We start from the raw sequence: 70,360 nt of genomic DNA on the forward strand, positions 1-70,360 counted from the left end.
GCCCTAATTGTCCTGGCTCAGGTCCCATGCTTACCCCTGAACCAATCACTGTGACCTAAAAGATGGTATCCTTTGATTGTCCAGGACTGGGTTATGAGCCTGCCATGAATTTGGGGGTAAGATCCCACCCATACCACACACATAGACTGGTGTGGGGCAGGGGAGGTTCCCTAAGGACAACCGGGTGCTATTCCCAGAAGAAGGAGCACATGGAACGGGTGCTGGGCTCACATCAACAACAGGATTCTCTTACACTAGGCTATGGGAGGAGCCAAGAGACATGGGAGCCCTGAGCTCAAGGCTCCCACAGGGCTGTGGGAAGGAGCAGTCCCTCAGACTTGCAGGGGTCTCTGCTCACCAAGCTGCCTGATGTCTGCTGCCCCCACCCCAGGTCCCTGTGAAGTGCCCCATCCACTGGACACATGAAACTGGCAGGAGTCTCTGGGCTTCCTTTCTCAGAATGCCGGGAGTGTACTTGACCCCTTCATCCAGACCCACTCAGCAGCCCTCCCTGAAACAGGCTTGGCCCAAGGCCTGGAGCTTGGCTGCCAATGGCACAAGGATTTTAGCTGATAGCAACTTAAAGCAGAGGTTCGTGACCTGACATCTATGGCAACAGAGGGCCCACGAACCCCTCAATCTGAATTCATCATTCTGAGTGTGTGTGCATGCTTCTCCTCACCGCCCAGGAAGAACATCCATAGCCTTCATCAAATTATCTGAGAAGATTTATCCTAAAAAAGACTGAGAATCACCAGTGTCCATTGTGGCTTTTCTGGACATCCACATCAAGTATTTAATGGTGAAATTTCATGTACCAAAATATATTCTCGAAGAATTCCTACCAAGCAGGAAGCCATGGGCCAACTTGAAATGATATTCTTAGGTCAATGTTTCCCAAAATGGGCTCTTTAGAAGATGAGTTGATGTGATCTTATGTCCAGTGAGAGAAACGAAAGCACTTTCGTGTTCAAATAAGTTGGGGAAATGCTAGGTTAAGGAAGGTTAAACAGGCTTCTTTTCTACAGGACTTCTCAGAGCCTTTAAGATTCTGATGTGTTTTGTGAGTGTACAGGTGAGATTATAAAAGGCAATGTTTCCCAATCTTACTTAACATGGCACTGTCTTGTATGGGGTTTTCCTTTGTTTGCAGCAGCCTATTAACCATTTCCCTGAACCTGGGCCCATGGATTATCTGCTTGGGAGCCCTTGTCCTCAGGGGATGTGTGTTTCTGGTGGTGACTTTGTGCTGCTGTGAAGGGGTCTGGCAGCGAGCATCTAAAAGCTTCCAAAAGGGGGGCAATTATTAGGAGAAATCATCCTCTGCTTTTTGCCTGAATTAGAGCAAATGAGGTGTCAGTATGTTTGAGAGGCCCACAGGTGTCTCTGGGCGTCTGTGAGCTGTGTAATGTCCGGTGGAAGGAGCAAGGGACAGGGGCCAGCATGCCTCCAGGGGACTCGTGGCTCTGTAATTGGGGCATGGACTCAACCCCTCTGAGCCCCAGCCTGTCATCTGTAGAAGCGTTAGATGTGGGGTTGAATGAGATCGTGTAGGGCGTGCAGTGCCTGGCACTCAGAAGTGCCCACCGTAAGCAGCCGAGGAGAACGCTGCCTGTCCTGGTGCGGGGCCCACAGAGCTTCGCCCTCTGCACTTGCAGCTCCAGAAAATGCTCCCACTGGCCATCCCGACCTTCTCCTCTTGCCTCAACCACCTCTGCCTGCTCTTGACGGCTCCCATTCTCTCCTCCCCAGGCTGCTTTGCCGAAGCTCCAGACCCGTCTAAACACTGCTGACCCTCCTCCTGCCCTCTTGCAGCAGCTGGGGTGGTGGCAACGGGACCATGACCTCCGAGGCTGGCTCCTTCCCACCTGCCTCAGCATCTAGCCTGGCACCACCTTGGGCCAACAAGCCACATGGAAATGATGCAAAGGCCCCACTGTTTGCTGACACTCACAGACTGTCCTTAAGGTCACCCTCTGTGATATGTCATCAAGAGCAAACAAATCTACACTGTGTCTATTCTATCAGAGCTTGTTTCTATCTGCATCTGTCATCGCTGATTGCATTTGAATGGGTTTAGTCTCTATTTTAAATAAAAGATTTATGCCTTAGCTGTCAGAGCCTGCCTTTATTTGAAAATTTAATCTTGTTTCTAGGAGTCTAGATTAACTTATTAGATTTAGGCGTCCCTCATGCGCCTCCGAGAGAAAAGGAGCAGATCTCTTCTGTGCATCTGGCCCTGCACGTGCCACACAGTGGGGCCAAGAGCTGGCTGGGCTTCACCGCCCAGCGAACCAAGGCAGGACAGAGGCCACACATCTCGGACAGCTTTGTTTGGTAGCCTTGTGTCCAGGGACTGTTTTTCTGGGTTCCCAGGTCTCTGGGCCAGCTTCCAGGCCATTGGCCCTGGGGGCCTGTGTTCCCTGCAAGGACCCTCCACCAAACTTGCCCTTTCTCAGGAGTTTTGTGGAGGCTCCAGAAGAGACCCTCAGAGGGAGACTGACGTGTCAACTTCCCCCGTGCCAAGGAGTTCTGAGTTTCCTTCATATCTGCGTTGTATCTTCTACCCCGCTTCGAGCGCTCCCCCTGCTGTTTAGACCACGGAGTCAGAAGACCTGGGTTTGAGTCCCAGCTGGGTAGCCTTGGCAGGTCACTTAACTTCCCTGACCCTCAGTCTCATCATCTGAAAGATGGAGATAATGTTAAGGCCCGTCTCAGAGGACTGCTGTGTCCCTGAGCGAGAAGATGAGGGGAGCTGCTCTCTATGAGTTTGTCCCTACTTCAATGGGGATGGGGGCACCACTACCCACTTTGGAGGTGAGGATGCAGCTGCTCAAAGGGTGAAATGACTCGCTCAGGGTCACAATAAAGTGCATAGTAAAGCTGGCCCAGAACCAGGAATCCCGATCCCCACCCAGTGCCGCAGGCTGCTCCCTCCTCCCCACCCCGTCTGTCTCCTCTGCCTCTGTCTCTCCCTCCACCTTCTCTCTCCCTGCTCCCTTTTCTCTGGCTCTGTTTCTCGCTGCCGCGTGCACCGAGGAAAAGCCATGTGAGTGCACAGTGAGATGTAGCCGCCCACAGGCCAAGAGAAGAGGCCTCAGAATGAACCTACCTTGTTGGCACGTTGACCTTGGACTTCCCAGCCTCCAGCACTGTAAGAAATAAATTTCTGTTGTTCAAGCTGCCCGGTCTACGGTATTTTGTTATGGCAGCCATGCAAACTAATATACTCTGTCTCTGTCTCTGTCTCTCTTTCTGTCTCTGTCTCTGTCTCTCCTTTTCTCTCTCCTGCTCCCTCTCCCTTCCTCCCCGGGTCACCGGCCTTCCTGTGGCACTCCCGCCATCTGCTGGTCAGTCTCAAGATAGCAGGCAAGATCCCGGCCTGAGCGGTTCCGCCTCCGTCAGGGCAGCCAGAGCCCGGGCAGCCACACGCGCATGCACACACGCACACATACACACACGTACACACTCCCCAGCCAAGGGTGAGAGCTGAGATGGCCTCTCACCACCCTTCCCTTTGCACTCCCTCCTACCAAATAACCCGGCACACCTCAATTCTTGACTCGAGAACACACTCTCATTTTTAGTTATAAGCTTGTAAAGTCTGGACCACAACTGACCTGTCGACCCTTGTTCCCCTACTCACTCATGGCTCGGCACACAGCACGCGCTCACTAAATGTTCCTTGAGCGACTAAGGGAAGACACTCCCTTTTGGGGCTTTAATAGGCTCTCATCTTTGGGGGACCCTGAGCCCAGGAACGGAACGCCTCTTCCTCCTGGTAGGGTCCCACCACACACACACTCACACGTGTGTGTGCCCGCGCTGGGGCCACACTCACGCCCCGGCCTGGCCGGGCTAAGAGGTAACGGATCAGGGCATGGGCTCCTGCCTCACCAGAATGGCCTCAAACCCAGCTCTGCGAGCCAGCCCTGAGCGGAGACATGCATCTCTTGGTTTGTCACTTGGCAAACAACTCAGAGGGAAGGAAGATGCAGCGACTGTCCCATAATTCAGCTGCCTCGGCCTCAGAAGGGACTGTTATCTGAGGGCTAATGAAGATGAATCTATCCGAGGGAGAGGAGGAAATCCGGCTTCAGCTTTCCAACCCAGAGGCTCCTCCTTCACTCCAGTTCCTAAATCAGCCCTGGGTGGCAGGGGGAGGAGGCTCCTAGGCCTGCCCACACCAGGCTCATTTCATCCTGCCAGGCCCAGGACCAGGGCGAGGAGAGGGAGGCACAAGATTTAAAGGGGCTCCGAAAATAGGTTCATGCAAGGTAAATGGTACCCATCCTTCCTTTTGCCTCAGGCTCTTCGCTATCTCAACACAGTGCTATTACTGGTCTTGTCTTTATTTGACATTTTCATAATTTACTCATCATGGACTTGTTTGAGTGCATTTTGAAAAATATAGCATAACGAAAGTGGGGACTTGAACAGATATCTGTATACCCTTATTCATAGCAGCACTATTCGCATAAGCCAAAGGTGGAAAGCACCCATGTGTTCATCTACGGATGAAGGGGTGAACAAAATGTGGCATGTGTATACACATGGAACATCGTTCAGCCTTAAAAAGGCAGGAAATTCTGACCCTCAAGGGCTTCCTGCCAGGTGGAATAAGCCAGACACAAAAGGACACATGCCAAGAATTTCCCCTGATATGAGGCACCTAGAGTAGTCAGATGTCTATCACAGAGACGGAAAGGAGAGTGGAAGTGGCCAGGGGCGGGCTCAGGGAATGGCAGTTCATGTTCAACGGGGACAGAGTTTCAGTTGGGAAGAAGAAAGAGTTCCGGAGATGGATGATGGTGATGGTTGCACAACATTGTGAATGTGCCACTGAACTGACCACTTAAAAAGGGTTAAAATGGTAAATTTTATGATGTCTATTTTACCACCATGAAAAAAAAATGCCGCATTAAAATATTATTTATCTTAATGGCTGAGTCTTTTGATGCCTCTTAAATTTTATCCCTGAGTTGAGTGTCTCTCGCCTCACCCTTGTCTGACCCTGAATTCCTCACATTGTTCCCATCTTACAGGTGATGAGACCAAGCCTGAGGGAGGTTAGAGGTTAAGGGGTCTGCCCAAGGTCACCAAGACAATTATAGGTGCGCCGGGAACTCTAAAGCCGAGTGCCAGCTGCCAGCTGAGGACTTGGTCTGTTACAGCCCCCGCCTGCATGCCCCAAAGGTGTGTCCAGGGAGCTCTGTCTACCCCCTGTCCTTCTAGAGTCAGCTGCTCCTTGGGTGGATCTCATCTCACAATAAAAGGGCCCCAGTTGTCCCACAGATCCGGGGCCCCAGCCCACCCCATTCCTTGTGAAGATGGGCCTCATATCTGACTCCTCTCCCAACAGCTATAGCCCTCTGCTCCCCACGAAGAGAAACTTCTAGGCAGAGGGCTTCAAGCAGATGCGGTAGGCAAATTGGGATCGAGTCCGTTTTCACTCTCTAGGTGCAACACTGGTTCCTACTTTCTCCCCAACATCTATCCCCTCTCTTTCCTCAGTAACAGAACCCAAGTTTAGCTGGGCACAGGCTATCTAGAATCAAGCCTTCGTTTCCTAGCTTCCCTCGCCAGCAACGGGTGCCCACAGACCTTAGATCTGGCCCCAAATCTGGAAGGCGAAGCATCATGTGCGGCTTTGGAGGCATGTCCTTATAGAGAGCAGCACCTCTTTTCTTCTCCTTTCCTGGCTGGAAAGGCAAGTGTGATAGCTGGAGCCTTATGGCCGTATTGGAGCATGGCAGGGCACAGGCTAGAAGGGGCCTGGTCCCTGACGTGGGCAGAGCCGGAGCAGCTGTGGACTACCCACCTGCACGCCTCTGTGAGAAGGTCAGTTCCCAGCAGGACACAGGCCACAAGCCCTGGAGCAGATGACCAGACTTGACCTCCCTCTCCAGCAGGCAAGGCCTTTCTCTCTATGTAGATCACTCCCCAGCCCCTATTGGTCATTTCTGGAACATTCCTAGTGAATTTGTTTCACTCAAGTCCTGGATGCAAGGTCTATTTCTGGGAAGTCTACGTAGGCCTTCTCTCCCCTCCCTGCTTGGTCGTGCAGAGGCTGTGTGATGTCCAGCTGGGCTGCAGCACAGGTGGACCTGAGGGCCAGCCCTGGACTGCCCACCTGCACACGTCTGTTAAGTGAGAGAGAAACTTCTATCAAGCTTAAGGCACAGGCCGCGGGGAGAGCTTGGCAAGGCTCTTTGCCTCTGTGGCTTGAAGTTTCTCCTCTATGACATGCAGATGAAGCCAAATGAGAAAATGGCCATGAAAGCGTTTCGTAAACTCTGAGAGGTATCTTATGGACTGAATGTTTGTGTCCCTCCAAGACTCCCATGTCGAGCTCCACCCCAATAGGATGGAGTTGGTGGTGGGGTCCCTGGGGAGGTGATGAGGTCATGACGAGATTCCTGCCCTTAGAAGAAGAGACGCAGGAGGACTTGCTTCCTCCCTCTGCTCTGCCACGTGAGGACACAGCAGGACAGCCGTCTGCAAGCCGGGAAGAGAGCCCTCGCCAGACCCTTCCCTGCTGGCTCCCCATCTCACACCTCCAGCATCCAGAACTGTGAGAGATACATGTCTGTTCTTTAGGCTCCCCTGTCGATGGCAGTTCTGTGACAGCAGCCCGAGCCGACTATGACAAAGGACTCATTTGTATTATCTGGTGAGTGACCAACCCTGTTAAAACCAAGAACTCCCCTAAATCAAGGATGATCTCCAGTGACGATGTTCACTTTATTTTTGGCAATTGTGGCTGAGGAATCGGATCCCTCAAGCTTTGCTCGAGGAAGTGTGGCCTGAATGTCCTCTACTCACAGCCAAGGCTGTGGGGACCAGCGTGTCTAGAAGGGGCTGAGGACTGTCCCTGCCCTTCACAGCTGTCATCACATCACCGCAGACCCTCAGACCTCCCACACTCCCACCAGGGCCACCTTGGCCCTCAGCCTCCAAAGTGCCCAGCACCCACCCGTTCTGCTGACAGCACAGCCACATCACCTCTCCAGGCTAAAGAGAAGTGACAAGGCACTGGGAAAGGCTCCCAAAGCAGCACCCCTGGCAGGAACACAGGCACAGGTCCCAGCCCCAGAGATGAAGGCGTGGAAAAGGCAGGCAGGGTGGGGGGGGGGTGTTGGAGGGAGGGATGAGGGTGGTGGGGGGGAAGCTGGAGGGAGGAGGAGGATGTGGGGGAAAGTGGAGGGAGGATGAGGATGTGGGGAGGAAGCTGGAGGGAGGATGAGGATGTGGGGGGAAAGCTGGAGGGAGGGATGAGGATGTGGGGGGAAAGCTGGAGGGAGGATGAGGATGTGGGGGGAAAGCTGGAGGGAGGGATGAGGATGTGGGGGAAAGCTGGAGGGAGGATGAGGATGTGGGGGGAAAGCTGGAGGGAGGATGAAGATGTGGGGGGAAAGCTGGAGGGAGGGATGAGAATGTGAGGGGAGCATCCCTACTGTCGAGGAGTGGAAACTGAGGCAACTCTCTCTTAGGTCATGACCAGAGATAACATCAGTCATGAGTGGTTTGTCCAAGCACTTTACAGCTTCCAAAGCACTTTCCTATCTACCATGTCTCCTTATCCCAGCTGTGAGACAAAGGTTCAGAGAAGGCAGAGAACATGCCCAAGGTTGCACAGCAGCGAGAGGCAGTGCTGTGATGTAAACCCTCATCTCTGATTCCAGGGCGCTGCATCGACCCACGTTCAACATTCCTCAGAAATTGGAGAACAGCCCCGACACTGGGGCCCTTGGCGGGGTAGACTTAGGAGTGACATCGAAGGACAGTCAACTGCTGGCCGTTTCCCGCTGTGGCCTGGCCTCTAGAGGAGGGCCTAGGCAGATGTTGGGGTGGAGGGAGGTGTCTCCCTGGGGCTCCAGCCCGGCCCCTCACAGACGTGACACCACAGGCCCCTTCCAGAAACCTGGACCCAGCTCAGGAGAGGGGACGCATCTGTCGGTCTTGTCCACTCAGTACCCACTCCCCTCTCTGACACTAGCACCCCAATATTTCTTTGGGGAGCCACCCTCCCCATGGGACACACTCTGAGTCCTTAGGAAAAGGTCCCCCACCCCCTGCAGGGGGTGATCCTGTGTTAGCAGCTCCAGCAGTCAGATCTGCTCCCCAGAATCTCAAGCAGAGGGTGACCCAGATGGGAGCCCCCGCGGGAAGACGACCTGCAGGTCTGCCCCGGCTCGGGCTCCCAAGAGCTACTTCCACCTTTTTCTCCTGCTCTGAGGGCCACTCCAGATCCTTCCAATAAACGTGTGTTTTGTTCAAGTTCGCCAGTTGCTGGGCTTACAACCCAAGTGCCTGCCTGATGGCCAACCAGCAAGGCCCAGCAAAGGGGACTCAGAGGAGGTCGGGACCGGGGCACACAGGCCACCAGCCCCGGAGCAGATGCGCTGGCCCGGCCTTCCTCCCTACAGAGCAAGGCCTCTCCCTCCATGCAGGTCACGCCGAGCCCTCGTCGTCTTTCCCGGGCACTTCCTAATGAGTCGCCTTCACAGGGGTCCTGGCTGCAGGGTCCGTTCCTGGAAAGCTGCCTTCCTCACTTGGCCCTTCGCAGGCTCTGTGATGTCCTGCCAGGCTGCAGCACCTCTGGCCTGAGGCGGGTGAGCGCTCCCACCCATGAGAGACGGCGGCCACCTCCTGAGCCATCACTGCCATCCTCCTGAGCCTTCCTCTGCCCCTCACTCCAGGCCCCTTGTGTAGGCTCCGCAGGCGCCTGCAGCCCTTCCGTCTCCGGACCCCTACCTCGCTATTTCCCCTTCCCAGAGTCACACAAGGCTCACTCCTCCCTCCATCCCTGAGGTCTCAGCTCCAGCAACACCCTCTCACTGGGGCCCTCCAGGACCACCGTGAGCTGAAACTCTACCGAGCCCCGCCCCAGGCCTGCTGAAGGCAACACAAGGAGAGGGAGGGGTGGCCAGGCGGGAGCAGGTCAGCCCTGCGCTCACTCCTGAACCTGCCTTGAAGGAGGGGAGGGCCCAGGCCTGCGGAAGTGAGGAGGGAGGAGAAAGCACTCGAAGGCAACTTCAGGGACCTCAGGGGGCACGTGGCGGGTGGGGGAAGAGTGGAATGAGAGACAGAACTGCAAAGACCTGCTGGAGCAGATCACGGGGTCATGAAAGCCAGGTGAGGATGTATGAGCGTTTCCTGTTGGGCAATAGGGAACCTGAGGGCCGACCTTAAAGGCGTCAAGGTCACAGATGCCCACAGTCATGGAGAGCCACCCTGATGGGCAGGATCAAAGTCCGGGGCCAGGGACCCGGGCCCAGGAACACAGCAGAGGCCTGCCCTGCCCAGCTGCAGGGGCACTGGCCCCAGGTACTGCACAGAGACGCCCTGGAGTTCCCTAACTCAGATTGCAACAGGGAGGATGCGGCTCCAGCTGTCTTTAGTGCCATCCCAGCGCTCCCTGCCTCTAGGCCCGAAGCTTTGAAAGTCCCCAGCCTTCTCCTGAGGGGACTGGGCTGAGGGGGAGTGCACAGGAAACGGAGCCAAGTCACTTTTGACCTTTAGGGCCCTTCCGCCCTCCCTTCATTTCTTTCCCATGAGAAGTAGCGCTCTGCTTTGCAAGCTAATGGTGTTCGTTAACATTTTTCGTGAGTTTATTGTGTTAGATGGATTAGTTCTGGCCACAGCCAGGGGGTGGCATGGTTATTAATCCCAGACTGTTATTAACCCAGGAAAGGAAACTGAGGCAGAGAGGTTAAAGATCGTGTCCGATCGTGTCCGCAGTCACACAGGCAGTAGGTGGCAGAGGCATGACTTACAGCAGTCTGGCGCTCCCACGCCCTTCACCACTGTGCCACACTGCCTGGAAATGGAGATGGGTGTCAACTCTCCCTCCACCAAGCCCTCCCAGGGCCCTGCCCAGTCCCTGTGGCCGACATCCCACCCAGCCTCCCGCCTCTCCTCCGCCTTCCCAAATCCTGAAGCCCCCCTCCTCTCCTCCCCAGTGCCACCCCACCTCGTCCCCTGCCTTGTGGTCCCTGTCTCTACCCTCCCAGCCAGGCCACACTCTTCCTCCTGGAAGCTTTAAAGCAGGAGAGACGGTGGGAATCTGCTCTGCAAACTGCTGGGCCGTCTATACTGGGCCACCCAAGCCCCCGCCGCCATGGCCGGCCACCCAAAGGCAGACGCATGGAGATTCTCCGCTGACACCCATGGAGAAGTCGCTGCGGCACCACCCACTGCCGTCACGCTGGGACTCGTTCATCACCAAGTGCACGGGGCTTCTAATTAACTGCCAGCCCTGCACAGACAACTGTTCCACAAACCACGGCTCATCACCGCGCCCCCGGTTCGGCTGAGGGGGCACTGCGGTCACAGGAGGCTTGGATATTTTGATGCTGCAAGGATGGCAGCTGCCACTGCTGCAGCCCCAAAGGAAGCCGCCAGCCACAGGAAGGAGAAAAGAAAGGAGCTTTCAGTTGGGGGGCCATCAGGTGTGCAAGGGTGAGAGGGGAAGGCTGTGCAAGATCTCTGAGTGTGCAGATGTGGCTGTGCTGTTTATCTGTATATTAGAAGTGACTCGACTCAAACAGGTATAAGGAAGAAAGATACCTAGAGGTGCCACATAACCAGAGACTCCAAGGCTTCAGGCAAGGCTGGATCCAGGAGTACAAATGAATTACCAGAGCAGATGGGGCCTGAGCCACCAAAGAGCTGCACCTGCAGCCTGCACACAGGGAGCACAGGGAGCTCCTGGGGCGCAGAGGAGATGGCGACGTCAGCTCCCCAGCAGGGACTTCCCTCGCCTCTCTGCCTCAGCTGTTCCCTCCCACCGCTCAGCCTCCAAATAAGTCTGGCCCTGCTTCTATTGCAGCCATACCACATTAGATTTTAAGCATTTGGCCACATGTCTGCGTTATCCAATAGACCAAGATTCCCCACTTCAGCACTATCACCATTTGGGCTGGATCTTTCTCGTCCTGGGGCTGTCCTGTGCACTGTAGGGTGTTTAGCAACATCCCTGGGCTCCACTCACTAGACGCCAGCAACACACTTTCCCCCAGCTGTCACAACCAAAATGTCTCCAGACATGGCCAGGTGTCTGCTGCAGGGGCAAAGGCGCCCTGAGGAGCCCCTGGGGCAGGGGAAGGGTCCTGTCCCCGGGGCACGACTGAGACCTGCGCGGATTCCAGCAAAGCTTCGACGGCAGAAGCAAGGGTGGGGAGGACATAAGTGTGGCTGTGAGAACACAGGGAGGAGCCGACAGCCGTGGGGTCCCCAAGACGGAGGGAGACTCGTGTGTTGATGTGTGTGCTGCTGCACACAAGGATGAATGTGTGGGGCGGCCGAGGAGTTCCTCGGACACCCCAAAACCCCAGACGTGGAACCGGAGGTGATGGGTGCTAAGAAACTGAGCAGAGGGAAGGAAACTCAGACTCAGCGGGAAGGCCAGGGGTGCCGGCCTGTGTTCAGCCTGCCACCCCACGGGCTGTTCACATGCACCAAGCAAGAGCCGCACTTTTTTTTTCTAGCCGGGCGGGTGCTGTTGCAGCCCTGCGCTGGCACAGCCTGCCTTAGCAACTTCCCAACGATCTACAGATGGGATGAGGACAGGGAGGCCTAGAAGGTGTTGTTGGTTGCTGTTGGTTTACTAGCCGAAGACGCCAAGTGGCAGAGCTGGGATTCGAATCGGTGATCTGTTCGGAGTCCACACTCGTGCCCAGTTTACTCCTCCAGCCCCTGCCAGAGGCAGGGAAGCCCTGCTGTCCTCAGCCTTTGTGGCGGCTGGCAGGAGACACCTCTGGGAGAGAGAAATGGAGACAGCACCTGGGGGAAGCTTTGCAAAGAGGGCCCAGTGGCTCCACCAGGAGACCCTTCCGCAGCTCCAGGGCAGCGGACTCCAGGCTGAGGGCTTGTTTCCATCCCCAGCCCACCAGCACCTTGCTGTGGGACTGCTGCTTCTCTCCTTTAGTTCAGCCTCTTCATCGATGCAGGAGGCTAACACCCATGTTCCTGAGAAGCGGGAGGGACGTGGGCTCCACTGTCTGCAAGTGGTGGGACCCTCGCAAGCACCTTACGCTCCTTGAACCTTGATTTCTGCAGCTACGACACGGGAGTGATAATGCCGTCATTGCCAGTTAGTTGAGGGAATTAAATGAGAAAACACATGTGAACATCGAGACAGTGGCTGCCACAGAAGATGACAGAGCTTGAGAACCTGTATCAGCTCCAGGATCTCATCTGAGACGTTCCCTCTGGGGCTGGCCGGCCTGAATCCCCCCAAAACACGTAGCATGGGGTCAAACAGCCAGGAAGCTGTGGTCCCTCAGAGCAGGTGTCAGCACAGCCTCCCCTCCCCACCCCCGTGCACGCACCTCCACATCCAGGGCTCCTCGATCCCAGGTGCTGCGGGATCGCTTCCTGTGCAACAGAGAGGAAAGCCACTCTCATCACATGGCTCAGTGCGCCTGTGCCTCATCCCTGCAGCCACACAGCCTTCCAGGCTCCCCTGGGAGAAGGAATTTATTCCAGTTTAAATGACGATGATAACAATTGGGCTGGGACAGCAGAGGGAGGCTGGGCCTTGCCAACGGACAGTCCCGGGTAGGGAGCAGGACCAGTTATTGCAGGCAGGCCTAAACTGCCCCCACTTGATGATGTTGCCCAGCATCTAGGGTCAGCCCCCGCCCCCCGCCTCCCCGGTCCACCCACTGGGCCAGGCCTCCAGGCTGGGCTTCCTCTGAGAGGCAGGGAGTAGAAAAGAACGAGCCCTAAGCCATCCTTCAGGGCAGGACAAGCCTCTAAGAGCCCAAGCCCCAGAGCTCCTCTTTCTGATTCCTGCCTCCCTCCTCCAGCTGAAGGAGGAAGGGAGAGGCCACTGCCTGGACGGGGCTGACACCGTTTCTATGCTATCGCCCTGCATTGGGCCCCTGGTCTGGCCCTCCCAGGGCCATAATTCTGTTCAATCAGCGTTCCTACACCACTCCCACGCTTGTTCATCCTAGGCCCAAGTGTTTGTCCATGAATGTGTACTCATGGCTGCCACTTATTGAGGACCTACTGTGTTCCGGGCACAGTGCTAAGCACTTTATCCGGATAGCTCATTGAATGCTCACATTGCTTGGTGTAGGAACCATAATTGGCTTTATTTTACAGAAGAGAAAACTTAAACCAGAGAGGTTAAGCAACCTGTCCAAAGGCACACTGCTGGGGCATGGTGGAGTCCCCTCCAGAGCCGGCACTCTTGGCCATGGTGCGATAATTGAGCCTCTGCAACTGTGGAGCCCTTGATTGTCTCGTGAGCACCTCCCGCCGCCCCCAGGAGCGCAGCAAGGCTGACACTGGTGCCATCTTACAGAGGAGGAAACGGAGGTCATGGGGTGTCAACCTCCTTGTGGTCGTGTAATCAGGAAGCCACAGAGAAGGGAACAGGCGCAGTCTATCCCCTGATGCCCAGCCCTGCACTCTGCCCACTGCCCTGCCCAGCCTTTCTGTAAACCCCTCATCACAGATGTCACCTGTGACCTTCTAGTCCCCAGGGGAACGTGGGACCTGCATGCTAGAGAACTTCCCACGTGCCCCCAATCCCTCAGCCCTTCCCCCCACAATCCCTCAGCCCTTCCCGCCTCTCTTCCCAGCGGCCACGGGGGGAATGTCAGGGCTCCTTTAGCAACAAGGCCTGGGGGGGTCCTGGGCACCAGCCCCCCACTTAGTGTGGGCCTGGAAGGAGAGTGTGCTTGGGGGTCAAAAGGTGTGAGGCCAGCTCCACCACAGGAACCAGACAGCCTGGGGCCTGGGCCACCACCTGTCTTTGAGCTTTGAGCTCCAAACCTGTAAAATGGGATACGAATCTTACTTCTCCAGAGCAGAGAGAGGGGGAGACAATAACTTTGTGACTTTGTAAAGTGGTTAGAATTACGGCCTGGTCCAGGGGTTGCAAACTCAAATGTCTTCAGGGGACAAGTAGGGAGGCAGATGGCGCATGCCCCATCTCAAGGGGGAAGGTGGGGCTAGCTCAATCATACCAGATAATTTATTTAAAAAATCAGAAATCTGAGTTGTTATTTTTTATGGACTGCCCCTATTTATAAAACACTTTGCAGGCTGAATAAAACACATCTGTGGACCAAGTATCACTTGCACCGGTTTGTAACCCCTAACGGAGTCCTATTCACTGCGAGAGTCAAGAGGCGAACAGCAAGTTCAAGGTCACACAGCCAAGAGAAGCAGAGCAAGCGGGCCTCGTCTCGGGCGTCCGGCTCCCCGAGCAGCCGTCTCCCAGCTCCACGTGCTCAGAGTTTTACAGCACCCTCAGAGCTGTCCAGTCCCAGGCCTGGGCCCCTGGGAAGCCGGCAGCCTCCTTGGGGCCCTGCAGAGCAAAGGACGGACATTCCCAGGACAAAGGACTGCAGGGCTCTGGCTGTGTCAGTCACAGCCCACTCCCCGGCACATTTATCATGCGGCCTAACGGAGACATTTGCGTGGTATGTCCTCAAAAACTAGGGCAGATGTGGCATTCTGGGAGCCAGAGCCCCCCGCCTCAGACGCCCTGCTGAGACTGGGGACCGACGGCTGTTCTCTGGAACTTGGACCAGCTGCAGGGAAGCGGTTCTTGCTAATAAGATTATATATATTTTAAGCGGCCCTTGTGTATTGCAATGATACTGAGTATTAAAATGCCGGAAAGGAGGACAAAGTAAAAAAGACAGCCAGCCCATCTCTACAGGAACGGTGCGGCTCCACGTGGGAAAACCCCAGTGGCTTCGCCCTCCTGTATCCCCAGCCTGAGCCGGGACAGCTGGAGATGTGTCCAGTCCTATCTCAACCCTCGAGGCCTCCCTGACCCTGGAGGGGTGCCTGCCGATGGGCCCGGTTCCTCAGACTCCTCTCTCCTGGAACTCGACAGCGCCCATGGGCTGGGGGCAGGAGGACTGGGTCCCACTCCTGGATGGAGTTTGTCCCTCTCTCCACCTCCATCTCAGCTCCTGTCGTTCGGCCAGCCCGCCTCCCGGCTGTGCTGAGGTCAGGGGGCAGAGGCCGCACACAGGCATCCCTACGCCCGAGGCCGGCCGGGGGTTTTGTCCAATCAGCATTTCTTTTTAACTTTGTTTCCAACTAATGTCACATAAACACCTGGACTTCTGGCTTCTCTTAAAAATTCAGAAGATCTGGCCACCCTGGGCTGCCCTTCCCACATGGCCACCAGTTCACTCCATGCCGCACACTCCCGCTGCCTCACGCTGAGCCAGCTTCCCTCCTCTCTGTCACCTGCCCAGCCCTTGAATTCCAGACCCCTGACTTAGTGCAACAGACATGGAAAGCCTTTGGGGGTAGCATGCAATTCCAGGCCTTGTCATCATTAATGGAATTTCTGGGTCCCCTGCTATTTTGCTGTGACCTTGGGCAGGTCTCTTGGGCTCCCTGGGCCTTGGCCTCCTCCCTATCTGAGAAATGAGAGCGAGTCCTGGGGGGCCTCCAGGAGTGTTTCTAGCTCGGACACTCGGAGCACCTCAGGACTCTTGCACTCTTGGCTCTTCCATTGCCGTCAGAGAACGTCCAGCTGCCCAGGCTCTGCCGTGATCTCGTTAGGGAAGGAAGGAAGCTGTTCAGCGCTCCTGTGCACATTGGTTCACTGAGCCTCAATCCCTCTCCACCCGCCCACCTCCTGTTCCCGAGACAGCCTGCCTCTGAGGCCAAGAGGAGCAAGCCTGGGGTGGGCCAGCAGGGCCAGACTGCACGTCGACTCCGATGGCAGAAAGCACGTAAAAAACTATCTTCCCCTGACCACACTTTCTACTTCTTTCTTTTGCACCACTGCTTCTAACATCTTTTTGTCAAGGCCTTAACAAACATCAGGTCAATAATTGTCTTGTAGTTTGTTTCAATAAGTACCATTTGGTGGTGGGGGTGGGGAAATATTGCCCTCCACTCCATCCCAATATCCAAGCTTCATTTCTTTCTCCTAAGCCTCAGCTCAATCCCAGTCCAACTCTGGACTCGGGATCCAGGCTTGCCAGCGACTGTGCTCTGTGATGCTGTCTGTCTATATGCACACTGTCTTCCTGGGCTTCAAGCATTCAAGAACTGCGTATTGAATGAATAAATGAACGAGCTTGCTATGGCAGCAAAGCGTTCCAGCACCTTCATTCTCTGGCTCCCAGCTCACCCTGCACTCCCTGTCCCCAGGGCTCTTCCACGCCTCAGCCAGTGCCTTTCCCTCCAGCTGGAATCAATTCTGCTATTGTCAAAGTCCTCTGCATCCTTCAGGACCTAGCTCGAGCACTTCCTCGGCAGAGACTTCTCTGATCCCCTCCAACAGACTTCACCATGCCCCCCTTGTGCTCCCACAGCACTCTTGTGTGATGTCACTATTACCATCTCTCTGATTTAGTTATTGGTATCACATGAAAGATTTCAACTACACGTCATGGAAAGCACGATCCAAGCTGAGTCACACATTAAAAACCTGAAAAGCTCAGGCCCTGGTTCCACGCCCAGTGAGTCTCTTGGCTCTGTCCTCCTCTTTGAATGGGGCTCCTCCTCGGGGCAGCCGCCATCCCGCATCAGAGCAAAATGACCACCACCATTCCAGGCTTCCCATCCCAACACGCAGCCGTTCCCAGGAGGTCAGTGTCCTTGCATTCCTGGCAAACGCTCCAGATCCATGCTGCTTGGCCCTCCCGCCAACAGTCCAGCCCGGGGAATGCATGCCGTGTGCCGACTGGCTTAGACCAATCTAGGTCATTCCTTCCAACTGGAGTGGTGTTTACTCACCCAAACCACTAGGGGAGCAGTGGCAGGAGCGTGGGGACAGCACAGGGCCCACCGGGCTCTGCCGGGGTCTCCACCAGGAAATGACTGACGCCACGTAACCTCCGCAGCCTCCTCCCTCAGTGCCCAGCATGGTGCCTGCACCAAGGACACATCTGTAAATGCTCCTTGATGTGAATTCCCTCCCATCCTACAAGACGATCCTCTGGGGCCTGGCTGGCTTGGCCTCTGTCTCTTTCAAAACGATATGATGGCTGTCAGGTGAAAGAAAGCGGTAATTCGTATGTTCACAAGGGTAGAGTTCTGGTAACCACACTCCACCCCAGCCCCTAACAGGGCTTCCAGAAACATGTGGCCACGGATCGCTACTGCAGACTTGAGGACGAGAAACCGGGGTGAAGAGGCCTGACATGAGCCCCATGTACTGTCCACTGACGCACTCACTCCCTCGCTCTCTGTATTGATGCCTATCCACCGTGGCCTCCCCTGAGGAATGGGACAGACCACGGAACGGCACCCTGCCAGCCCCCACCCACCCCAACCATCCCTGCTTGATTACAGTTGATTATTTTGTTGGCTCTCAGTTGTACCATTCCATAAGGGGCATTTGGGAAATCTGGGGAGTTGCCTTCTATTTTAGTTGTAACCGAGCATTAAAACACTGAAATTTACCCAGGGAGACTGCATTGTTTTAGTTTAGCGGGTTATAGTAACTTTTTAAAATATGTGTTTTAAAAATAGGTAAAGTTTTATATGTATTCTATTTCAAGACAGCAAAGGAAGTCTTAGAAAAGAGAAGGTTATATAAAGGGTATGTGTATGGCTCAGCAAGGAGACAGTAACTCTTCTCCCCAAAAAGCAATCATCAAGTAAAATTGACCAAAACAACCTCACAGCGCTCTGGAGGCCACCAGAGGCTGCAGCCAGTGGAGCAGGCTGTGTGCTTGAATACGGCACAAGTCTGGTACAACACCGAGGCTCTGGGCATCCAGCCTGAGGCTGCTCCCATCCCTCCTCCCAGCTCAGTCAGCAGGGAGGGGCCGCCGGGGTGCGCGGGGTCTCTGCTTTGGTTAAAGGGCACTCACTGGAGGTGGAGCCGTGAGCAGCACCCGCTTTGGGCAGCATGGTGATTTAAGCGAGAATCTCCAAGGCAGAAAAGCCGGAGGGCCAAGGGCTCCACTAGACCGAGGTTGCAGTTGTGGTCTGGCAAATACATTCCCGCTAAAGCTGCACACATGCACCACAGAAACTACAAAGGGCCCGATCTAGCCGCACACTCCTGGCCGAGCCTGAGGCTGTGCATGTGCACAGAGGATGAGAAGGAGCCCAGCAGAAAAAGCTAGGGAACCCATGAAAATGGCCTGAACTTTGAATGTGCTTTGTGATAGGCTGCTTCTCGAATTGTTCCTATCGATCCTTGCCTCCTGGTATTAGTACCCTGTATAATCCTTCCTTTGGATGTGGGCTTGACATAGTGACTTGCTTCTAATAAATAGAATGTGACAAAAGTGATGAAAGTCACTTCCAAATTTAGGTTATAAAAGACTGAATTCTGCCTTGTTCTTACTCTCACAATGATTCTTTTCCCTTGCTGCTCTGATGAAGCAAGCTGCTGTGTTGTGAGTTTCCCTATGGAGAGGCACATGTCACAAGGAACTGAGGGTGGCCTTCTGCCAACAGCCAGCAAAGAAAGAACTGACGGCCTCAGTTCAGTAGACTGCAAGGAAGCCATTCCTGCCAACAACCAGATGAGGAGCTTGGAACTAGAGCCTTCCCTAGTCGGGCCTTCAGACATCTGCAATGCCCTGATTGTAGCCCGAGTCAGAGGGCCCAGCAAAGGCACACTCAGCATCGTGACCACAGAAACTGTGTGAGGATAAACGTTTTTCTTTTAAACCACTAAACTTTGGGATGATTTGTTACACAGCAGTAAGATAACTGATACAGCTCCCACATGCAGATTCAGCAGCAGAGGACAGGTGGTCATTGACCCAAGGGGTTTCAGCACAAGTTCTGTCCAATCATCTATGAAGACCCAGAGACAGTGCTGAGAAAGCCAGGCTGAAATGTACAAACAAGAACACAAAAAGCTTGATCAGAAACCTCTGGCTCCAACCAGAGGGAGGACAGGATTCCCAGACTCCCAGAGAGGAACTGTCTGAGTCGCAGAGCCCAGATAAGTTATTAAACAAAGAAACAAGTGAAAAAAACAGCAACAATAAACCTTACAAGGGAATCAGAAGGCAAAGCTCCTATGATATTTTTTAATGTCCAGTTTTCAATAAAAAATTACAAGATATGCAAAGAAACTGGAAAGTGTGACACACACTCAGGAAACTGGCTGTCAATGGAAACTGTCTCTGAGTGTCCCCAGATGTTGGATTTAGCAGACCAAGACTTCAAATAGCTGCTATAAATATAGTCAAAGAATTAAAGTAACCTATGTCTAAATTTTTAAATGAAAATATGACAACAATGAATCAACAGAGAGAGATCCTTAATTAAGAGAGAGAAATTTTTTTAAAAAGGAATGGAAATTCTGGGGTTGAAAATTACAACTGAAATGAAGATTATACTGGAAAGACTCAACAACAGATTATATATGGCAGAGGAAAGAATTAGTGAACTTGAAGATAGATTAATAGAAATTATTCAATCTGAAGAGAGAGGGAAAAAATTATTGAAGAAAACTTTAGAAATCAGTGGGACATCAAGCATGTCAACAGATGTATAATGGGAGTCCCAGAAATAGAAAGAGAAAGGGGCAGAAAAAAATATTGGAAGAAAAATGGCCAAGATCTTCCAGAATCTGATGGAAAACATTAAATACCTATCCAAAAAGTTTAACAAAACTCAAGTAGGATAAATACAAAAAGATCCACATGTAGACACATCATAAGAAACAGCTGAGAGACAAAAACAGAGAGAAAATGACTCATGTTGGGAAAGCAACAATACGATTAACAGTGGACTTTCCATACCTACGATGGAGGCAGAAGGCAGTGAAATGATGTTACAAAGTGCTGAAAAACTGCTAACCAAGGATTCTGTTATCCAACAAATCTTTCTGCAAAAATGAAGGTAAAAGAAGGACATTTCCACATACTCAAAGTCTAAATGAATTCATTGCTAAAATCCTGAAAATATATTATAAAATGAATGAACACAAGATACAAAAGACTATGCATGTTTGATTCTTTTATGTAAAACTCAAACAGACAAATCTATGAAGTTAGAAGTTACGATAGTGTTTACCCTGGGAGGGAGGTGGTGACTCGTGGGGCCATAAGAGGGAATTCTGGGTACTGGTTACACAGAGGTCTTCATTTGTGATTCTGGCACATTTCTGTATACAGAGTTTCCTTCAATAAAAGTTTACTAAAGCAAAAAAGGAAGCTTGCTCATGTCACTCTGTCCCTTCTGTTTGAATCCCTTTATTGTTTTCCTTTTCCTTCCCAATCTGAGCAAATCTGTGACCTCCAAGGTTGTCTGGTCTGGCCTCTTCCCACCTCTCCAGCATCATTTCTCACTACCTGGTACTCTAGTCACCCTGGACTTCTGTTCTTCGAGTGTACCATGCTTCCATCTTGCCTCAGGGCCTTTGCACATGCTCATCCCTCTGGCCCAGAGCCCTGTGGAAGCCTACTTACCCTTTAGCTCCAAGCTCATCACCCAATCCAAGTCTAGTTTTGCGGTCACAGGCTTTCAGAGAATTACATTCCTTTCCTTCAGAGCACTCATCTTCATTTGTCATTATGGATTCACAGAATGATTATTTGACTGTCTTGTCTTTCCCACTGACCCATACGTTTAGGAAGTCTAGGTTTTTATCTTGCATTAGAGTCCCAGCACCATGCTTGGCACATACTAGGCATCTGATAGCTACTTGTTTAATGAATATAGAAGTAATTGAGCCTTTAAAAGCTTCATTCTAATTAGAGTACATTGTGGAAAGCCTGGATGCCAAACTAAGAAATTTAGATTATTTTATAGGCTACAGGGAGCCATGGAAGGTCTTTGAGAGCAGGAGTGACATGAGCTGACCTCTGTTTTAGGAAGATATCTGTGGAAGTGGAGGTGGAGGGGCCGTAAAGGAGGCAGTGGCAGTGTGCAGGCGAGAGGGGCAGTGGCCATGTGGGGAAGCCAGTGTCCCACTCCACTCTGAGCCCAAGGGCCAGCCCACAGTGACCTCACAATCGCCCCCGAGACCTCCCAGCCTTTAAGACCAATATCCCAGCCGCTGGCCCAACTCCGCCCTTGAAGTTCACCCTAGAGGCCACACCCTCCCGTCTGGGTCACCCGGCCAGCAAGCAGAGGCAGACAGTCCACCAAGTGAGTGTAGGCCACCTCCCGCCCAAGGCACAAGCAAGACGCCAAAATGTCAGAGAAACCCGAGGACCCGAGGGACCCGATGCCCTCAGAGAGGAAGGCCATGTGGAGGACCGCTGAGGAGAGGCGGATGTCCGACCTCACGCGGGTGCTGGAGTGGCTGGCGCGGAGGCAGGGGAAGAAGCATCAAGGTCTCCAGGTGTGACTGCCAAGGATGCTGGGAGGAAGACTCCATCCCAGGCTGCCGCAGGGAGGGAGGGACCCCGAGTCCCGGGAAACAAAAGGCAGGAGGGTCTCCAACCACCGGGTGAACTAGTAGAAAAGCACCGGAGGTGTGAGGGGAGGCCGCCGGTGTGGCGAGGCCGTCCTGTTGACTAACTGTCGCTTATGTGGTTACGCTCCTGCCCCAGGAGGCTGGGAGAGGGCCCTATCCTTCGCGATGGTTACATTTTAAAGGGATGGCTCCCAGGTCCTCGAGGAAAACTTTCCTGGATTTTAAAACTGGCAAGAGGCTAGGAAAACATTTACATCTCTAAGGGGCAGAGAACGAATTCACAGTGCAAGTTTTCTAAGGGAAAAGAAAAGGAAGATGACAGACCTAGAGTCAGGATGAAACCTGTCTAGTTCAGTCAAGGTGAGGGAAATGTTGAGGTCGTCTTGGTCGGTGTTCGAGAAGGACTGAGGGGCAGTAGCGTCCAGGCTTGGCAGGATGGGTCCTTCCCACTGTCCCCAGATACTCCTGTCCTCCTTATGGCTCCAGAGTCACAGGGCACTCAGTCATCACTGCCATTATCTCCACTGGGGCTCCTACGGAGCTCCTCCTTTCTCCGCTGCATCAGAACTAGCTCTAACCCATTGGTCTTAGTCCATTTAGGCTGTCAAACCAGAACGGCACAGACTGGGTGACTTATAAACAACACAAATCTATTTCTCATAGTTCTACGGGCTTGGGAGTCCGAGATCAAGGTGCCAGCTGGCACGGTCTCTTCCTGCTTCACAGCCAGCTCCTTATCGTTGTCCCATCCGTGATGGAAGGCGCCAGGGAGCTCTCTGGAGCCTCTTCTGTAAGGGCATTAGTCCCATTCGTGGGGCTCCAGCTCATGACCTAGTCACCTCTCAAAGGCCCTACGTCCTAACACTGTCTCATTGGGAGTTAGGATTTCAACATATGAATTTTGGGGGACACAGACATTCAGTCTATAGCACCATGCTTCCCTCTTTCTCCAGGAAGTATGGCAACCAATTTTGCCTCTGTTTCCCCCAGAGTCCCCCTTACAGAGAATCAAGCCGTGCCCTTGGAAAGTGGTCTCCTCCATAGGAGATGCCACCTGACCTTGAATCCCCCGGCCCCCAGAGGAAAATGGGTGAAAAATGGCCTTACGAATGATGACGCTAACCTCTCTTAAGCATTTCCTGCGTGCTGGGCCCTGTGCTCAGCCCTGCAGTGAGGTCCCGCGTCGACCGCTCCCCCGAGGCTGCAAGGCAGGCGCCCTTCTGAGCCCCCGCTTGAGGACCAGGAAGCTGAGGGGAAGAGAAGTAATTTGCTTGAGCTCATGGAGTTAATTAAAGCCCAAGCCAGGGCTCAAACTCCGATCTATCCAGTCCCCCAGCTCACGGCCGTGTGGGGCTGACTCCCACAGCCACCTCTGCGGTCTCTGCCTCGCCCAGGTCATCACTCGCTGCCTTTCAGGAAAGCTCCGTGCTGTTATGTGCTTCCTTATCATTTACAGTCGGATCTGGAGTGTGCATTCCATCAGAGTGCTGAGACACATCTTACACTGAGGTGCTAAGATTGACAGATAGCACCCCCAACCCCACTTTTTGGAAGGGGTAAGGGCTTGACTGCTGGGTCGCTCAGACCTCAGTGTCAATTACAGAAATTATATCCACATCTGCAATGAACACGTGTGGTCCCGTGGCTCCTCGCAAGGGTTATATTCCAATAATGTGCTCACAGCTTTACCTTATATGTGACTTTTATTGTAAATAATTTTGGACCCAGGGAGGGAACAAATTTAAATTGAAAATGCAGTTAAGTCTTCAAGCACTGTGATCTCTCCCAGAATCATTTGGGTGTTAAAGGAAGCTCCTGAGACAGAGGGGGACGCCCCCGGCAGGTCTCGGACTCAGGTGACTCCTGAGGAGAGGCTGAGGCTGTAGGGGGAAGGCAGGAGGAGGCACCCCTGGAGAAGCTGGCCTTAGCCTCTCTCCTCAGCCTGAAGGTTCAGCCCTGCCCCCAACTTGCACCCCATCTCCTCACTAAGCCAAACAAGACCCTGAGGTCGACCAGCGCCCCCTCCTTAGACGGCCACAAGCACGCCTTGGGCAGCTTCTCCCACACACCCGACTGGCTCCTCGAAACACTTCTTCTGCCCCACAGGATATAGCCAACATTCGTGGAAGGCTTGCACTTCCACACGGTGACTCATTTATTCCTCACAGTAACCCTGTGAGGTAGGTCCCACTCTTGTCCCCATCTTCAGATAAGAAAACAAGCCACAGAGAGAGCTGTCACGTGCCCAAGGTTGCTCGGCCACTAAACAACAGACGGGATCCCAAGCCCGGCCGCCTGACCTGGAGACCAGGCTCGGCCCTCATCTCCCCACAACCACCCACGGCACAGCGGAGGGGAGACCCAGTCCATTCGGCTTTTCCCCAAGATGCTTCAGATACTGGCCCGGGGGTCCCTGTCCCCAGACCCTGGAGCTCCCTAGTGAGCCCGTGCTCCTGCCTGCCTTCCCCGGGCAGGCGAGGCCAGGAGGGCATAGGGAAGTCCATGCAAGGCACGCACGCCAGCCCTAGACAGGCCGCGAGGAGCACGGGGTGGAGAAAGGCAGGTGAGCTGTGATGACAGCTCTGGGAAGACAGGATGGGGTGGGGGTGCGGCAAGGAGGGCATTCTGGGGACAGAGGGAGAGTCCTGGCTGGACTCAAAGACAGGGCAGCCTTCCTGTGGCTCCAGACTGGAGGCCATGGCAGGGAAGTCACAGCTAGAACTGCCACGCAGGGGCTGGGAGGAGTACCTGCCAGGCTGGGGGTAGGCCCTGCAGGGGGGTGACAGGGAGCTAGTGATGGATTCTGAGGTGGAGAGGGACAACCAGCCTTGGGGGTTAGAACATGGTTCTGGGTGCGGTATGACATGGCCACCAGGGATGCCTGGAGGCAGAGGGACAGTGAGGGGAGGACAGGAGCACCAGAGTGGGGTGGAGGGAGGGGCAGCCCACTCAGGGGAGCGTCCCATCGCCGCTCTGGAGGCGGATGGTGGTCTGCACCCCGCGGGGCAGCCACAGCGCCCTCTTCCCTGTCCTTTCAGAAGCACAAGCCCAAGATGGCGACACCTTTTAAAGCAAGGGGGAAGGAAGAAAAGAAAGGCAAAAGCGTCCCGAAGCCCCAGGGAGGGAACCGCCAGGTGTCGTTCTCTGACCAGGTGACACAGCCGCTCGGCGTCCCGCCCGCCCCACCCGCACCCAGCTCCCCACGCTGCCGAGGGGTGCCCACCCCGCTCCTGCACACTGGCCACTTTTTAAAAATGTGTTAAGGCTCTAGGCTCCGCTCCTGCCCCAGACTAACGCTCACAGTAATCACCTGCCCCATCCAGCTCCCGCCCGACAAGCCCCCGCCGCGGGGCAAGGCGCGCGCTCCTGTACATCCTTCTCTCCGCTCCCCTCCAAGGCCACAGGGCAAAGCACCAAGAAGGAGAACTCCGCCAGGTACCGAAGGCCCTACGGAGCGGAGCCAAAGGGAAAACGCCTCAGCACAGTCCCGGGCAACTACACCAGGGACAGCGCCAGGAAATCTGGTGAGGAAAGCATCCTGGCCCCAGGACCGGGAACTGTCCCCCCCCATCCCCCACCTCTCAGAGGGACCAAGAGCTCACACCATTCTTAGGGCAGTAGCATCCACATCAACCCAGCCACTGTGGACGCAGGAGCCCTCCATGGCTCTTTAGGGATCACACTGCGAGCTGGATGTCGCCTGGACACGAGGCAAGGGGATGTCAAGGCTTGGCCCACACATGTGTGTGCTCTTCTCAGAAGCCAGCATAGTGTACCCAGGTTCCTGAAGCCATTTTGGTGACATCAACCTTCTGCGTCCCAATTATCTAATTGATTTAGGTACTGTGACATTGTCAGTTACAGAAGGAACCACACCTGCTGGCCTTAAACCTGCCAGGTGTTGCTCCTCCCCAAGAAGAGGTCGGCTCAGGTTCTGCCAGATCCCAACCTCCCAAGACGGCCTGGGTTCGAATCCTGGCTCCACACTCTGTATTGAGCTCAGAGTTGTATAATTCCTGGGCAAGTCACGCCATCTCTGGGGTCCAGTTTTCATATCTATAAAATGGGACAATAAGATGACCTACCTCATAGTACAGTTGCGGCGCGTTAGTGAGATGAGGCGTGGAAAGCACTCAGCCTGACACAGAGTGTGCTCAACACTGTCAGCGAGTGGTGACTCTGAGTAAACACATGCTGAACTTCTCAGGAGGGCCGGACCGCGCCGTTGGAGAAACAGGTACGCTTCTTGTGCCCGGCCTCTTGGGTGGAGGGATATGGTCAAAGAGAATTCTGGAAGCGATTCCATTAACCCAAAGGAAGTGTGGACAAGAGCCTTCAAGCAGGGGCTGCAGTTCTCCTGTACAAAAATGTCCCCATTGTGCCCAAGAAAATCTTTTCTCCTTTTCATGTAAGACACCAAAGCCAGTGTAAGCGCACTGCCGTCACACCTGTCAGATTTAAACATGACCAGCTCTACACGCAGTTCAGGGTCCTGGACTGATCATAGAATAACACTTTAGTGGAAAAACTGGTGAAATCCAAAAAGGCTCCATAATGTGCCAGTGTTAATTTCTCAGTTTTGACAAATGTACCCTGTTTATGTAAGATGTTAACGTCAGGGGAAACTGACGGAAGGGTACACGGGAGCTCCCTGCACCATCCTTGCAACTCTTCTGTAAATCTAAACTCCAAAACAAACGGTTATTTAAAAAAGCAAAGCTAGATGGACTTATGCCCTGCAGGAAGCCCCACAACTCTCTCCAGTTTCCTGTGACTCTAGAGTCACATCTGGCTCCAAAGTCCTGGTCTGCTGGGACCCTGAGCATCTGTAGGTCTCACATCGCTTTCTACACTGTTCCTTTCTCCCCGCCCCTGCCAACCAGACACAGAACATGCTTCCTTCGCTTCTCCCCACACCTCTCACACGAAGCCTGTGTACGCAGACTCTACTGAAGGGTGGGGGCAGCAAAGAGAAAGAATCACATCACAGAGTCATACAGCAAACAAATCAGAAATCGATTATGAGCCCGTCTTGTTCTTCAAAGTCCTTGTCCCCTGCCGCCAGGAGACCCCCACATTTCCCTGCAGGGGCAGCCTCCAGATGTCTTGCTCAAATCCAGGACCCAGGCCAGAGTGAGCCCAGCCAGGCACCCAGGGCACAGGATTTAAGGAGGCACTCAGGCTCAGGTGTCGACACTGTACTTGGGTGAGCCTGACGGCCAGCACCTCCTTAAATCTGTCCCCGGGCACCTCCTTGTCTCACTCTAGTCCTGGTCCTCCCACTCCCCCTCTTCCTCTCCTCTCCTCTCCTCCGGCCTCTGCCTTCCCCACCCCACCCATTCCTGCTGGCTTTTCACCTGGAGGGATCGCTTTGTTTCACTGTCTCTTTCCACTCAAAGTAGCCTAGCCAGGTATTTTCCCAAACAAAGGCAGTTCCTTCCCTAAGAGAAACTCTCATACCAGTTGACTAAATAATTCTTCTCACCTCGCACACAAGGATGCCAGCGGGCAGGCTGACTCAGCAGCCACTTGGTCCTCTGCAGTCCCCTGAGCTCCCCCAATCAAAGCCACCCTGTTGGACAGCAGTTCTCTTTCCTGATCTAACACAGCCAGTGGCCACTGGGGGGCAGCAGGTGCTCAGCGCAGCCCAAGTGCATCTGGAGCTCGGACCCCAGGAAGCCGCTGGGCAGCCAGGTGTGGCACCCAGGACCGGGGCAGGGCTGAGCCCGGACGCAGTAGGGGGAGCTTCCTGTGCAGGCTGACAGGAGGCCCAAAAGGCGTGGGGAGGATCTGGTTTGGGAGTCAAGTTTAAGATAACACAGCCCCCAGGAAGGGCATGGAGCCAGTTAAGGCTACAGCAGGAGTCCAAGAGGAGATAAGGCAGCTCGAGGAAGAGTATGCTAGACCGAGATATCAGGGTCTAGCCTCCCCCAGCCCCACTCAGCACCCGAATCACTGGCATCCTTGTCAAGAACCAGACCCCGTGGGCGTCCTGCATTCCCTGTCTGCAGAGCGAGCCCCTTCCACTCTCAACACCACAATTCTGTGTGACCTGGGGGCGACATCCCCCACCACCTCTAGGACTGGAATGTGACACTGTCTACGCAGTCACAACTCCCGCTCTTCCATGTTTTCAGTGTTGTGATGGCCACAAAATCAAAATCTGCAAAACACTGTGAGTGTCCTGAATGAATGAACTGTACTGTCTCGGGCTCCAGAACCTCAAAGCTAAAAGAAAGAACAGTGACCACTCCACTCCAGTGTTCGCTTTTCAAAGCAGACAGGCTCACTTTCAGCATCTCACTTCATTTTCACAAAAATTTCCCTTCACTCCCCTTAAATCACTGAGATGCCATCCCTGGCCCTCCACTGACTATCTTATTGCTGCATCCGGGGGCAGCAGCCTGCTGCCACACTGACACGGTGAGCGGCTCCTTTCTCTCCTTTACGGCCTCTCCCCCATGAATCCCCCGAGGGCATCTCATCTGTGCCCCCCTTCCTTTGTCAGTGCCCCCTCAGTCCCCTCTGAGGGCTCAACCCACAAGGAGGAGTGTGGAGTCCTTGTCCTCCCCCCAGTACAACGTTTAGGTGGGCCCAACCAGACCCAAGGCAGTGAGAGAAACCAGATGGTTAAGCTACAGCTGTGGTCTTGCGTCTCCTCACTTCTATGAACGAAGGATGCAGAATTTTCCAGTTTGGTGGGCTTCTTTCCCTGCTTTGTCTATTTTCCATAGGCTTCTCTGTATATTTTCCCATTTAATTTATTAACCTCATATGTTTCTAAGTCGCTACTAACCACCCTTCCTTTTTTCCCTCCTCCCATACCAAAGTTTCCCCTCGGAATTCCCCTCTGATTAGCACTGCCATTGTCATCCCATTATACACTTTTCCTGGCTGACTCTATTCAAACATATGGCTTTACCCACCGTCTGATGATTTCAAATCTAAATCTCCAGAGAGCCCTCTCTCCTAGGCTCCCTCTACATGCCCAACTCCCAGTGTTAGTGTCTACGGGCTCCACAGATCCACACGCCCCCTCGTATGCACCATCTCAGGGCCTAGCGTTGGCCCAGAGCGTGGCCCCAGTTGGAAGTCGCCTCTGCCACCACCCCTCATGACCTGTTGCCCTTCATGACCAGTTACCCCTCACAACCAGTTACTCTTCATGACCAGTTACTCCTCATGAGCTGTTACCCCTCACAACCAGTTGCCCCTCATGACCAGTTACTCCTCATGAGCTGTTACCCCTCATGACCAGTTGCCCCTAATGACCAGTTGCCCCCATGACCAGCTACCCTTCATGACCAGTTACCCCTCATAACCAGCTACCCTTTGTGACCAGTTACGCCTCATCACCAGTTACCATTCATGACCAGTTACTGGGTCCTGGAGACAGCACCATCTTTGTGTCTTTCATCTCTTTCCCTTCCTCTCCATTTCCACTCCTATTGTTTTAGTTTATTCCCGATCTTCCTCCACTATCAAAGGCCCCACAGCTCTCCTCCTCTTGGCTATCACGTTGGCCTGTCTAACTTGTTTGCGTCTTTTTATTTAAACTGAATTTTTAGGCAGCAGATGATTGAGTCTTGATTTTTAAATCCACTCCGGCAATTTCAACCTTCTCCTTTGGACAGTTAGACCATTGACACAGAATATGATCACTGAGGTGGTTGAGTTTCAACATGTTAGTTTCTAACTTGTTCTCCCTGTTCTTTGCTCCCCTTTCCTCTTTTTCTGTCCTCCTTTGGGCTGAGTGTTTTTGTGATTCAGGCTCATCTCCTTTGCTGGATTACGAGCTATAACCCCTTTGCGCCATCTCTGTGGTTGCCCAGAGTGTGCAGGATCCATCCTGGCCTTGTCCCACCTTCCTTCCTTCTCACTTCATGTAGAACGTGAGGAACCAACGACAGCATGCTTCTACTTCTGCTGTCCCAGTCTTCATGCTGCTACCACCTCACATCACATTTATTCTTATGTTATAAACCCCACAATACGTTGTTATTAATTTTACTTTAAGCAACTCTCTTTTAAAAAGATTTTTATGTTTACTCACACAGTTAACACTTTCAGGGCTCTTCATTTTTTTACACAGGTCCAGATTTCTGTCTGGAGTCATTTCTTCTGCCTGAAGATTTTCCTTTAACATTTCCTATGATGTGGGTTTGTTGGTGATAAATTCTTTCACCTTTTGTATGTCTGAAAAGGCCATTATTTCACCTTTGTTTCTGAAAGATAATTTAGCTGAGTATAGAATTCTAGATTGACAAGCTTTTTTCTCTCAGTACCTTACAGAAACACTCTTCTGTCTTCCAACTTGCAGTGTTTCCAGTGAGAACTTGGCTGTCGTCCTGATTAACGTTCCTCTGTGATGTATCTTTTTCCTTCTCTGAAGGTGTTTGTTTTTCTCGGGGTTTTTTGTTTGTTTGTTTTTTGGGTTTTTTTTGCTGAGGAAGATTTGCCCTGAGCTAACATCTGCTTTTTTGTATGTGGGTCACCACCTCAGCATGGTTGTCGTGTGGTGCAGGTTCACACCCCGGAACCAAATCTGCGAACCCGGGCAGCCAAAACAGAGTGCGCCGAACTTAGCCACCAGGCCGCAGGGCGGCCCTGAAGCCTTTCTTGTTAAGCAGTTTGATTATGATCCGCCCTGGTGTCACTTGCTTCATGTTTCTTGTGTTTGGCATTAGTTGAGATTCTTGGCTTATAGTTTCCATCAAATTTGGAATATTTTTAGCCATTATTTCTTCAAATATTTTTTTTTCAGTCTCCACTCTCTCCCTTCTCTTTCAGGCACTGCAATTACACATATTTGAAGTCCCACAGCTCACTGGGTTTTTTCCCCCAATTTTTCTCTTTGTGTTTCATTTTCGATAGTTGCTGTTGCTCTGTCTTCAAATTCACTATTCTTTTCTGCAATGCCTACTCAGCTGTTGATCCCATCCAATGTGTTTTTCACTTCAGGCAGTGTAGTTTCATCTCTAGAACTTCAGTTTGTGCAACTTTTAGTCTTCTGCGACTCTCCTTAACAGGCTCAAGCCTTGTTGAGCACAGGGAGTATATTCACAATGCTCTTTGAGTGGTCGTGGCTACCAGTGCTGTGTCGTTCCCTCTCTTGCCTGTGCTAATTAGTCCTCAGCAGAGAGGAGCCTTTGGAGAGTTCCTGAGAGCTCCATGCCACTCTCTCCTGGCTCTCTGCCCTGTGACTTCCAGCTGCCCTGGCCCATCTAAATGGTCTGCTCTCCTTCGCAGCTCGGGGCCACCACCAGGCTCTGCCCACCCTTCCCTCGCCCGTGCCACTGCTTGGAAGCCTTTTCCAGCCATTGGCGGGGCCGTCATGGGCTCACCTCACTTGTCCGCCTCTCAAGGCTTACTGCCCTTGTTGCCTGTTATCCAATGTCTGAAAACTGCTGTTTTCAGGCCCCACTCTTTGACTGCTCAAGGTGAAAGGATAAATGCAGCCCCTATTATGCCATCTGGGCTGAAAGCAGAAGTCGCAGATCAGCCTTTCCAAAACCTAAACCTGATCGAATGTGATGGCAAGTCACTGAAAAATTTTAGGAAGGAAGCTACCAAGTTGGATTTTAATTTCAAAAAGGTCACTCTGACTATGGCCAGTAAAAGATCCTGGGAAAGCATTTGGAATGTATTTCCAAAGCAAATCTTGACAAAGTCTGTGCAGCTAGACGGAAACGGGAGTTCCTTTGGCTTTCTCTCCCTGGCCACCTATGCCTTGGGCATTCTGTTGATGCCAGGGCAAGGGTGCATTCCTAACGCTGAGGGCTGGAGGGCAATCACCCCCTCTGTCTCCATGAGTACAGAGTCAGTCCTGGAGTCCCAAACACAGCCCACCAGAAATCTAACCTCTCTGTTCAGCCACAAACTCAGGAATGGGGGGCATTTTTGTCCAAGAAGGTAGCCAGGACAGGTTCCCAGACAAAGGCACTGACAACCTGGGTTCACATCTTCCTGGACCCACTACTAATTAGCTATGATATCTTGGGCACATGACTAAATCTTTCTGATCCTCAACTTTTTCAGTTTTTAAATGGACATGACACGGTTGCGAGACTGTAGTGCCCACTCCCTAGAAAGCGCCTTGCACACTGCCTGGCACACAACTCACTCAACAGATGTTAGCTGACATGTATAGTTATCGTCACCATTTACACTGCTATTCTTTCCTACGTGAGCCCTGCCTTGACCCCGAAGAGGATCAGATGCCTCAGGAAAGCCTACGGCCCTCTCCCCAAGGGATTTCCCATTTGTATCAAGATGTGCAGCTCGTGATTTTTCTGAAACATAGCATCAATTTCCACCATGCACAAACAGGGACTGCTAAGGCCATCTGACCCTATCACCCTATTAGGGACCAGCTGTCAGTTCAGAGCAACATACTGGGCATAAAGATTCCCAATTAAGGGGCCAGTCCAGTGGTGTAGCGGTTAAGTTCGCATTCTCCACTTTGGTGGCCCAGAGTTTGGGGGTTCGGATCCCAGGCACAGACCTACATACCACCCCTCAAACCATGCTGTGGCAGTATACCACATACAAAACAGAGGATGATTGGCAACAGGTATTAGCTCAGGGTCAATCTTCCTCATCAAAAAAAAAATAATAATAATCCCAATTAAGCCACTAACTCATGAGACCTGGGCAAGTCACAGCCTCTCTCCAGGCTGCTGTCCCTCCATTTATGTAACTGTAGGAGCTCTAGACTCATTCTCCCTGACCTATCCTGGTAAAATTCCCGAACTTTATTGATGAAAGCTTGCAAGCTTACAGGAAGCACAATTTACTTACAAAGGAAAAAGACACTAGAATCAACCTGGAAGTGAAATGGCACCTACCGACTGCCCAGAGTGAAGACCTACAATTGCATAATCCTGTCCCAAGCCCACACGTAAGTCACTGTCAGAAGGAATAAATGATACTTGCAGATTTAGAAATATTGAAGGACTTTCTCAGCCATGTGTCCCTTCATCTGCAGAAAATGGTCTAGAAGAGAGCAGAGACACCAAATATGGAAATGATTGGTTTATAATCAAAATCTAGATACACACTTAATACAAGGTAATATAGAAAGATTGAAAATAAAAGGATAGGCAAAGAGATAAGAAATGCCAGCAGATGAGGTGGAATTAAGGCTGTAAGCAACACAGAGGGTAAAAGAGGGATATTTTAAAACAGTAAAGAGAATAAATAATAACCATAAACCTACATGCACCAAAAAATATAGCAGCTAAACAGATAAATGTTTAGAAATGCAAGCAGAACCTGATTAAAATATAGTTACAATGGGAGATTTTAATACACTTCTTTCAGAACCAAATAGATAGATTAAATAGAAAATAATAGGAAGTACATAGACGAACCTATCAATGCAATTAACAAACAATAACATTATAACTGAATAGAGAACAGACATTTTTATATCACCAAAGAACATTTACAAAAATAATCAATGTAGCCCCACAAAGAAAACAGAAACACTCAAAAAAATAAATATTTTAGGATCATCTACATTATCCTAAAGTAATAATTACAAATAAAATTAAAAGCTACCCCCAACTTAACAGTCGAACATTAAGAAACATGCTCCTAAAATACCCTTATAGCAAAGAAAAAACTAATGAAAACAAGCCTGTTTCATACCAAACCTATGGGATGAAGGCAAAATCTATGCTCAGAAGAAAATTTACAGTAAGAACTAAAAGTAATGGTTCCTGTCTTTATAAAACAAAAAATTAAAAAACGAAGACTTTTATTAATTTATAAGAATAGAATTAATTAATATGATGAAGCAAGAATTAATACATTAAATACCAGCTGAGATTAAAGAAATACAAGATAAAAAATAGTTAAAAGGATACATTCGAAGCCAGCCTTTTGAAAAAGCAGGCCGCGCCCACACGTGCTGCGCTCCATCTGCGCACACTGCAAGGCCCGAGAGGGGCCTCCACCCGGCCAGCCCCAGTTCTAGAGGCTGCGATTCAGGGATCCCCATCTATTCCAGCTCCCAAGGGGAAACTCCATGTCAGACAGGGCCCACTGAGGCCGGAGGAAGCGACAGACAATGTGAAGTCATCGTGAGCCTTGTTAAAAAGGAGAGTAAAAACATATAAGATTTTGTATGAGAAAGGACAAGCAAGCAAAGAGAAGAAATACATCAACTGAATTATAATACAATACTACATGCATCTCTATACAATAAATTTGAAAACCCAGCAGAAATGGAAAATTTCCTATCATACTACAAATTATCAAAATTGATACAATAAGGAGCACTAAAAAAGGCACCAGGACGAAAGGTTTCACACCAGGTTCTATCTAACCTTTAAAGAGCAAATAATCCCAATGTTACTCAACTACTGCAGACCATTTAAAATCTAGACACTTCTACACTAATTTAACAAGCTATCATAACCTTGATGTTAATATATTATACAAAAACGTAGGCCAATCTTACAATAATATGGATGCAAAAATATTAAAAATTTTAGCAAATAGACTTAATGTGTAAAAATATATCAAATATGTTAATGTATGAAATGAATAATACACCATGACCAAGTGGGATTTATTGCAGTAGGTTAGGAATGGTTTGGTTATCAATATCAGGATAATTTATTACATCAATAAAATAAAGGAAGAACCATATGATCATATCAGTAGATGATGGGAAAGCAATAAATAGAACCAAGCCATTGTTACTAATAAAACCTCCATGTAAACTAGGGGTGAAGCTGCTGAATATTGTAAAACATTTACCCAAAATAGTGATAAGCATCATTCTACATGATGAAATGCTAGAATCATTTTAATTAAAATCAGAAACAAAATGAAGCATGACTGCATCATTGTCATATTATTTTGTGTGTGTGTGATGAAGATTGTCCCCAAGCTAACGTCTGTGCCCACCTTCCTCTATTTTGTGTGGGCCGCCGCCTCAGCATGGTTTGACAAGCAGTGCTAGGTCTGCGCCCAGGATCCGAACCTGCGAACCCCCAGCTGCCAAAGTGGAGCGTGTGAACTTACCCACTCGGCACCGGCCGGCCCTGCGTTATCATTATTGACATCGTTTTGGAGAGTCTGTCAAATGCATTATGTCAAGAAGAGCATATAATTTTCATAAATATTAGAAGGAAGATATTTTCATTTTTCCCCTGATATGATTGCATATCTGCAAAACTCAAGAAATTCTAGTCAAAGATTAATAAAATTTGGTATGGTTGTTGGTGTGCTAGAAAAACGTATTTTTTAAAATGGTAATCTTTTCTCTGTACTGACCATACCAGTTATAAATGCCTATCCATGCTGTTCTTTCTGCCTGCAATACTTTTCTCCCTTTTTCATCTGAAAAACTATTTGTCCTTGAAAAACCTAGCTCAGGGCTAGCCCTGAGGCCTAGTGGTTAAGTTCCACGCACTCGCTTCAGGAGCCTGGGTTCACCGGTTTGGATCTTCGGTGTGGACCTATGCCACTTATCAGCCACGCTGTGGCAACATCCCACGTACAAAATAGAGGAAGACTGGCACAGATGTTAGCTCAGGGCAAATCTTCCTCAGCAAAAAAAAACAAAACAAAACAGAAACCCCAGGTCAAAGTTGATCTCCTCTACCCGCTCTAGGCTAAAGTTCCCTTTAGGTGAACTCCCTCTGAAGAAGCAAAGAAGATAATATTGAGAAAAGGAAATAAAGGAAAGGAGGAAGGAGGAGGGAGTTGGGAAGAAAGGAGGGAGGGAAAGATGATTAAGGATTCAACAAACGCTAAGAAGGAGAACTACGGAAGCCTTGAAAAGACCCCATATCTCAGAACAGTATTGTCTGACGCCCATGCAGTCTTCCAGACCTCATCACCTTCCTGGGTACCCCACCCCTCACCTCCACCAGGATCTAAATCCCTGGTGACATCTGTCCAATTTCAGACCTAGACATCAAGGATGCAATCGCCCTGGAGTCCACTCAGCGGTCAATGCCGTACCGTCGACAAAGCATTACAGAACCCACGTTGCCGGACACTATCTTTGGCCAGCGGAGGTCAACCCTCCTGAGAGACTGGGTAGTCAAGGCACCCGACAGCTCCTATGAGCGCAAGCTGAAGAGCCTCATGGAGAAGGGCACCGAGCCCAAGATAGAGATGGTGAAAATGCTGAAACCAGAGGAGGTGCTGAGCTGCCGGTGAGCAGTCCTGAGGGGCGGGCGGGGTGTCCCGAGACAAGGAGCTTTGCTCGCTACCGTCTGCGGCTCAGACACGGGGGGGCCTGGGGACCAGGCCTGGGGACCGGGGAGGGTGGCCGCAGAGCGGGTGGCCTCTGCCTCTGAGGCCCGGAGGGCTGCTCCAGGGCTGCAGCTGTGGGGTTTCCAAGCAGCCTCGCCCGCTCGTGGGCCGTCTCTGGGATGGACACGACATGCGGCTGCTGCTATTTCGATGCCACACCTGTGGACACTTACACAACCCTTCCAATATTTCAAACTTTGTTTCACAATAGGAACCATGAATATCATTCAGGAAGGAATTGGCCTTGTTTTAACAGGAAGTTTCCTTAACAGATCACTTACACAATGGTCCTGAATTGCTGGTGAGAGAAGCCCCATCCCCAGGGACTCCCCGTGTGTGTCTGGGGCTTGACTCCCAAAGGGACCCTGAGCAAAGTGTGATGCCGTTTTGAATTTACTGCTCTTACCAAAGGCCTCCCTTCTTTCTTGTTCTGTGTCTTATTTATCAGGACCTGCTAGTTTTCAGCAACACCAAACAGCTTGGTTTCCACCCCAAAACCCAAGCACCCCTCCCTAGCCCGATGTTATCCTTGAGTGTAAAGATGTAACTGACAAGGTTCAGAAACTTCGTAGAGAAGAGAACGGGACTGAGAATGATGTCGTTGTCCTTGTAGAGGTGACAGCAGTGAGCTCACCTGCATATAAGAGAGCCTCAGACGCCTGGCGTCCGATCGCCCCATCACGGAGTCCCGCTCTGCTCCCTGGCTGGCTGAGAGAAGGATGGGTGGAGTGGGCTGACTGGCTGACGGGTGGACGGGCAGTCTCCCTGGGCGAGGGGAGCTCCTTGCTCTTGCTGCTTCCGTGGCTGGAAGACTTTCACTCTAGCTTTCAGATTTGATGGAGGGTTCTAGTTGACTCTGGCCAATAGACAGCCTAGCTGAGCTCCACAGTGGAAAGAGGAGAGATTTCGACAGGGCCCCGACCCTCCAAGGAGGGAGACAGGCTATTTGGAGAGATGGCATCCGACAAGCCATTAGGAAAACATCCAAGGAAAGGATGAAATTGTCCGGAATGGGATCTTAGTGAGTGCCCACACATACATATATGTGAGACCCTCTAGGGCTGGGCTGGTCAGGGAGCAAAGCTGGAGCTGTCCAGTTGTGGGGCTGGCGAGCAGGGTCTGAGCTGACTGTAGAAACAGGTAAGTTCTGGGCAGATCTTGAAGGAGAAGGGAAGCCATCCCCAATGGGTAGGAAACCCAGGTTATAGCAACATGCAGCCCCTCCGCCATTATCTGTAGCAAAGTAACCAACCAGCAGGTGGCCTGCGTAGGGGCCTACCTACCTCCTTATCCTAAAGCTGGACCAAGGTCAAGGTTGATGGTAGAATAAGGAGCCCATCGGATATGACGGCAGAGGCGTGCACTCTGCCACACAGTAGAGACGGGATCTGTTCCTTTCTTCAGTGTAAGGCAGAATTGTGGGGCTTTAGCTAATATTTCAAACCAATGACCTAATTTTTTAATTTTTTGGATATTATTAAAAGAAAATACTCATCTCTATTCTTACAATTTTGCTCAGCTTTTATTTCCACTGTCCTGTATTTCTCCCAGCCCTCAGCATCACTCAGATTACACACACATCGCAGCAAGGAGAGAAAGACCTGGCAGTTTGCAGCCTGGTTTTTTCTGCCACTCAACATAACGTCATGGCCACATTGCACCTCCTTCCTAGTGACGTTTAATGCTAGCAGAAGAGTCACTGAAAGGGATATTCCATTATGTGTTTAATCGTTCCTCTGTTGATGGAATTTCTTATTTCCCTGTTGTTGATAACCCCAAAATGAACACTTTCATTTATACAGCTTTTCTTTCCACTGACTTCTCTTTTTGCAATAAGTTGAGGGCCTGAGTGGAGTTACTGAACTAAAGATAATAAACTTTTTTGGGGATGCTCGGGCGGTGTTTGATGTATATGTTGCCAAATTAATTTCCAAAGAAGTTATATCAATAAGAACTCCCACTTGAGCCAGCCCTGATGGGCTAGTGGTTAAAGCTCAGTGTGCTCCACTTCGGCCGTCTAGGCTCGGTTCCTGGGCGCAGAACCACACCACTCATCTGTCAACAGCCATGCTGTGGCAGCGGCCACATAGAGGAATAGAGAACTTACAACCATAGGCAACTATGTACTGGGGCTTTGGGGGCGGGGGGCGGGCGGGGAGGAGGGAGGTTGACGACAGATGTCAGGGTAGGGTGAATCCTCCCCTGCAAAAACCGAAAAACGCTCCCACCGACTGTGTGGGTGTCCCACTCTCTTATAAGATCTCTGTCAGCTCCAGAAATGTCTGGAGAGCCGGTCCTCGTCAGAGATCCTACACTGCCACTGCCGCGATCTAAGCTCTTTTCCACAAAGTTCAGCGCTCGGTGACCCCGCCCTGGGCTGACCTCTGTCTTTCTGGCGCAGGTACCTGAGACTGTCCAAGAACAACATCCGCACCTTGCTCAAGCTGTGCAAGGACGCGGGGATGAACGTGGACATCCACCCCCACATGGTGGAAGGAGAGATCGACGCGAAAATGGTCTTCTCCCAAAACCGCAACGTCGCCCTCTGAGGAGCTCCTCTCCCGGCACCTCTGGCTCCCTCTGCCCTGGGACTCAGCCCCCAGAGCCGTCTTCTGGCGTGCCACACCAGGCCCTTTACACCTGGCGCGTCCCTTGTAGACAACAGTGATCATAAAACATGGCAGACCGCATCCATCATTGTGGTAACATAGTGTTTGCCCAAATCATCCGAGCCAGAACCAACGTGGGAGAAACTGTGGGCTTTCTCCCTGACAAAACACCACGCCTTAGAAAGGGCTTGGCAGGAAGAAGGTCTTAGGGAGAGGGGAGGAAATGGAGGCCCAGGGTCCCAGAGGGACTTCGGGAGGGCCGAAGGGTTGGAGGGCTGGCTGGGGACTCACGCACCACAGGTTTTGCACGCTACCATCACCTCCCACCGGTGCAGGGTGCAGCTGTGTGTGGAACTGGCCCTCTTGCATGTAGGGCGGGAGCTGATGGGGAGTGGGAGAGAGAGGCCTCTGTCAGCATACAGAAACAACTCGCTTGAAGAAAAGGAGCCACAGAGGGCAACGAACTTGCTCGAGTCGCACAGATGAGCAGTGGCGGGGCTGAGATGAGAACAGTGTCCTCACCTTAGTCCCCCATTCTGCCTTCTTGCATGATGGAGACTCCCGCAAATCCTGCAGGACTGTTCAGAGACGCTGCCTCCCCGTCCTGGAGCAACCGCCAGCTGAGGTTACAAGCCCTTCCGGTCCCTGCAAGCTTTTCAAGTGCATTCAAATCCCAAATGCCCCACTTGCTAGCTGTGTGACTTCTGGCAAATTACTTTATCTCTCTGTGCCTTTGTTTCCTCATCTGTAAAATGGGGCTAATAATAGAGCCTGCTGATCAGGGATGCTGTGAAGAAGAAATGAGAGCTTGCACGGAAGCATGAAGCACAGACGTAGATGCAGAAGAGATCAATGAACATGTGAGCTGTTCCCTTAGGCCCCTGGGTGGACAAGGAGCAGACTTCCCAGCCCCCAGCTCTCCCAGAAGGGATCCCCAGAACTGACGATGTCATTGTTGAATCAAACCCTGTTGAAAAGCTGCTGATTCCACACCCAGGGCCCCTCATGGTAAACCTCCAAATCAAATGGTTCCTGAGCTCCGAGGAGCTAGTGCCCACCCCCAGGGCGGAACCACGGTGGGCAGCCACGGCTCCAGTGGGCCCAGCTGGCCAGTTTCACTTTCTGCCTCCAGACACTAGAAGGGCGAGATTTTCCCCTCATAAGCTTTTCGAATTTCCACGCTCCACCTCCAGGCTCCAAAGGGCCCCTTGGAGGGGGTGGTGCTCTCCACTGGGTCGCTGCCCTTGGGAGTCAGAGTGCAGTCACAGAGAGTTCCGGAGCCCTCTCTCACCCACCGCCAGTGGCACCAGTGCCCAGTGCGTGCAGGCAGAGCCCGCAGAGGAGCCGGCGGTCAGAGCGGTGCGCCTGGACCCGGCACCGCGGCGCACCCCGTGCCCAGCTCCAGGGCCAGCTGCAGGCGACGCAGCTAGCGCCTGTCCCTGCGGGAGAACTCATTCTTCTAAAAGGGGAAGGAAAGGTGTTTTCCGAGCATCCCCAAGTGTCAGCACTTTCAAACCCCAAATCTAACGTCATCCTCCAAGGCCTTCGCTTCATATTGCTGCTCAGGGGTCAGGATGAGGGAGCGCCCGGCCGTCCTGCACAGCGGCTCGCCTTCGGGCTGCCTGCTCTGACTCTCTCGCGCTGCGTTTTGAACCCATTTTCTCTCATTTGAGCCACTGTGGAAGGGGAGAAGAAGACAGTCTTCTCTGTCTAATAAATATTTGGATTCAGGGAGGATGAGGAATAGGAACAAATGAACAGATAAAATGGCCCTGAAAGCTGAACGTCGGATACGTTGTCAGCAGCAGCGGTGCGACAGGACAGTGACCATGGAGAATTTCCGTGTCCAGACTGCTTTCCCACAGTTTTTTGTCACGCAGTTCAGCTTGATTATTCTCCAGTGTCTGCATCACAGCCCTCTTTAAAAGGCAGTGGCAAAGGATGGATCCAGCCCAGCCTTCTAAGAAGGCAAGGGACCAAAGTCGGGATTCCTTTCTGGTAACAAGGAGGGACCTCGAGGCGACATGCAGATTACATTTATCTGTTTTCTTCCCCCACGCCAACTGTGTTATATGGCAGGCATGCTGTATTCCCCTCGTGGCCCACCAAGACCCCTGGGTCCTTTCCTGCAGGGCTGGAGTCGTACAGCAGCTTTTCCTCCACGACTCATTCGGGGGCCCATATGCCAGACGGTGTCAGGGAGAGGGAAACCCAGCCCCTCTGATGTCACAGAGGAGCAGGGGAGCTGCCAGTGTTCTGACCTCTAATCTGGAGCCCTCCTCACTCCTGGAGTGGTCAGGGCGATGGCAAGCAGAAGAATGTCTGTGAGTCTAACACCCAGCGCTCTCTCCAGCGCACCCCACAGCAGCGCCTCCAGATCTGCCCGGGGCCACATTCTCGCCAGCCTGTCGCAGGTCTGGATCCCCAACAGCCGGGGAGAGAGCCTGTCTTGCGATCGTCTGGTCCATTGGCTTCTGATCTTATCCATTCCCTCATCCACCACATGTTCACTGAGCCCCACCGGGCCCTGCGGTGGCGCCAGCGACACAGCAGCTAAGCAGACCAGGTCTGCCCGCACAGGGCACGCGGTCCTGCAGATGGGGTACCCAGTTACTCCACGGCACGGGGTGCCTCAGGGGGGCCGGCGAGGAGGACTCTGACCACGAGGGGGTGGGGGAGAGAGGGAAAATCTTCTTGGAGGACAAGCCTTCTAAGGGAAGACTTTGAAGAATAAATAAACCAGGGTTTGTATGTGGGAGGGCAGGGTAGGCCAAGGGAAGACTGTGGGCAAAGGCTCAGAGGCCGGGGACAGCGCGGCGTGCCGGGGAACCTTCAGGTTGTTCTGTCCATGTGGAAAGGAGACCCAACAGAGCAGGGCAGGTGATCAGACACTTTCAAAGGGCTCCAAGATTGTTTTCCTTTGTGGTGATCATTCATTCATTTAGCAGATATTTGTTGAGCACTTACTCTATGCCAGGAACTGTTACAGCTCCTGGGGACACGGCAGAGAACAGACACACACTATTCTCACCTTCACGGGCTTACATTCTACTGGGGAGACCAATATGCCCACAACAAAAATAATTTTAGCAACTGATGAGAAAATAAAATGATGGCATGAAGGGAGGGGCTGGGCAGGGGGTCGGGGCGGCTGCGGCCCCAGCGGTCGGGGAAGGCTCACTGAGGAAACACGAAGTGAACATGAGGAGGGGACACGGCCGTGCGCGGGTCCAGGGGGCACCGCCCCAGCAGAGGGGACAGTGACAGCAAGGGCCCCTGGGACCAAGGGGTCCTGGGGGCTGAAGCAGAGTGAGGAAGGAGGGTCGGGGGATTGTCCGGCCCTGCAGACGATGGGCTGGGGCTGGGAGCTCCTTCGAGCAGCAGCAGGAGACAAGCAGAGGGCGACAACCGCTCCCCTGGCTTCTGGAGCAGAAAATACTGTGAGAAGAAGGGATAGCTGGTGACAGTTTAAGGAGGTATAGCAGTTAGCTACGTCTCTGGAACAAATTACCCCAAAACATAGCTTAAACAGTATAACTCCTCAGCTCCACAGGTCTTCTGAACAGCCCTTCTGATCTAGGCTGGGTGCATGGGTTAGCTGAGGATTGGCTGGTCCAGGACGGCCTGGACCGGGATGCTGGTCTCTGCTCCATGCATATCATCTTCTACAGGCAGCCTGGGCATGTGCTCACGGTGGTGGCAGGGTTCCAAGACAGGTGCGAGGCCTAGGCTCAGAACTGGCACACTGTCACCTCATTGGAGTCTATAGTGGCCAAAGCAAGTCCCAAGGTCAGCTCAGATTAGGGGGTGGAGAAATAGACTTCACTTATAGAAGGAAGGAGCTGCTGAGTCACATTGCAAAGAGCCTGGATGCAGGAAAGAGTAAAAGATTGCAGCCATTTTTGCAATCAACCTACCACAAGAGGCTGTCATGTAGTTCAAGAAAGAGGAGTTGAAGGCTTAAAATAGTGCAATCGTGGTGGAAACAAATAATTGCAAATACATTTTGGAGGTAGAGCTGATAGAATTTGTCGCTGGATTGATCTGGGCACGAGGGAGAGGACTCAAGGATGACCCTTGAGTTGTCCTTTGGCCAGAGTGACTCTTGGGTGTGCCCAAAGTGAGGTGGGAGGAGAAAGAGAGAGGAAGTCAGGATCCAGGAACTCAGTTGGGGCTGGTGAGACGGGAGATGCCGTCAGCATCCATGATGCTGGCCCAGTGTCATGAGGAGCCGGTGTCAAGCAGGAAAGTGACATGGTGGAGGGCAGACTGGAAGGCAAGGCCAGAGAGGGGCTGTACTGGTTTCTTGGAGCCACTGGAACAAAGGACCATAGACAGGGCGGCTGAAAAACCACAGTCATGTATTGTCTCACAGCTCTAGAGGCTGCAAGCCCAAAATCAAGCTGCCGGCAGCACCATGTTCCTTCCGAAGCCTCTAGAGAAGGCCCTTCCCCACCTCTTCCAGCTTCTGGTGGCCCCAGGCTTTCCTCGGCGTGTGGCAGTGTCACTCCAATGTCGCCTCTGTCTCCATGTGACTGTCTTCTCCCTGTTCTCTGCCTCTTCTTATAGGGACACCAGTCAGAGTGAATTAGGGCCACCTTAATGAGCTCATACTAGTATAATTATATCTGCAAAGCTTCTATTTCCAAATAAGGCCACACTCCCAGGTACAGGGGAGTAAGACTTCAACATAGCCTTTTGGGGACCCAATTTAATCCATAACACAGAGAGACCAAGGTGAGGAGGTGGAGGCCCAGAGCGGGCAGAGCTCCCCCAGGCCCCTGGGCTCACGGCACAGCTGGCACTGAAACCCACACGCCTGATGCCCTCCCTGCCCTGCCCTCCCAGTCACCCCCTGCCGTCCACAGTGCCCATCCCGCCCAGTGAACGAGCCAGAGGTTAGGCCTCAGGCTGGTGGCCCCAAGAGGCAGAGCCATCACACCCACCTCTGCTGGAACATGGAGAGCAGGGCCTCCGGGACACTCTCCTCTGTGCCCCTGAAGCCCTGGTTCCCAGACTTGCTCATCAACACACGATCCCTTTCCACAAAGCAAAGTAATCTAAGCAAGAGGTCAGCCGCAGCCCCTACTTTGCACTCCCAGACCCTCAAGGGGAGCACTGCTGTGGGAAGCCCGCCTCTCAGACCCCAGATGCTCCTGCAGAGCCAGCGTGTAGGCTTCCACAGGGTCAGCATGGACTGGAAAAGGGAGGGGAAATGAATGCAGGGAGGAGAGTGTGCCCCGCCCCAGCTGCTAGGGCCACGTGGGCGCTCTCTGGGCCCAGAGGGCTTTCGTGTGTGGGCCCCACACACACAAGGAGCCTCTGATCCAGCTGCCTGGCATTCTGGCCAAATGAGTCCACCGTGAACCCCAACATTCACAGATCCTGTTGAGAAAGGAAAGTTGGTCAGCAACCCCAAGCCAGGGTCCACCAGCAGACAGCACCCCGTGTGCAAGGACTTCATCAGCTCCGAAGGCACCTCGCGAACAGTTCTATTATGGTGCATTTTCTAAAAGAGTTATCACTCGATACAGAAACAGATATCTGTGCCAGGAACAGATTCACACAGGTACAATCCCCTGGTTTATGACGAAGGTGACACCGCAGTGCAGTTGGGGAACGATGATCTTTTCAATAAATCAGGCTGGTCAATTAAATACCCATATGGAAAAAAAATATCCACCCTCTGCCTCCCACCATATGAAAAAATCAGTTCCAGATGGATGCAGATTGCGAAAGCTTTCAGAAGGAGTATAGAAGACAATCTCCGTGACCTTGAAGGAGGTAGAAAAAGTTTTTAACAGACCACAAAAGCCCCAATAATAAAAGAAAAGATTAATATATTATACTAAAATTAAGAACTTCTCATCGAAAGACATCACCAAGACAGTGAAAAGGCAAGTGACTCAAATGGGAGGAGATATACCTGACAAAGGACTCGTATCCAGGTGACATATTGTTAACACCTACAAATCAATAAGAAAAAGGCAGGTCACTCAATAGAAAAATGGGCAAAAGGCACTTGTACAGGCATTTCACAAAAGAGGTTAGCCAGGTGACCAATAAACGTAAGAAACGTCGTTAGTCATCAGGACTGCAAATTACAAACACAAGGGCGGGGTGGCCGGTGGCCTAGTGGTTAGGTTCCCTGCTGTGCCTCAGCAGGCCACCTTTTGCCGGTTAGGCTCCCAGGCGCAGACCTTGCACTGTTCATCAAGCCATGCTGTGGCAGCATCCCACACAGAGGAATGACTTACAACTAGGATATACAACTATGTACTGGGGCTTTGGGGAGAGGAAAAAAAGAGGCGGGGGGAGATTGGCAACAAATGTTAGCTCAGGGCCAATCTTAGAAAAAAATAAAAATCAAAGCAGTACCACTAACACGCCCCAGAACGGCTGAGAAGAGTGACAGCGCCAACGCAGGTGAGAAGGAGAGCAGCCGAACGCTTGGCACACCGACTCTGGAAAACAGGCAGTGTCTACCCAAGCCGAATACACACCTACCCCCTGGCCCAGTATTTCCCTCCTGGATACACACTTCGCAGAGGTGTATGCACGTGCGCACCAGAAGACGTGCCGGCACGCTCACAGCAGCTTTCTTCAATGCAGCCCAGTGCCGAGTCAACCCAGACACCCCTCAGAGAACAAGGGATGGCGCGCCGGACGTTCACGCACTGGAACACCAAATGCAAACCAGACCGAGCGAAGAACACGGGTGAACCAACCACACAAACGATATCGAGATACAGGAGGACAGCCGCGCAGCTCCACAGGCGCACAGCCGGCCAGGCGGGACGCGCCCCCGCGCCGGCGGCCAGGAAGGCGCAGCCCTGGAGGGCTGCGTGGCGACCGCGGGGCGAGACGGGCACCGGGGCGCCAATGACACCGGCGATCGCTTGCGAGAACGCGTCGAGCCGTACGCTCGGGATTTATGCCTTTTGGGCGGGTACACTGTACTTTAATTAAAAGTACATTTAAGAAAGAAATACACTAAGTGTTTTTGTAACGAAGTTCTGGTTTGGTTTCTTAAAAGCAATGGGAGCCTCGGAAGCGAGGCGCTGGGGTTCCCTCCCCCGTGTGCCCCCCCCCTCTGTCCTCGCGCGTCCCCCGCAGCGGCAGTGCCCGCGCGGCGCCACCAGGTGGGGCTCGATCCCAGCGGAAGGCCGTGCCGCCCGCGGCCCAGCGCGGGGGTCCCGCGCGCCGGGGCGGGGTGGGGGGGCGGCTGCCGGAACCGGAGCCGGGGGGCGGTCCGGCTGCTCGCGCCAGCGGGGCCTCTGGGCGCGCGCTTCTCGGAAGCTCCGGTTCTTCCCCAGACACGGGGCGAGCAATGCAATGCAAACCAGTGAGGTGTCGCTGTGCACCTGTCAGACTAGAAAATAGCCGTGAGCCGGGCCGCCAGCGTCGGCGCGGACGCGGGGAGCGGGGAGCGGGCCGGGCTGGTGGGGAGCGCGGGCCCCGGCGGCCGCTCCTGCGGAGTTACACGCGGACGCCGCTGGGACCGGCGCGGCCACTCCTGGGCGTTTATTCCGAAGAAGATCCGTCAGAGGAGATGGCTTGAGGACGTCCACCCCTGCTGACGAGGAAGCTGGGTGTGACACGTGGTGGGGGAAAGCCGGGAAACACGGGGAGATGTGACACGCCGCCCTTCGTACAGCCTAAACACATGCGGTATAGACCGCGCGTCGTTGCTGAGAGCACGGATAGACGGTTAGAACAGCCGGGATGGGGTCAGGAAGGAAGAAGGGGAGAAGGAGGAAAGAGAAAACGCAGAGGAGAATACCACGTTTCTAGAGTTGTGAAAAGAAGAACCTAAAGGAAGATTCTACAGTCTCTAGCACTTCGTGGTGCCCGATAAATTATTTTCCACGTATGCCTTTATACACTACTATTTATTGAGTGCTTGCTGTTTGCACGTGTGCCTTTATAGCTACTATTTATTGAGTGCTTGCTGTTTCCACGTGTGCCTTTATAGCTACTATTTATTGAGTGCTTGCTGTTTCCACGTGTGCCTTTATAGCTACTATTTATTGAGTGCTTGCTGTGCGTCAGGCAGTGGACTAGGCTCTGTAATACAATAGTGCACAGAACAGACCAAAACGAAAAGTTCCCACCATCACGGAGCTGACATTCTAGGAGTTTTGAGCCCTATTCCGTAAATAGAGTAAAAGAAATGGCACATTATCCTAAATCAAATTGCGATAAATGTGATTTTGTGTCCCTGCTGTGGCAGACTGCCGGGAGATTCAACTTCAGCTTCAGTGGGGCTCCCTCGCTCACACCCCCAGGGTCCCGGGACCTGACACAGAGCAGTAGTTTGAGGTGCAGGGTTTCTAGCACCTGGTGTCAGCCTATACCGGTCCCTGCTGAATTACTGTGGGGCCTGCCCGCAAAAGCCAAAAAGTCCTCTGAAGACGGGCAGCTCCACGGGGTCTGCACCGAGCCGACCCAAGGGTTTCCGCTGAGAGTCCCCATGGCCCCGGTCCTGCTGTCCTGCTGCCTGCCACAGGCCCCCAGCATCTCTCTCAGGAAGAGCCTGCCACCTCCAGGGCACCGCCAACTGCAAAGATACAGCTCCATGGCAGCCAAGCTGGCGCTCTTTCAGCACGGCTTCTGCTTTCTTCTCACCCCCATACTCACCTCACAGAGCCCGGGCGGCCAGGCCACGGCAGGCCGGCTGTCACAGACACCTCTGCTCCCAGCCTGCCAACAGAACTGTCCTCGCCTCCAGGAGGGTGGGGAGAGAGGGAGGAACTCAGAGACCCAGGCCTAATGAATTCTCCAGCTTTTAAATTCTTCTGCAAGAGTGCAAACGAAACACAGATTAATCACAATATATTACCCTGACGTCATTCATATTTCTCAGTTTTTATTTATCCAACGCATAATGGTTGAGCACTTACTGAGTGCTGTGTCTTCCAGCTGCACGGTGGGACCTTCAGTGAGAGGTGCGATGGTTGAGGATGCTGTGAAGATGATGATAGCGAGGTGGCTGGAGCAACTCAGGTTATTTGGTTGCCAGCAGTAGTCAACTCTGACTAACTTTGGCAAAAAAGGAAAATATGTGTGTATGCATGTACATACATATATATGTGCTTTGTATGTGTATGCATGCCTATGCTTGAGTTGTGTGTTCATATACGTGTGTGTGTACATGTGTGTATAGTGTGTGTTTGTGTAAGATGTCAAGTGTGTATATCTGTATATACATGTGTGTATAGTGTGTGTGTGTGAGACGTCAAGTGTGTGTGTCTGTATACATGTGAGTATAGTGTGTGTGTGAGATGTCAAGTGTGTGTGTCTGTATACGTGTGTGTGTGTGTGTGTGTGAGATGTCAAGTAGTTTCCAGAATCAGTCCTGGTCTAGTATCTCTGCTCAAGATACAAACTCCAGGGCAAGGGTCCAGCTGTCCTCTCCAGGGTCAAGGCCTCTATTCCTTGGTCCAGCGAGGATGGCGCACCCTGAGAGACAGTCCCACCAAGGCCACACTCAGGTAGCTCCCCAGAGGGAACTGAGGCCCGTGCTTATCCGTCATCTCTTGCTGTGTGAGCGTTCTCCCCAGACAGAAATGAACACTGATTTTCTCAGTGTCTGTGGTGGGGACTCGGGAGCTGGGCTGAGCGGCTCTGGCTTGGGGTCACTCAGAAGGCTGCAGTCATCTGATGGCTTGGCTGGGGCTGGAGGGGCCACTTCCAAGCTGGCTAGTTGGTGCTGGCTGTGGGCTGGAGGCCTCAGGACCTCTCCACATGCACCTCTCCGTGAGGCTGCTTGAGTGTCCTGACGAGGCGGCGGCTGGCTGCCTCAGAGCAAGCAACCCAAACGGGGACAAGGCAGAGGCTTCAGGGCCCTCAGTTCGCCCACCTCAGAAGTCACACACCATCACTAATGCAATGTCCTTTCGGTCACACAGCTCAGCCCTGTTCAGCGGGGGAGGGAACAACACGAGGGCGTGAGGACCAGGAGCCAGGCGTCACTGTGGGTCATGGTGGGGACTGGCTGCCGCTGTAGGGAGAGGGGACATGGAGGCAAGGCAGGGGGATAACAGAAGTCCCACAGTGACGATGCCCTGGGAGCTCACAGTCTGCAGGAAGGCAAGATAAGAATGCCACGTTAGTAGTTACTCGGCTGAGGACACGCACAGTGATTGGAAGAGGAACCCAAAGAGGCGGCAAGTAGCTTTGGCTGGAGGAGTCAGGGAGGCCTCTCGGAGGAGGCGACCTTTGAGTTGGACCTTGAGGCTGAGTAGAAGTTCCCCAGCAGAGGTGGGAGGAAGGGCGCTCCAGGCAAAGGCAGGAGGCGGGAAGCAGGTGGAGTCGGTTCTGCTAAAGGGGACAGGCAGGGCAAGCCTCCGAGCCGCCCTGACGCTGCCTCCTGGGGGACCTGCTCCTGGGCCCTCCTTTGCTTCCTGCCCCTGGACTCCAGGTGTCTGTCTGCTCAGAGAAAATGGGCTTGGTTTCTCTGCTGGAAGGATCCACGTCCCCCAGCTAACTGGCCCTGCAGGAGGACAAATCCAGAAGAAAGGCCGGACTCCTCACCCTCTGAGAGCCAGAGGCTGGCAAGGGGCATCTCCATGGCTTCCCAGTCCCTGGGCCCTGGCCGCCTCACTGCGCCCTACTGCTTTCTGGGATTGGGGACAGCCAGTCAGCGCTCTACCAACCCACTCGGCCGTCCTCGAGCCCCTACCCCACAGACACATGCACAAATTCCCACTGCCTCCAGGCCAGTGGGACTTGAGCCTCAGCAGGGCCAGTGCAGCCGCTTTGCCTGAGCCGACAGCCTCCCCCAGGATGCATTAGGCAGGCTCCGCGGTCAGAGCAGGGCGAGTCTGCAGAGAGACAGGCTCAGGGGGCCTCAAATCCCCAGAGGGGAGGGGGCTGTCTGGCCTCAGCTGTAGAAACCACAAAGGGGCCCCCCCGAACGCCCTTCTCTCTCCTCCCTTGTGGTGGAAGGGAGGCGAAGGAGGAGGAGATTACAATGCGGGCAGAGATGCCACCGCCGCGTCCTTAGTCGAGGGGCAGAGTGAAGGCCACACGTCCTGCCAGCAGAGCCCAGGGCCCAAGGGCCCAGGGCCCTTCCCCACAGAGCCCATGAGCTGCAGACACTGCCCCCAGGACCCAGGCGGGAGGGGCGGGGCCGCAGCTCTGCCCACCCTGGCAAGGACTCCTGGCCCACACTCAACAGCAGCCCACTACCTCCGAAGTAAACCAGCTCTCAAGTCCACAGTGAAATCCCCGTAGCCACCAAGCTCAGAGGGACGGCGGGTCCCAGGTTTGCCAAGACCACTGCTTAAACAGCCCGGACGGTGGTGTGGGGCGGCAGGGCTGGCCCAGGCACACCCAGTTAGTTAGGGAGCTGCCGGCACTCGGCCCAGCTGTGGACCAGGAGGCCTGGCTCTCTGTGAGCCGCTCGTTGCTAAAGCATCGGGCCGACTTGCAGCGAGTATTTACTGAGCTCTTCCTGTGTGTCAGAGACTGCGCAGCCCGGGGGCTCTGTGACGAGCACAAACAGACATGATCCCACCACATGGAACTTACAGGTTAGTTGGGGAAACAGGCCTTAACAAAGTTAAAAAATACATAATTACTAAGTGTGACAAGCACTGGGAAGAAAAGAACGGATTTAGTCGTAGGAAACAACTAGGGAAGGAGGGGCAGGGAAGATGCTTCTGAGGAGGTGATTTTGTGCCTTCCAGGCACAGCAGACATGAGTGGCGGGATCGACTAATAGGATCTGCCATGGCCCTAGACCAGGAGCATGCCAGATACTTGTTTCACCTGTGTTATGCCCTCGCCTAGGATCCTTGCTACCCAAAGAAGACCAGATGTAATTCTAATTCCCCTGGAATTCACCACGAGGTGCGGTGGATGATCATTTGGAGAAGCCACGTTACAGGGCAGCTTACTAGCTTCGTTGGTAGAAACCTCGAGGAAGTGAAACAGAACCAGTGTGGTGACACCACCACCACCAGGGGGATGTTAGTGAGGCCTTGAAGGAGCGTGTTGGAGAGAAGGCCCTCGTTGTAAAGAGGCAAAGGCGCTTAGCCTGAGAATGCTGGAACTTCTCTGGCTGTGGCCTCCGTTGGAGGGACGGCTGATGGCCGTTCGCGTCCTCTCCACGCTGACAGCAAGCGTAGGCACAGTCCCTGCCTGAAGACACCTCTCCACCTGCGCTGGGAGCACCAGCCTCACCACAGACCCTCCGTGAGAACTGCCCTCCTTCCATCAGCCTTTCCACACTCAGCATCTCACCCAGTGGTCCTGCAAGGCTACGCGGGGCTCCCCATTGCCACCGCAGCTGGGCAGCCTGCTCAGACCCCACCAGATGGAAAACAACGTCCTTGAGAGGCAATTGTTAGGTCTATCTAAATATGGTCATGTGCTGCACGATGACATTTTGGTCAACGATGGGCTGCATACATACGGTGGTCCCCTAAGATTGGGACCACAGAGCCTAGGCGTGTAGCAGGCTATACCATCTAGGTTGTGTAAGCCTATTCTGTGATGTTCACGCAATGACAAAATCGCCTAACAACGCATTGCTCAGAACACATCCCTGTCGTTAAGTGACTCATGCTATGTTCTCAGAGCGGCCTGCACCCACCTCTCACTGCATTTATCACAGTTGTAATCAATCCTTTCTGTGGTTCTTGATTCATTGTGAGTTGCAAGAGAACGGAAACAGTGTCTGGCATATTCATCACCAAATCCCCAGTGTGTGGCACATAGCGGGCCACTCAGCAATTACTTATTGATTAAGGTAACTGTTACAGAACACAGAGTCGGGACAATGTTGAGATGCCGAAAGTTTTGGCCTTACCCCAAGGACCACTGGTCCTCCATGTTTTAGAGTGGGTGGCAGAGGGTGAGAGCAATATGGTGGCAGTTCCTCTTGATCCCTGCTCCCCAGACTCAGGGATCCCCCAGAGAAGGTGGTAAGTGCGTGTCCTCCGCACTCCCCGGCCCACAGGCTGTTCACTTCTCTGAGTTTGGAAGAGGCCAATGCTTCTTGTGCCCACTCTGTTGGCCCTGCACCACGTGCTGGCACCTACAAGGCAGGCTCCTTGCTCCTAGGAAGCTGACCGTCCTTTTGGGAGAGTAGGCTAGACTGATAATGAGATGGGTCAAATGCACATAGAATTAGTGTGGGAGAGCTCACAAAAGGAGTCACTGAGGACGGGTTAGCCTTAGAAGGTTTCTGGGGTCACATTTGCCAGGACGAGTAGACCACGGATAAGTAGAGAAGAGCCTATTCAGAGAAGGGGGCCTTCCACGGAGAAAGGAAGAATAAAGAGGGTTAAGGGAAGAGAGGGGTGCGACGAGACTAGAGGCCTTAGGTAGGTGTGGGGACCGGGAAGGAAAGGCAAAGTGGAGCCAATGCCTGGTGGCCCTTGGTTTCTAGACTGGGAGTTTGAAGTTGAGCCATGGACAATGGGAAGCCACCATGACCCTTCTAGACAAGGAACCTAGAGCTGATTGTCTGGGGCTTCGGGGGTGATGGGCAGAACACACATCCATGCCCCCTTGGAGGCCGGATTTTGTAGACAAATGGAGAGAGGCCTCGGGGAGCCAGCAACAGATGACTCCTGTAGGCCTTGGCTTTCAGAATGCGCCTCATCAAAGAAGCCGGTCGCCTTGTTAGTTCTCCAAACAGCACGTCTTCCCTAGATCAAGACTCCGATGGAAACACAATGGCCACAAAAGTGGTTTTTGTGTCTTGGTTTCTGGGTCTCCTACTCCCCCCTCCCTCCTGTATCTGTTCTCCATTATCGGCCAGACAAAGCCCATCCCAAGATGCCAGCGTCTCCGCCGGGCCTCACGCGTCCTTTCTCACCTGCGCATTTCCCCATCTGCGTCCCCACAAAATCTTTCATCCCATCAACACCGTGAGGATTCAGAGCAAGGAGGTTCACGTTGTCAAAGACGCCTTGATCTCCGTGCCTCCGCCTCTTCCTCCTTAAATGAGTTGTTAACAGGAACCCAAGTGTCTGTTGAACCTAAAATACTTAAAAAAAAATTTCAAGGTAACTTACGGCGCGCACTTTAAGAAGCGAGGGCTCAGCGTGTCCCCGGCAGCTTCCTCCTTGATGCTCCGGTCTTCAGGGCTGCGGGAGGCATCCAATCAGACAGGCCGCCGCTGAGGGCCGGGGAGAGGGCTGCGGGGGCTTTATCTCAGATTCGAGCTGAGCCCACGAGATGGAAGGCAGGAGGAGAAGTGAGTGAGCGAGCGAGGGAGTGTGCCTGTGTGCGTGCCGGGATAATGAGTCGCACTAATTCACAGAATTCCGTTTTGGCCATCGCACACGGCTCCCTTTTCTCTTGAAGGCCACTTTGAACAATCCCGTTTTCATAAGTCATTTACTTCCCCTAGGAGGGCAGGACTTCTAAAAATATCCCCCATTTCTTACACCTCAGAAGCAAATTATTTATGTTAAAGCAGCTTCGTTATCCTGGCCCCACTGGGCCGGCTTGGAAATGGAGGTGACTTCAAGAAGGCCCCACTGTCAACGGCAAAATCCTAGGAGGGGCCCATTCCCGGCAAAGCGAGGTTCCCGCCAGGCCTGCGGGGCCCAAGAGCCTTCACGGGTCAAGCAGGAAGTTCCATTCTATTTTTCCACAAATATTATGTACCAGGCTCTGCGCTAGGCACCAGGAAACCCCCGTGAACAGCCAGGTCAGCTCTCACGGAGCTCACGTTTCAGGAGGGCAGATGGACACTCGACAGATACTCAGATCAGATGTGTCAAGAGCACGAGGGTAAAGTGAGGGAGAAAGCCCTCTGAAGGGGGAGCTTGACCTTCCACAGGGCGGGCGGTCAGGTCACTGGAAGTGACATCCAAATGACAAGGGCTGAGTCATGGGAAGATCTAAGAGTTGTGTCTTGCAGGGAGGGGAAGCGCTAAGGCCTGAGGTGGGGATGAGCCGGGTGAGTCTGGAGGCGAATGGGCGAGGCCAACCGGACTGCGGGAGGCGAGGCCAGCCCGAAGGCAGGAGCTCACGGCAGGCCCGGAGGCCAGGGCCGAGACAGGGTATTTCCATGCAACTGTTAACTCTTCATGCTGACTTCAAATTTACTGAGAATCCAAACCCCACAAGTGTGTCCCAGTAAGAACCAGGGTGCTTGGAAAAGTGGCCCAACAGGCCACTAACCCAGAAAGTCCCCAGCCCCCGGCTCCTCATCCCTCCTCCTCTCTCCCCAGCTGGGAAAGGCAGTTAAGAGTCATCTCTGCAAAGTGGGCAGGAGGAAGAGTGGCACCAGGAGGGGACATGCCCTAAATGTAGGAGGACCCTGTCACTGCCCCCTGGAGGGGCATTTGTCTTCCCCCTTAATCAGTCACAGGTTCAGTCATTATCCAGCGGGACAGGGAAAGAGCAAGGAAAGCTGCTGCTCCCCGGAGAAGCCCCTCCGTTCTTCCAGTGTCCACAAGGCAATTAAGTCTTGGCATTCACAGACCTGAAGCCTTTCCGGGGCCGAGCCAGTCGGTGAGTCTCCATAATGAGGGGGGCCTTCTGCTCTGCCAGGTGCATTGTCCCCGTAGCTTGTCCTCACCTCGCCCGGAGGAAGAGCTCTCACCCAGGGCTAACCTGGACAGGCACCCACAGCCCAGGGCAGGAGGCTGGAGGGTGGGCCCAGGCCAGAGGGTAGGCCCCGGCCGGGGCGGGGGCGAGGGGCAAGGCCTGGGAGCCAGGGGTGGGCTCTGTGGCACAGCCAAGGTGGGGTCTGTTACCTGCGAGACCCAGACCAAGCCTCTGGTGGGCCTAATTGGAGAGTTAATTTTTTCGATGCTGTTGTGTGCTGTGGAGGAGCCAGGATGGTTCACCCAGATCCTCAGCCTTCGCTCGGGATCTCCTGGGTTCCCTGGCAGGGTGGGCCAGGCGTCAGGCGGGGTGAGGCCTCCCTATACCAGGTTCTACCCGAGAAGCCAGGGATACAAGGGGGAGCAAAACAATCCGTCCCCACCACCCTGTGAGCCCACAGTCTCAGGACCTGGGAGGATGCAGGGGAGAAGTGACCACAGAGAGGAAGAGAGAACCCACAGGGGTGGGGAGTACACCTCAGGGCTTGTGACGGGCGTGAGAGAGGCTCCTGCTCCAGACAGGGGGCGAGGAACCAGGGATGGTCTCCCAGGAAGAGATGGGGGCATAGAGAGGAGGCGGGCGAGGGGGAGCATGCCCCAGGTGGAGGGAACAGCATGTGCAAAGGCCCTGCAGAGGGGCCCAAAAATGAGCTAGAGGTGCTGTCTAAGATGCAGGGCAGGAGGGAAAGATCCAGGTGGAACAGGACTATGTGCGCCCTGAAGACACGGCCGGGACTCAGACCCGGAGAATTTCAGCGGGTTCAAGGATGGAGGCGGCACAAGATCTCTTTGGCACTTCTACAGCTCACCAGGCCACCACGTGGAGAGAAATGGGCCAGGAAGAGGGTGACCAGGCAGAAGGTTCCTGCAAGCCTGGACCCAGGTGGTGGCAGAGGAGAGGGACGTGTGTGACACGGGCTGTTTGGTGCTATTAAGACCAGAGATGCAAGAAGACTCAGGTCCTTCTCCGCCGGTTACCCCTAACCCTCTACAAGGTGCCGAGAGAGCGGCACGAGGAGCAAGGACAGAGGACCCACGTTCCTCTAAAACCCACCTCCACACAGGCGCTGGATCCTAGGGCAGAATCTGCGGAGCCAATGGGCTCAACCTCCCCTCTCAGGTGCCTGCCTGGAGGAGGTGACAGTGAAGAGGAGAGAGGCGTGGTAAGACTTTCCTGGAGAGACCAGGAAGACTGTGACCAACCCTCCACACCCCAGATTTTCAAGAATCACAGGACTGGCCTTTCTATGGGCTCAAATCGGGGTGTTTCAAGGCGAGGGGAGGGATCCCAGGAGTCGGCACTGGCTGGGGCTGATGAGGAGAGATCCAGAGGACCCCAGGGCCCTCCCCCTGAGAGGTGGGTTGAAGGATCTGGGGGTGGGGCTTGGCACAGCCACTCCCACCGCTGGGGACACAGCTCCGTCACAGGACGCTGAGCTCTTTCATGACCATCTCGGTGGCAGTATTTGCCCTATTGTTCTTCTGCGACCCCTGGTGGAAGCCTGCTCCTCCCTGGTAGGGACAGTAGTGGCTAACACAGAGAGGCCAGACATGCTGTCCCCTTTTATGGGCATCCTCAACCCCGTCCTACAGGGAAGGAACAGGCATGAGTTGACAACAGTCACAGAGCAGTGAAAGGTCTGATGCCGATGCTAAGCTCGTGGCCCCTCATTGTGCCGCAGTCAAGGGACGGCGTTCAGTGTTTGACGGCAGGCATGGGACAGCCAGGACCACCCTTTGCACTGAGACCCCCAGCTGGTGTGTTCATAAAACCAGCGAGGAGATGGAGCTCTGCTCAGCTCGTCTCCACCCAAGAAGCCCAGGGCCCAGCCAGGCTGCAGATGCCCCCACCGTGGGCCCAGGCTCGTCACACCCACCCAACACCCTGAGCAGGCAGGGGCCTTGGCTGGGCGGCGTAGTCCCTAATAAGTTAATTATAATGGTGGAATGCGTCTCCCCCACTCCCGCCGGGCCCCCATCAAAGCGTTCCATGATGACATGGGACCGTGAAAAGAAGCTTGCAGGCGGCAAGCAAGGTTTCCAGGCTTTGCAAGGCAGGGAGTGGGGAGGGCTGTTTGTTTAAAGAAAGCTGCCACGCCACATTGATGTAACTCTCATTCTCTCTTTCACGGGGAAGTTGCTGGTGAGGGAAGCCAGCGCCAGGGCAGGTAGATGCTCAGAGCATCACTCTCCGTGCAGACGGAGGCAACAGGCAGACAGACAGGGTGGCAAAGCCAGGCCAGGGTGAGTGCAGGCCAGCTTGCTCTCTCATCTTCCTAGAAGCACCTCCGGACATTGTCTGGAGTGAGGCTCGGCGCTTGCCGTTCCTCAGCTCAAAAACTTGCAGTGGCTCCCCCTGGCCCCCGCAAAAGGCTTTTCAAACTTCCAAGAGGTTGATATGTTGTAGCAGTTAGGAATCCTTTTGTTGCAAGTGACAAAAACCGTAACCCAAAGTGGCTAAGCTAAGAGGGCAACGTGTTAGCTTTTATTAACTGACAAGCCCATGGCAGAGTGTCACGGAACCCGGCTGATCCCTTTCCACCCCTCAGCTCTCCTTCCTCTGTGGGCGTTGTTCTCCGACAGGTCCTCCTCTCAGGATGGCAGGTGGCCACAGCTGCCCCAAATTTATGCAGCCTGGCTTCGAGCTCAGCAGGCGGGAGGCTGGATGCCGGCTTCTGTTCACTCAGGCAAACACCCTGATTGGCTCAGACAGGCTTAGGTGACAAGGACCCTCCGAACCAATCATGCTGACCAGGGCAGTGGAGTCTTCTAGGAATCAGACTGGGAGCTGAGCTTGGACCGGCTAGCCCAGCGCTCCTCTGGGTCATCCCCACCCCTAACGGTGCCTGGTCTTTGATCACAAACCAGTGCACACTTTCAGCCGGGGCCGCCACAGCCTAGGAGAACGTTATTGCCCACGGGGTGAGGCAGGAGTCCTGTTATCTGTCTTAAAGGGTCCTCCTTCCAGCCTCTGAGGGCGTGGCTCAAGGTCTGAGGCCTGGCTGCTCTCATGCTGTCCGCCTTCCAAGCCCCCATGGGTGGGGCATCTCCCGGGAACTCAGCCCAGATGAGTGAGAACCAGCAGGCGGTTGCTCAGACTCCAGGGGCAAGTCTTGGTTCCACCAGGAAGGGTTACTTCACCTCCAGCCACTTCAGTTTCCCCACTCCTAAGATGAGGATAATAACAATGTCTAATTTACAGGACTGTCAGGAGAATTAACTAAGGTCACACATAGAAAGTGCCAGCATGAATTAAGTACTCAAAAAGCCGTACTGTTCGGAAGAATGCCTCTGCTGTGCCCCTCGGCAGAGCAGTGGCTGTCCATTACAACAGGGCAGGCTGGCCAGACACGACTGGATATGGGGAGATGACCAGCTAGGGGCGTGCCTCGGCGTCCCTTCACCCTTCTCCTCATAACAGAACCCCAATTTTATCACGTAAAACCAGCCCTCTGTGGCTCTGGGAGGACAATGGGCTACAGGCCAAAAGACTTGGATCACTTGGAAATATTTGTGAAGTGACCCCCACCCAAGGTGACAATAATGAATAAGTACAGTCCGTTGAGCTGCCGGAATGGGCCAGGGACCAAGCTCAGCATGGCACACACCTTACTCACTTCATCTCCACTACCACTGGCCCCATTTCCAGACAAGAAAACAGGTTCAGAGAAGGTTAGTGGTTTGCCCAAGGTTGCAGAGCTAACAGGTGGCGGAGCTGGCATCCCCACCCGGAGCTATTGGTCTTGTAACTATCAGTGCTCTGCTGTCAAAATGGGCATCCACAAAGAGGAGTGGCCCTCAGCTGGGTGGGCGGCGCAGTAGCCTCCGCGCCCTCTGCTCACCCCCAGGCGCACCATCCCCTCATGATCGCATGAACGCCTCCTGGAGCACGAACCCTGCTGTGCAGGCAACTCTGGGCAGCTGGGCCCAGTCCTGTCTCGCTGGCCCCCTCTGCCTTTCTGGCCACAGACAGCATGACACACAGCCTCTCCAGGGGGCCTGGCTCCCCAGCGGGCAGAGGGACCTGGGACTGCGCCAGGCCCCCGACCTCCTCTACTCGCCCTGCATGAACACGCGCCTCCAGGGCCACCCTCTGGCTGTCGTCCCCTGTCCTGCCCAGGGCCCGGTCAGGGTTGCAGCATCAGAAGCCTGCCTCCCCATGCCACTTACAGCCACAGTGCCACCTGTGAGTCGATATGGCATGGGCTGCTGGACAGACCTGGCCTCCTGAGCTTTCTACCCTCCAAGCCCGCTCAGCCCTGCCCGGGCTCAGCCCAGCACCGGGAATGCAGCCAGCAGTGCCTTCCGGGAGCGATGAAGGGTCAGCCAGCTGCAGGCACATGAGGCCGTCACCCCTGCCCTGCCCAGGCCCCGGGTGGGCGGTGGCCAGCAGGGGGCTGCTTTTCAACAACTTCAGTGATCCCCCGCCAAGCTCCGCGTGTTCTCGGCTCCAGAGAACTTTCTCATCTGCTCCCTCATCTATTTCTATCGATCATGTTAAGAGCTAATATTAGTGCGTCTTGTGTGCTGGGCTTCGGGCTAAGTGCATTTTATACGCTATCCATTCTCTCATTAACGAGTCAACAAAAATGTTGAACTCTTTATTACGGAAATGTTCAAAGTCACCCAAAAGAAAGAGGATAATATGATTAACCCAAAGGTACTCATGTCCCAATTTTAACAGTTACCAACATTTGGCCATTCTGCTTCATCAACTCCCACTTTTTTCTTAAATGGGATTATTTAAAAGAAATCCAGGCATGCCGTTTTACCCATAAAGACTTCAGTTTGTACCTAACAGTTAAGGCCCCTTTTTTCCTCACCCTACCTTTCCTACCTCCATTATCACACTCAACCAAATTAACAATAATTTCTTAATGTTGTCTAATACCCAGTTCTCATTCAATTCTTCTCAAATCTCTCCAAGACGCCCTTTCACAGTCAACAGGTATTTCTGGGCCCCAACCACGTGCAAGGCTCACTGGCAGGCAGTGCAGGAGAAGCAAATGACGGAGTCCCTGCCCTGTGGTGCACACTGCCGTCGGGAGGCAAATGGCACCTAGTGAACAGATAGACTGTCATTTCAGCAGCAATAAGGACCAGGTAGAACAATAAAGAAGGGGCAAGGCGTGAGACACACGCATGGATGGCGCTCCAGGCAGAGGGGACAGCAGGTGCAAAGGCCCTGAGCAGGGATAGGTCAATGAGCTCCAGGAAAGGGTGACTGTGAGTCGGGGTGGGGAGAGCAGTAAGTGAGCAGAGAGGGCCTTATGAGCTGTTGTGGGTTGCTGGGTTGCTGAGCAAGGTGGGAATCAGTGAAACGTTTAGAACAGAGAAGGACATGACTGGGATGGAGGCAGGTTACATTTTTTACGCCCATTAGGCACTAAGGATGAGCTATCAAGTAAGTTTCTAACTCACACAACAGCCCTTGAGGAATATACAAGATGAGCCCATCTCATGGATGAAGAAACAGAGGCTCCAAATGGTGACGACCACGGTCATACCTCAAGAACATGACTGAGGTGTCACCACCATGCTCTGTGAGCGCCTGATAATCTGGGGGGCCAGTAGCAGGGTAAGGACAGGGAGCCCCTCCTACAGGTGGAGGGACAGAGGCTCAGAGGGCTCAGGTGAAGACCCAAGGCCACGCAGCAGGTCAGCAGCAGAGACCAGAGCAGAACCCAGGCACCTCCCCATCAGCTCCCCTGGGAATGGCTGGGGTTGCCCACTGGGTGCATCTCCATCAAAGGTGCCCACAAGTCGGGCACCGCTTCACTTTCTGGAAATCCTGATCTGGTCGTGGGAGGGGATGTGCACCTGGGTTTGTTCCTATCAGTCCTTAAATTCCAGGAAGCTGCTCTTCCCTCCAGATGGATTTGCCAAAGGCACAGAGAACGTGTGACGAGGACTGGCGAACGTCTGGTGAGGTCATTGCGTGCCTGGGGTGGCAAGCAGTTTAGAGAGACGTCGCTGGCAGTGCCTGCCCATGGTCGAGCAGTGAGCATGGGGACTCAGAGGGCCCCAGTGTGGGCGTGAACTGGGGGAGACGAGATCCAGAAGGGAGACGAGGAATTAGCCCCATCTGGGTGACTCCACATCAGGGCTCCTCACTTGGCCTCTGCCTCCATTTTCGGCACAGACTCCATCAGACCCTCGAGACGGGATGGCGGGCGGGGCTGCTCCCCTCGCCTCGGCACAGCCCTGGGCCTGTGTGATGATGCACACTTCAGTCTGAGGACACTGAGGTTCAGTTTCACGGAGTCTGTGAACTTGGATTGGAAAAAAAAGGACATCTCTATCTTCACTAACTCTAACTAAACTCTACCATCCTTAAATCACAAATGGAGGCAATAAATTACAACAGCAGGCGCAGTCCGGTGACTGTCACTGAGAGGAGGCACAGGGGTTTCTCCAATCCTGCAATGGTTGTCGCGGATACCTCACAACAGCACTTACGCTACCACTGCTTCCAAAAGCTGTCGCCGGCCCCTGCCGTGACTCTCTGTGATGTGCTGACAAGAAGACATCGCCACGCCACCACCACCACCACGGTGGAGAAAAACATGGTAACCACTGTGTTTCAATATGATCGGCTTCCTTTGCAGTGCTCTATTGTTTACTCTATGCATTTAAAAGCATTATTCTGAGACTGCCAAGCGTCCGTGACACAAGAGAGGCTAAGACCCCCCCCCCTTCAGGTGACTACAGGGCCTGATGCAAAACTGGGGTTCCGAAAGGAAGAGGGGCGGGGGTGTTGGGGCTGTGCAGGCAAAGAGGCGTCTGTGTGTAACATCCATGAAGCCAGCGCTGGCCAGTCCTCTGGCTCAGCCGCCCACAGTGCGCGTCCTACTCTGGCTGAGCGTGTGCGGCTCCCTTTCCTCCCCTTCGCTCTGGGCTTTCCCTTCTATTTCTGTTCTGCGAAAATTATCCGAGATTTCCTGTGCTGTTGGCTGACCCATATCCTTTTAGGAAAGTGATGGAATCTTTTTTTTTGAACCAAACTTGTGAAAAGGGAATGGCGTTGTAACCTGGTTTGATTCAGGATGAAACTGACAATCGGAACTTAGGAAGTGACTTGCTGAAGCTGCCACTAGCAAGGGCCAGGGCTCAGAGCTCCTGCTGCCACACCGCCCGACTGGGCGGGGACTCGCTCCACCCCACCACATCCGCTGGAGCGGGATTCAGCTGGCTGTGGCCAGGGTCTCACTCAGGACAGCATGTCCCACGTTCTCACTAAGGTTGGGGTCCCAAAACATCTCGGGTGGGAAGAGCCAGCCTCTGTCTGCTTCCCTACTCCCACCATCAGTTAACCCTCCTGCTGCCTGAAGCCAGAGCTGGCACCTGGCTGAAGCACGGTGTTTCTCCATCCCTTCCCACCCTCGGCTCTAAGAGTCACTGAGGAGATCTGACCTTAAATCTCCTACAGTTCTGGGAGCTGGCGTACCTTTGGCCACACTTTGGCCTGGGCCGTGATGGGGATGGGTGAGGCAATCTGAGGGTGACGTATTGGGCTAGATTAGGCAGAGTGAGACCCCAAACCGCAGAAGTGCAGAGTAGCTGCTTATGGGGGGAAGCACAACCTTGGCGAGCGTGGCTCCTTTAGGTTTGACAATTCCATCTCTCTGAGCTCACGTTGGGGAAGTCTTCTGTATTACCAGGATAATACTGTATTAGGAGAGATCTTGTATTTGGTGTACTTAATGAGCAAGCAACTCCCCAAAGACCTTTCAATAAAGCCAGTAAATTTAACAGGAGAAACGCGTCAATTGGCTTTGCTGCTCTGGTTGAGAGGGCTGTCGCTTTCTGCTCTCCCAGATCCTGGCATGAATTATGCTAGGAAAGCCCTGGAATCAATCTTCAAGAGGAAGGCTAAAAGGTGGGTGCAGTTAAGCAGCTAACACTGAGCCTCCAGCCGCCCCAGCTGAAATGATTATTTTAATATAAATGCAATGAAATTGATGAGCAGCTGCCCGCTCACCATCAGAATGTCCCTGCTTGAAGGGTCTCTGAGGGCCAGGCTGTTCCCACACAGACCAGAGCAAGTCAAGGGCTGAACGCACCAGGGTGTGCCGCGCCCAGGACAGAGCGCCCGAGTGAAACAGGCCACGCAGCACGACATTGTGGGTTTTGATGAGAAGGGAGAGAAGACAAAATATTCATACCCATCATCTCTTCACGTGAGCACACGCCCCCTGGTCCTCTTGCAGAGACGATGGGAGTTAAATATGGGGATGGAGGCGGAGATGACTGGGCCTCTGCGCTGGGGCAGAAAACCTGGGTCCGGTCCTGTCTTTACCCATAAATATGGTGGAGCCTCAGTCAGTCACTTACCCACCCAGCTCCCCAAACTCAGCTGAAAGCTCTGGGGTATGTGTCTGTTAAGTTAATGAACTTCATGTTTTAGAGCAGTTTTAGGTTCCCAGCAAAATTGAGCAGAAAGTACAAAGATTTCCCCTTAACCCCCCTCGCCCCACACACAACCTCCGCACGGTGCCAGAGCGGCACGTTCGCTACAGTGGAGGAACCTGCACTAGCACATCCTTAGCTCCCAAAGTCCAGAGTCTGGTGGTGTCTCTGTAAACAGAATCTGTTCACGCGACACTTCCTAAGCACCTCCTGCGTGCCAAGCCTCAGTTCAGGGGCTAAAGGCACCATAACAAATAACGCACAGTTCCTGCTCTCAAGTAGGCACAATCACAGACATCCCAAGAATAAAATCTCACAAGCTCAGGCCTCTAAGACAAACCTACAGATGTTCTGCTCATCCCTAGAAATCTCGATAACCAGAGTTTATCATTTGGCTGTTTCTGCAGAACAAAGCACCCCAAACTTAGTGACTAAAACCACCGTTGATTTAGCTCATGATTCCACAAGCTGGCACTTTGGGCCGCACTCCGCTGGGCAGGTCTTCTGATCTTGGCTGGGCTCCCCCGTGCATCTGCGGTCAGCTGCAGGGCGGCAGGGCGGCTGTGCTCCTGGACGCTGGCTGGCTGCTGGCTGGCTGTGGGCGGGGGAAACAAAGAATAGGGCAGGGGCACCCAGAGCCCGGTCTTCCATCACCCAGCAGGCTGGCCGGGCTGCGCACAGGCGGTCTCAGCTTCCAGGAGCAAGGAGAGGGCAGACCCTCTTTAAGTTCTGCGTCAGGTTTGTTCCTGTCCCGCTGATGACTGCGCATCACAGGCCAGCTCAAATTCTAGAGACAGAGAAAGACTCTCCCTCTTGTGGGAGGGGCACCAGGTAACTTTGGATGGGCGTGGGTACGAGCCGTGGAAGAACCTGTGGCCAGTTTTGCAACTGCCACCTGTGTCGGTTTGAGAAAAAGCAGAAGCAGGGGACTCGCTGAAACCCCGCCCCACTGCTGAGCAGGTGCTTCCCCCTGCTTCCCCTCCTCACACTAGAAAGCTCTCAAAAGAACAGGTGACACTTGCTGTCGCTGCCCTGGCTGCCGGCCTGTCCCCATTGTGGTAGGGACACGGCTCCACCCAGCCTGTCTCAGTGAGGACAATGGGCACCTGCCAATCGCCTAATCTGGACAGTGTGCTCCAGTCTTCCTCACCCTGGCCACCTCGGCTGTGTTTTACCCTGGTGACATCTGCTTTCTTCTTGAATCTCTGTATCTGTGGTCGTATGGGTAATTGTTCGGGATGGCTGTGCCCCATTCTTGGGAGGGTTACACTTCCCTGCCATGTTGACCCTCAGGCTTGGCCTGGGACTGGCTTTGGTTGATGAAATGTGAGCAGAAGTGATATCTGTTACCTAAGTTTCAAGAGGCAGTGCCTGGTGGCAATGTCCCCTTTTATCTCTGCCACAAGACTGGTGAGGCGGCAGGGAGAGGCCACAACGTCAGCCTGGTCTTGGAGGCAGGCGGCAGCTCACCTGAGATGCTCGTGTAGCCTACATGATGAAGCTCCGTTTGGGCAAGCCGCTGAGCTTGGGGGCTGCTTGTTACTGCAGCATAACGGAGCACATCCTGACCAACGCAGGACTCGCACAGCTGCCGCAGCTCCACGCTCTTCTTGGTTCCCGCCTGCCACTCCCGACGCTCCTCCTTCTCAGGCCCTCCGCCGGTCTTCCTCTGCCCCATGGTTCTGTGCCGGGCCTACTGTTTCTCTTCCTTCCCTGCTCCCTGGTTTCACTATCCCTCTGATGACTCCCGGGTCCATATCTTCAGCCTAGATCTACCCCCAGCTTCAGTGTTATAAGTTCAGTCGTCCACGGGTGAATCCCACTGAACGTTTCCCAGCACCCCTAAACCCACCCCTCCCTGCACTCCAGGGCTCCATGGCGGCTGCTTTGTCCATTAATGCCCACAGCATCCTTGGCTGCTCACTCTTCCTCGACACATCCTGGCAACGGAACATGGTAGTCAGTACATCTGACACCCAAACCCATCCCCTCCTCCCCTCTTATTTCTTCTGCTGCCACTTCCTTGGTTCCAGCCACCAACCACAGCTCCCTGGATGACGGCCACAGCCTCTGATAACCTTTTCTATTCCCTCCAGTCTCGTTCCCCACCCCCACCATCTGCCACCCAGCCCAGACGGAAGCTCATTTTGGCAGCTGTGTGAGAACTGACTATCAAAAATACACATCTGACCAGGTCGATCTACTTATACCCACCAAGTTCCCCATTCCCCACCATGGTCCAAACTCTTTACCAAGACCCTCAAGGTTCCCATGGTGGGCCCCTCCCAACCCTCAACCCCTCGGACTCTCCCCACCCCACGCACCTGTGTGTGCGGGGACTCGAGTCCCATTGTCCACTGTCCCACTGTCCACTGTCCCACTGCCTCCACTGTGGCTGGCCCCTCTATCTTGCTGCTCTCTGCACCCCCTCCCTCCTGCGACCTGGGTAAGTCCTGCTTGCTCTTTAACACTCAGCCCAGATATCAGCTCCTCCAGGAAGCCTTTGCTTGCCGCCACGCACACCCACACGCACACACATGCATGCTCACACGCATGCACACTCTCACACGTGTGCTCACGCTCACACACGTGCACGCTCACACACACGCTCACATACACATGCACTCACACGTGTGCACTCACACACACACACAGGCATGCGCACACTCACACACTCTGGATTGGACACACATCCTCCAAGTTCCCCAGGCAAGTCTCCAACACTGCACTCACCCCCTGCGGCTTCTTAAACGCTCAACGCCCTTCTCTCCTTCAGATGCCGCGCTTCCCCTGCCATCCCAGCGTTTACAATGTGTCTGTCACATGGCAACTAACACATGGGGCTTGTTAAATACACTTTTAAGTGAGGAAATATAACTATTTTCTGCAATGTCTGTGAATCCAGGTTCCCGTCTCTTCTGACCACTCTTCCCAGACTTCAGCTCATCGTTCCCATGGGTCGGCGAGCTACTCACAGCGTCGCAGGTCTTGTTGTAATCACCAAAACACAACCCTTCCAGGTACCCTCACTTACATGACCACTGGCACCCGGGACCACATGCACAAATGGCTGGAGAAGGCTGGTCACGTGGGTGAGTCCTCTTTCCCACCCAACTGTAGGTTCTTTGCAGGCAGGCCCCCCTGGTGCTGCATCCCACATGCTTGCCTGGTGCCCGGCTCCAAGTCAGAGCCACGTGTACTGAGTGCTTTCCATGGGCAGCACTACGTGGCTGGTCTCATTTAATCCTGACAGCAATCCATTGGATAGGTTATGATTAGTTCCCTTTACATGTTAGGAAACTAAAGCACAGAGAGGTTAGGTAAATTTCCCCAGCCCACACAGCTTCTAAGTGGTTCAACTGGGATTCCAACCCTGGTGGTCTGCCTCCACAAGGCTTGCTCTCAACCACTTCACTGTACAACACATATGAGCACAGAAAACATCTAAGGACTTGCATCAGGGATAAATTGATTGGTTAGTTAGACATGACTTGCCCCATCATTTTAGCCTAATATCTGAGCAGATATTCTTCTAAAAATTTGGCACCCTAAGACACAACCCCAAGGCGGGTTGTGATAGAAGGAGCTGAGACTTGGAGTCAGAAGGACCAGCTCTGAGTCCGGCTGGACAACGCCGTCCTGTGATTAACCCCTCTGCCCCTGGGCTCCTGACCTGTGAGACAGGCCGTGGTCAGTGGTCAGGGATGCTGCAGGGAGAATTCTCAGAAAGGCATCAGGAGCAGCAGTGGCACCACGCGCCCAGTCGGGGTTCTCCTGGGGCAGCTCCGCCCTCCATTTCCGCTGGAGCAGAGGCAGTGGCCGGGCACTCCCCTCCACTGGGCTGCGTGCACCACACCCACAGAGGCCCCCGAAAGGCAAAGAGGGAAGCAGTGGCCAGTGTTCAGTCCACGCAGCACTGTCAGTGGCCTCGGCCCTTCTGTTTTCTTTCCCGGCCAAAGTGATTGATTGTTTTGGCAGCAAGGAGACAGCCTGGACCTGGTGCCAAAGCATCCAGTCAGTTCCATCAAACCAGGTGCTGCCTGCTCCAGCTGCCGGCACCCGCACCACCCTTCTTGACAGCCTGGCCAGGATGTGGCTGAGCCGCCTGTCTTGGTGGGTAACCAGGTGCTAACCAGCTGTTCACCTGGAGCCAACTATCTTCGTGGTTATTTTTCATTCATCCATGCAAGACATTTTGTCAGCCCTACTCTGCGCCTTGCACTAAAGACTCAGTGTCAAATAAAACCAGGTTTTTTCCCCAAGGAACTCACCATTCAGCGGGAAACTCAAGCAAATAAGAACTCAGCTGATGAGGGGAGAACAGAAGACGTGCTGCCCAGCCTCGTCCGGCTCCGAGCAGCGTGGTGCGCGTGCACGTGGAGCTGGGACACACACACGCGCCCGGCTCTGCCTTCACCCGCCTGATGCCTCCTCCCCCTCCACCTCCTTCCCCTCATCTAAGCCTGCCGCGAGCCCACCTCCCTTTGCAGGCCCCCCGGCTACCCCCCAGCCCCTCCTCCACACTCTTGGGTCACAGCACACTTGGCTTGGCCAGTCTTTTAGGAGGGGACACACACTGCCCTGTCCACAGGCTGTGCCGTATTAAAACAAACAGACAAAGCCTCTTCCAGATAGCCTAAACAACGCACATTTACTTTACACCCTGTAGATAAGCAAAACAAGTCACCTGTCCCTGGGAGCACATTGATGTCTGTCCCCTAGTCCTTTTCTCTGTAAACACGTCTGCCAGTGTGGATATTTTATTTCTTTCCTGTTGCCCTCATCCTTGCAGCCTCCCCAGACCCTGCCTCCAGCAGATGCTCTCAGCCCGTTGGGCGGCTGTTTCCAGTGACAAGGGCTCACAAGGCTGAGGGCTTCCCAGGGCCAGGTTCACTGCCCGTTTGGGGCTTCAGATCTCTCGTGAAGGAGCTTATTTTGGGCAGGCTGTGCTGGTTATCCCAGTGAGGGGCCTGCCAATAGGCTGCTGAACACCAGCGCCCCCAAAGGGCTCCTCTTGGGGAAATCTCACCAACCAGCCGGTCAGGGCACCCACAGCTCAGACACCTGCTCTGTGCCTGGCCCCACAGAGGCACTGGACCTAAATGAGGGGTGGTCCCCGACCACCTTCTCCTGCAGGGGTCATCTCTCACAGGTGACAAGGGGAGCTCAAAGAGGGGTGCCACATGAAAGAGAGGGACCCTCAGGTCCCCACCCTGGAGAAGGCGATGGTGAAAACCACATGCAGGTGCATCCTGCCTGAGGCCAAACCTGCTCCCACCCTGACATCTTACAAGCCTCTTTAGAGTCAGAGCTTGTTCATTCATTCTCAGCCTACAAATGTTTTTGGAGCACCTACCACGTGCCAGAGATTTTTCCAAGCTCCAGGTATGCAGCACAGATAGAGGCTTGCCTTCATGGTGCTTACACTCTCATGGGAGAGAGACAGTAAATACAAGTAAATACATAAATAAATAAATTAGGCAAGTTCCAGAGAGAAGTGTGAACAATAAATGGAGAGACAGGAGAGAGGGATGCGTGCCGTCCCCTTCACAGTAGAGTGAAGGATATTCTACTTCTGGTGGAAAGTAAAACGTGAGCTGAGACCTCAATAATAAGAAGGACAGCCAAGCAAAGACCTGGAGATAGAGGGAACAGCAAATGCAAAGGCCCTGAGGCAGAAACAAGCTTTGTATATTTGAGGAACAGAAAACAGGCTCCTTTGGCTGGACTGACATGGGTTGGGGACTACCAGATGAGGTCAGTGGGGTCAGGGACAGATCTCAGAGGGCCTTGCAGGCACGATGAGGACTTGGATTTTATTCTAGGAGGCATAGGACAGGACTGGAGGGTTTCTTTCACCAGAGCCTCTGTGAAGTAAACATCCCAGGGCTGGGCCAGGGTTGAGTGTTGCCCCAGGACACGATCTACATAAGGTGGAAATGGAAGGCAGATGAATGGCTACAGTTGGTTCACCAAATATCTTTCTTTTCTCTCTTAAAAATGGTACGACAACAGCTGGCTCTGTGGCCAAGTGGTTAAGTTTGTGCGCCTCCCCATCGGTTGCCCCGGGTTTCACTGGTTCGGATCCCAGGCACAGACATGGCACCACTCATCAGGCCAGGCTGAGGTGGCGTCCCACATAGCACAACCAGAGGCACTCACAACTAGAATATACAGCTGTGTACTGGGGGCTTTGGGGAGAAGAAAAAAAGAAAAGAGAAAGATTGGCAAAAATGTTAGCTCAGGGCCGATCTTCAAATAAAAAAAAGGTTAAAACTTGTGCTTATTAAAAAAAAAAAAAAAGCACCCCAGTTAGAAATGTGCGCACTGTCGTTGCAGAGCCGCAGATGCCCCGGTGCGCACTGTCCTCGGGCTCCAGCGCATGGCTCCCCGTTTGCCCTGCCCCCACCTTTCTGCCACCCGCCTCTGCTCATCAGGGGCACAATCCTGGCCAGAGGGACGGTGAGTCCTCACCGAGCACCTACGATGGCCAGGCCCGCGCAGGGGTTCCGGGAGGAGGGCCGCCCATGGCCCCGCCTGCGGGGGCCGCGCTCCGTCAGCAGCGCTCGAGCCTGAACAAATGACCGCGCGCATGAACCATCTAACGCTCGGAAGAGCGTGAAAGGAAAGATCCGGTGAGAAGGGAGCTTGTGACAGGGGCCCGGTGTGAATCAGGGCTCCAGAAAGGTGACGTTTTAATCGAAGACATCAAGGCTAATGCGTGGGGGCTGCGCTGTCCTTTGGCGATGGGCTCGCAAACCTTCCAGCCGACATTCACTAAGGAAAGAAACTCCCAATGGAAACAGAAATCATTGCGACGCAGACTGTTTAGAAACACAGGTTTTAGAATCAGAGCAAGGTCACTTTGGGCAAATGACTCTACTTTCTGGACCTCAGTTTCTGCATCTGTACAATGGGAGAGGTGGCAGTAGCCGCCTCCTGCAGTTATGGTGAGGATTATATAAAATGGCGCACGTGAAGGTAAGGACTCATTGATATTGGCGCTCACTATTGTGATCTGACTTCCCCTAAACCTGACAGCTTTGAGCCTGGCAGAGGCCAGTCTGCGGTTAACAAAGTGCCCTGCCCCCCTCATCCCAGCGTGACAGCCACCATCAGGGACCTGGGTGGGGTCAGGGGAGGGGTCGCAGAGGGCCCGGGCCATCCTATCTCAAGAAAGCTGCAGGAAAGGGCTGATTCCGAGGTCTCAGCCCGTAGACACCTCCCCTGCGCCTGTCTGAGGAGCCGTGCTCTGACACCCCAGGCTCTGGGCTCCCCATGGGACTAGCCTCAGGCCCAATCGGCTGCAACAACTCGGGGAGCCAGACGCGGCAGAGAAATGTTGGCAGAAGAGCAGCTGAGCGGGGGGACCCATGCTGAGGGGGGCAGTCTCAGCAAACGTGAGCAAAGGGGCTGCAAGGGCGGACAGAAGGTCTCCAGGACGCTAATTCTTGTGTGTTAAAATCAAACTAAGAAATGCAAGGCCTCATTAAGGAGAGCATACATGCTCTCTAGACTCAAGCAAAACAGTCTGCAATACAGATGGCACAAAGGAGGAGCGACATCCAGGGGGAAAGGATCCTGGCTGTGGGGCACAGGCTGTGAGTCTGGCTATGGCGACTGTGCGTGTGAATTTGTGCACACATATGTGCAAGTGCATGCTGGGAGGAGGGGTACTGAGTGTAGCAGCAAAAGAGGGAACTTTCTCCAAACACAACCTTGGAAGAGGGTCTGCGTTTTATTTCAAGCGAGTGGTAGGAGGCAAAGGGCTGCGTGGAGGACTGCTCGCCCTTGGTCTTCCCTCTGTCTCTGGCTTCCTTCCTCCTTGCCCATCTCCTTGTGTGTCTCAAGGTCTTTTATTCTCAGTTTCTTTCTGTCTGTCCGTCTCTTACAGTCTCTCTCACTCTCTCTCTGCTTCCCAGTCTCTGTCCCCACCCTCTGTCTCTCCTCCTGTGTGTGGCCCCATCTGTCTCTCCAGGTTATTCACCCTCTCTGTCTCTCGTGGACTCCATTTCTCCTCTCTCCACATGTCTCTCTTCATCTCTCCCCCAGCAATGAGTGTCTTCCCTCATCCCAGACCACGTTTTCTTCCAGCCCCATCGGCTGCTTCCTCCTCCTTTGTGCTGGGAGAGGTGCTGTCTTCCAGAAGAGCGGAA

At 53.4% G+C, this 70,360-nt stretch overlaps 1 protein-coding gene and 2 long non-coding RNA genes across 3 annotated transcripts in view; all 3 read left to right on the plus strand.

Moving 5' to 3' along the window:
- The first annotated feature begins 8,476 nt into the window (after positions 1–8,476).
- LOC138923347 (uncharacterized) lies at positions 8,477–20,126 on the plus strand. The gene is made up of 2 exons (XR_011436833.1): positions 8,477–8,615; positions 14,064–20,126. It is a non-coding gene; the product is annotated as an uncharacterized lncRNA (long non-coding RNA).
- Positions 20,127–20,925: 799 nt separating this feature from the next.
- C3H16orf78 (chromosome 3 C16orf78 homolog) lies at positions 20,926–38,301 on the plus strand. Its single transcript, XM_005608252.4, has 5 exons — positions 20,926–21,259; positions 24,373–24,486; positions 24,732–24,858; positions 35,259–35,511; positions 38,013–38,301. Exons 1-5 carry the CDS (start codon positions 21,110–21,112, stop codon positions 38,158–38,160), a joined length of 792 nt encoding a protein of 263 aa, XP_005608309.3. The 5' UTR covers positions 20,926–21,109; the 3' UTR covers positions 38,161–38,301.
- A 30,521-nt stretch (positions 38,302–68,822) lies between these two features.
- LOC138923692 (uncharacterized) overlaps positions 68,823–70,360 on the plus strand; it is a 1,972-nt gene continuing 434 nt past the window's right edge. The window contains exons 1-2 of the long non-coding RNA XR_011437675.1: positions 68,823–69,185; positions 70,299–70,360. The exon at positions 70,299–70,360 is cut by the window's right edge and continues 434 nt beyond it. This is a non-coding gene — a long non-coding RNA (uncharacterized lncRNA). The remainder of the gene's footprint in view (positions 69,186–70,298) is intronic.

Source organism: Equus caballus, chromosome 3, assembly GCF_041296265.1.
Source record: "Equus caballus isolate H_3958 breed thoroughbred chromosome 3, TB-T2T, whole genome shotgun sequence".
Lineage (NCBI taxonomy): Eukaryota > Metazoa > Chordata > Mammalia > Perissodactyla > Equidae > Equus > Equus caballus.

Bases quoted from the DNA above. Each gene is read 5' to 3' on its own strand.
- C3H16orf78 (XM_005608252.4), top strand. From the start codon at position 21,110: ATGTCAGAGAAACCCGAGGACCCGAGGGACCCGATGCCCTCAGAGAGG. The intron at 21,260-24,372 runs GTGTGACTGCCA...CTGTCCTTTCAG, and splicing joins AGAAGCATCAAGGTCTCCAG to AAGCACAAGCCCAAGATGGC. The intron at 35,512-38,012 runs GTGAGCAGTCCT...TTTCTGGCGCAG, and splicing joins GAGGAGGTGCTGAGCTGCCG to GTACCTGAGACTGTCCAAGA.